Here is a 70,264-nt window from a genome sequence, read left to right as displayed (position 1 = left end):
GGAATTTGGACCTTTATTTACAGCGTTGTGTGTTATTGTCATTGTTCATATTCACATTTATACAACAGTCGTTTACGTTGAGGTTGTTGCTTCTGCCTCAGATTCTGCTGATGGTGATTATTTTATGTGGCTACGAGTATTTATTGTTTGCAGTTCTGTCGAATTTAGCTTTAATGCACGAGGCTATGGTTATGGTATGCAGCTCTCTACACTCCCGAGTAATTCGGCAAGGGGCCCAAGGAGGCTAGACACGCAAAGATAAGTGAGCCGAGCATAAAAATAATAAATAAGTATCAACAAAACACAGAACCTAACCGTAACCGTAACAAAACAAGGCCTACAAATTAAGACGAATGGGGTTTATGGCACGAATTGTATGCGCATACAATACATATAAACGTGTATCACGAAATTGACAATGGTACCGTGGCGGATGGCAAATAACCGGGCCAAAATGGAACCGACCACGACGGTACGGATCTGAATGGAGCGACAACAAATTAATAGAACAAACGGGCACCGACGACAACCAAAACGGGCAAAAAATGAATGAGCACATAAAATATTGCATAAATAAATGAAATGAATTGAAATGAAAATGGCAATGTGAAAATAAATGTATGAGAGTGTGTGCCCGAGAACACGCAAAAACAACAATTGGCAACACACCGTGTTTGGCCAGGAGCGTTGGTAGATTTTTCGGGGCCAGGACCCGGGGAAAACACTCGAAATTGGTTGACACCCCGGGCGCCTGACGCCACTGAATCGCCCCGGAATCGGAATCCGGCTCTGTTCCCGGGTGTCCCTAGGTAAATAAGTTTTTATGCTCGGTATTTGGTATTCGCGCTGTACATATATATATATGTATATATATATATATAGGCGGCGAAAACTGTACCAACTCACGCAGGGCTGGCTGCTCTCCTCCAGCCCCAAAAAAGGCGGAAAACGAAGGAAAAGTGGGCACATGAAAATGCCAAAAACTATATAAAATAAAATAAAACTCGGTGTCGGACTAGGTTCGGGGTTGAGTTGGGTTGGTTTGGGTTTCTGCGCCTCCTGGCCTGGCCAACAAATTACCCAGTCAACGTCCAGGTGGAAACTCCCACCCAAACACCCCCTCTTTCGCCCACCCACACCCACACGCACACCCACACACAACCCATGGAATGGCAATGCCCTGTTATGTGTGCGTGTTGTTATTGTTGATGATTTTCCTTCTTTTTTTTCTTGGTGGCTGGCATAAAAGGCATGGCAAACATTTTTACCGACATTTGATTAAATTTAAATATCCTTGCACCGAAATTGGCGAAAGCATGTCCTGTTATGTTGTAACACCAAATAATATAAAGGAAATTATGAGGGCGCAAAGAATGCGAATACACGCTAAACGTCCAAAAAGATGAACTCATAATAAAATGCCCAAAAAAACTGGGGGAGAATGCAAAAAATTATCGTTGAATATTTTCCCGAAAAAAACGAAAACTCAAGAAGCAATGGGGGAGCAACCTCCGGAAAACGGCAAGTGCTTGGATGCCGTAGTTTTGCTTAATTATTTTAATTATTTTTATATACCGCCGCCTACGCTTTTGCGCTGCAATTAAAACGCTGCGGCCTGGCCTTCATTGAGTGCCCATCACCCCAACCTAGGCTTTATTTTTTATTCCCAGGGTTTTTCGCTTTTTTGCAGGTGGAGTGGAAGGTAGCTGGAAGTGAAATTGGTATGCAAATGCTGGCTGGCAGCCGGTCACAGGCTACACAAAATGTCTGGCTAAAAGCGCTCGCAAAATAAAAAGCGGTAAACATAATTAAGGGGGGCAGTGGAAGTAGTGGGGGTTGGGGGGGTGCAGGTCGAGTGGCTAGTGATACTATCGTACTACCGTGTGTAGTTTGTACTCGAAAATGCAATTTAAATGGCAGTTAGCAAACGCCCTGAAGTATGCAATTGCTTTTGATGGCTCGCATTGGATTATCATTGATGCCAATGAATCGAAGGTTTCAGGAATCGGGCAGCCGGCTCGTTCATTTGATTGGCAGCTCGCTTACACGCACTTTGCTACCAGTACACATTCACGGTCAAAAAATTAGGCCCATTACTTTGACAGTCCGTCGCAGGCTCACAAAGTAAATTAAAAGAAAAAGGATACATACTGGGCAATCTTTGAAATTTATAAATAATTAACAATGGCTTTATTACTAAAACTTATATTAATGCCAGATGTTGGTTTGAGTAATATAAAGCATAACATTTTCCATAAATAAAAAGTTATTCGAGCTGGCACAGAATTCTCTTAATTTTTAAAATGTTTGTCCCTATTATTTTGACCGTGAGTACGCATTCGCATGTGTCTGTGGAAAACCTTGCATATCCTTTGATGCCCGACACAAGTGAAAACGACACTACATTAGCCTTATAGCAATTAACAAGGCTTTTCCTGCTAATCCCATATGTACAAGTTTTCAGTAATTGAAACTGTCGACTGTCTAAGCCCAATTACAGTCTGCCATGCCAGAATACATTGTTTCCTTGTGTGTATGCCGGCCATAAAAATGACTGAAACTGTCGGAATTGAAAGCAACTTTATAATGCCTTTGGTGAAAATCTCAATTTAAAGCGCATTAAAATGGGCAAAACGTAAAGGATGAGCCCTTACACTGTTTTCAGCGCCGGGGGCTTGCTCTTTTATCCAAAACTGAAATTTAATATCGTGTTTGTGTGCGCGCTTGTGTGACAATCTAAACAAATAATGATTTAATAAAGAACAAGCACACACGCACGCAATTTCATTGTACTATTGATACCATTGTTTTACGGTCTGCTAATCAAAACCAATTCGACCCCGCCCTCGCCATCAACGGCGCTCCTGAATTATAAATGAGACCTAAAACTCTCGTTTAATATTTAAACAAAATCAAATCAAGGAAAAACGGAAGGCAGGCAGGCAACACGAGGCAGCCAAGACAGCCAGTCAGCCAGTCAGCCAGTCAAACAGACTGTCAGACAGTCGGACTCGAGCTCCAACTCGGAAATATCAAGTGGAAAATATCAAATTGTGAGGCCAGGACCCGATGGGTGAGGGGTGGTGGCAGGAGTGGGCGTGGCGTTTTTCAAATGCGAAGCCAACTGTCTGACTGCGCTCTGGGCCAAGAGCTCGCCACTTAAACTAATTTGATTTCTATTGAGGCAAACAAATAATAAATAATGAATTTACATTTCTATGCGTGTCCGGGTGGATTGCGTTGCCATGACGGATCTGAATCCGGCTGGAGGAGAGGTTAAGTGAGCATGTAAGAAGGTCGAGCGGCGGTGCAACGAGACTAATTGTGTGCCGAGCCACTCGGCTATTTTCGCTTGTAATTAGGTGCACTGGGAGCTCGCTACCTGATTAAGAACTAAGCGGGTTGCAGCCATTAACGACGAGTTTTGGATGCGAATAAAATGTTTGCGGGCGGAATACTTTTGGATAATTGCTACAAGTACTTCGTGTCCCTTCGCAACGAAGTGAAAACACTTCGACACTCGGTGTCAAGTTCCCAATTTCCATTTTCGACCTATAAATAAATCATGGGCCCAGCAAGTAAAGTAAGTGGGTTGTAAATGTGATGCCAGATAAAGCGAAAAAAATAGGATGAACAAACTTAGGCAATAATTCTTCTACTTCTCGCAAAAGTACTGGAACTTATTGGAAATTCAATACACTCCCCTGCCGTCAGAGATTTGAATAGGTTTCGGAAAACTGGTTCAAGACTTCAATACTCAATACTCGTACCTCTGTTTCGGTTTCTGCTGGATGCTCGTCGTGTCCGGAGTGCTGGTCTTTGGGTATTGTCATGATTGAAGGTGAGATTTATTTACAAATGAGTGGATGGGTCGCTTCTCTGGGGTCGCAACTAAATACAAGTTTGTTTTGTAAATACAAATGTGTGGGTGCTCATTTGGGGTTCGGTTTGCTTGTTTGCTTTACAGAACTATACAAATGGGAACAAACGCGAAACGAACTGTACAAAAACTTAGCTGCGGCTGTTAAAAATGTACAAATTTCAAATATGCAAATTTCAAAACCAAAATCCAATCAAATTTCTCATGTGTGTGCACACCTCTGTTTGTTATTATTCATCTCTCGATATTTGAAGCAAAAACACACTGGCACACACTCTCGCACACGTATTTTAACTTTGAATTGCTCTAAATTGATTTGTAGTTGTAGTTTTAGTTTGGGTTTTAGTTTTGGTTTTGGTTTTTAGGTTTGGAAAGATCTGTTGCTGTTGTTGGAGTAGTTAAAAATGTTGAAGTAAGGAAAGTATACATATCATATAAATATTAAATAGAGTTTGCAAATATATATGGGTATATATTTAGATATATGTAAATGTTTGGTAATAAAAATAGGTATGGAACAAACAATTTGATTTTTCAGTCTCATGTTCCGTTTTTTACTTTTATATATTTACACAATTGGTTTTTTGCTTGAATTTGTTAATTATTTACATTTAAGGTGAACCGATAAATGCACAAAACCAAAGAAAAAACGAAACAGAATAAGAGGTAAACAAAAGTTCTTAACTAAAACTGGTTATAGTTTCCTGTTTTGATTATTTTCTTCTCTTGATTCGATTGTGGGGGTTGCCTTTTTGTTCGGACTCAATAGGATTTGGAATTAGAATTAAAGATTGCTCGCTGTTTTCTTTTGTCTAGATGGTATTGTATTTTGTATTTTGAATCTACTGAGTAGACCTAATTGTTGTTTTGGCCTCAGCTTCGGTTTCAGTTTGGCTTTAATTGGTTGCTCTGTTGGGAGGGGTTAATCTGCTAATCCGCTAATACGCTTGAAAATCGCAACTAAGTAGCTTAATTGGATTGACACTAACTCTAGGTATTGAGTAATATTAATAGTGGTACGAGTAGTTTAAGTTTTAACTTTTCGGGATAAATTGCAACGTGTGTATGTTGAGGAAATATACAATTCATTTTGGTTTTGTTATCGGTTTTCTAGGTGGTTATATATATATTTTTTGTGGTTAGATTTGTACTTCTTGTTGATTGATAGATTGAGTTGTTATTGGTTGTTGATTGATTGGTTGATTGCTTGATTAAAGTGAGAGTGAGTTCGAGATATACAGAGAGAGAGGTAGAGAGAGGACCCTTGCCATGACAAACGTAAACAAAGTAGAGTTATTTTTATTCATTTCGTATGCAGAGTATTTGTTGTTTGAGACTATTTACAAGTTTGGTTTGGTTTGGTTTCGTTTCTTTTTTTTTTGGTTTTGTTTTGTATAATTAACCAAAGATTGCATTAAAAATTAAACAAGAACTGAAACCAAAACCAAAGAAAGTTCGTATAAAAAGGAAACGAATAAAACCGAATAGAACTTATCAGAAATACCGAAATAATAATTCAAAATCCTGCTTTTGTTTTGTGTGTTATTTAAAAAAGAGTTAAAAAATTGAGAACGTGTTATTTTTCTGCTTTTCAGTTGGTCATTGGACAGAACGAAAAACTTTTGTATTCTCGTTTTGAGTGAAATGAAAATAGCGCATAAATGATAAGGTTAGGTTAGTCATGTTGGATAACTAAGGGAGCATTTCGAAATATGTAATAATAGGTTAAAATGATAACAGAAAACTGGTATTTTGAGATAGCGAGTTAGAAGATAGAGTCTTTGTATTTTCTTTTTAGTTTGCTTGCTTTGCTTATAACTTATTTTAGAGAGAGAGATATATAGATATAGAGAAAAATATAAAGTTAATGCTTACAATCATTCATATCGTCATTGGATCTCATTATGTACTGATCCGATGAAGATAGTCTTGAATGCCCGTTCGTATTGGGATGAGCTCCCCCCCTATGATCACTTTGTTTATTAGAGCTACGCATCGCCAGTGCAGATGGGTTCGACTGATGCATATACATACTATCACCTTCGCACTCACTTTCTTTATATTGGAGCACATTTTTATGCTTCTCATAGATAACCAGGCAACGATGACATCCTTTCCTAAAAAAGTTTTTGGTTGCAACGAAAAGTTTGTATTTGGTAGTTGGTATATGGTATATGGTATTGCTTGTATATGGTATAATGGTTATGTGGTTCAATATTCATGTTTCTTGTTAGGTATTTCTTGGTTCGGTGGTGCGGGATGTGTTGGCTTGTTTTCGGGTTCTTGGCGAAATCGACAAATAAAATGGTTGGTAAACTAAGGCTAAGACTTTGACCGGGCATTCTAAAAGTCCCTCCATGTGTTTGTGTGAATGTTATCGGAAACGAATATATCTCATGTATATATTACTAGGTGCAAAACAAGGAAAATTACACTGAGGCGTTACCCCGTCGCCTTCTTCAAATTACTTTCAATAAACATGTTATGATCCCAGAAATGTGGCCCAATATCGAAACTGGGAAATACTTCAAGAAAGATGTACATACTTATGACTTTTTCCAGGTTTTTTATTTTATATTCAATTGAAAAGCGATTACTAAGTTGATGTTATATTTTGAGTAGAAGTAATTAAATGATCATCAAAAGAAACTCAAAGGACGTACACTTAATAACGCAAGAAACTCACAAAATATATGTTATTGAAAAGTGATGTAATAATATTTTGAATACATATTTATTGGTATAGATAAGTGAAAACGTTTCAAAATAAACAGTTTCATCTTGGGTTTTGTTTGATTTTTGTGTTGTTGGGCAAAATGTAGGGGTTCTGTTATTTCCTAGCTGGTAAGATAGTTGATGGGGCTCGGTTTTGTTTCGATATGTTTACGATATTTATTGGTATACGACAAAAACTTGTACAGAACTAAATGAATGGAAGCCGGAGGAGAGGGCGTGGCAAAAAGTGAATTAAATATGAATACAGTCCACGCCTTCGCCTCCAGCAGCACAGCAAAAAGGCCAATACTATTTAAAGAGTAAAAGTAAGGCATCGGAAAAATCAAAAACATTTTCACATTTCAGCTACAACGGAAAATCTTAGCTTACGGATAGGATTATTCATAGGTTTATTAAATATTTATAAGCATAAACATGGCAAAACACAAAATTCAAAATAAACTCGATTTGGGTAACTTAATGCTTCGTTTTTTTGTGGGTACGTCTTATTTTGTTGGCATTAAGGAAAGCAGCTTAAAAGGGTTTTAATTGTTTTTCACATTGCTCTTTACGACTAAAAAACATTCATACGAAAGAAAACAAAAGAGAAATTCCAGGCCAAAGCAAAAGAAATGGCATGGAAGGGCAGTACAAAAAGCAATTTTCCTTTAAATGTCTTTGGTTTTCGTTTCGTTTAAAATGAAAAATCATCGGAAGGAAAATGGGCAGCAACAAACGCAGCTGCTAAGTAGGATAAATGGTTGAGTAACACAGATACAGAGTAGTCAAAAAGGCAGTTTTCTAAATTAAAAACACAATACGTGGGACCGTAAAAGTTTGTTTTAGATTTGAGCTCTGGCTCAGTAGCATTTACAATACGAATGGGTACACAAACACAAGCGCGGATATATCTATCGGGCGATATACATATAGGGACACAGAGATAGAAGGGGACTGGGTGGTTTTGGTCTTGGTACATGACTGGCTCTTGTCAAACATCCGAATTACGAGCATCGCGCTGCCTCCAAGAAAGTGCCCTGCACACGGAGGAGATGGAGTGCGGAGGACATGGCGGCATGGTGCGGCAAACAGACTCGCCTCAAACCCGTTTCAAAGGCAAAAGTTAAGAGCAGCAGCTGGCAGACAGCGGCAACATCAACAACAACAGCGGCGGCGACAACGTTAGCGATAACGTTGACGACAGGTTTGACTGCCTGTGTAAGGGAAGCAATACATTGAGAAAAACCAGACAATACATTCGCATATATTCAAGCGATTGTGACATATTGGATTGCCTATAACTGCCAGATATTTATTGATAACATTTGTTCCATTATTTGAAATTATTACTAATATTATTTAAATATTTTGAAATTATTATTTTTAAAAAAATATTAAATTCATTAGGAACGAAGCATTTTTTAGAATTAACTTCATTAAACCTTTTGTAAAGTACAAGCTGGTTATTACCTTTTGAACTACATAATTTCATTAAAAATAAAAAGGGACAAATTATAAAATCGACTTGCGATCTATTGTGGTACATTTTTGTCCGCTGAAATGGTCATGTCTGATCAGAAAATAAATATAAAAAAAATTAATCATGTCGTTGCATATATATTTATTAAGTCTTTAAACATCCGTAAAATGAATAAGTCCTAAAATAATTTAATTATCTTAAAGGATGCAAGGATTATACTATAAAAACATTCCGATTCTTTCTCAATTCTCTAATACATTTAAATGTATGCACTTGATAAAAAGAGGAAACTCCCACTGGCCTGATTGAAAAATGTGTCATAAATATAAAAAACAACAATTTAAGCCTTTAACCCTCTAGTTTATCTTTTGAGAGTCCTGCGGTGTTTTAAAAATTAAAAGTGCTACTTGTAAGCTGCTATTTTCTCTCCGTGTCCTGTAGTTATACGATGTCGATGACGATGTCGCTCACCCCTGCCTGTTGTCTTTGGCCAGCACTCTACTCACTCCGCCGTGCTGACTGGCTTCTTTTTAATGAGGTTAGTGCTGCATTTTCCCGCCCGTGCGGAGGGTCCTCAGCCTTACCTTAACACATTTTGCCGAGCACACACACCTTCCAAAGTCAGAAATGAAAACTTATTCAATTATAGGCACTCTTCGACAAAGAAACCAACACAAAAAATATATGTATGTGGGGGAAAAGTAAACCAGAACATCTCATTTTCCTCGGCCTGTGCCAAAAACGTACGAGTATTTCGCCAGCCAATGGATCGAGTATCGGGTTGAGATGTTAGCATATTGTTAGCGGGCGGAGCGGGACCCTCGGACCCAAAAAGGGACAGGGTCCCGACCGGAGAGATGGTACTTACTCGTCGACAATCAGATATTTGTTACCATCGGAGGCCGCACACCTGCCGCGATAGCTGAATTGGGAGCCCTTGATGTGTATGGATTGCTGATAGCCGGACAGGAACCAGGAGCCCTCCCATCGTGCCGGAAACGTGCAATTTGAGGGCGCTGCAAGCCAAAATACACAGTAATAATTTATTAATAAACGACTTAACCATTAATGCATTAAGATATTATATTCCAATTGCCTCCCCGTGGACTGCAGATGGTTGATGTGACCTCAATTGCGTTCATTGTTCATTTAAGAGCCGTATAAAAGAGCAACCGCAATCTTTCCCAATGAAGTGCGTTTGCAGGCACATTTATTTAAGCACACAAACGCAAAAGCACTTGTTTATTGATAAATTTAGATTTAGGCTGGCCACTTTCTTCGGCTGCTCTTCTAATTGTATTGTCAAGTTTTCGGTGCCAAGATTTGTGGCTTTTTAATTTGTAAATTGTTTCAATTATTATTATGATTGTATTTAAGTGCGTGCGCATAAGGGGCTGCAAATTTACGACCCGCCATCAGGAGTGGGATATGCCATTAGGGTAGGGGTAGGGTATCCGCTTAGGGGAGGGCAGGCGCATAAATAAGTTGAACAAGCCAGGCAACCAAAAACTGCTTGTAATAATAATAATGTCACACACAGATACCCGCGAACACACTCGCAGCAAAACTACCGAAATGGCAATTGTGAATATTAAAAAAAGGAAAAGAACGGAACAGAGCAGAGCAGAGAAATGGGAAAGGCGAAGCCAAAGTATAGAGAAAGAAACGTAAACGGAAAGTTAGCTAACGGCATGCCACACTCGCACACACAGGCAATAAGTACTATATCCCGTACAATGGGTATAGACCCGCACACAGATACATATAGAAAATGGTAAAACCACCCCCTGAGCCATACATATAGCTTAATGTTTGGGCACGATTGGCAGCAGCAGGGAGTTCGAGATGGGGTAAGGGTGGCGGGCAGGAACCGGAGCGGAGATGGCGATGCCAGTCCTGATGCCGACGGGCGGTGGGTGTGCGATCTGAGAACTGGAAACTCGGAACTGGGAAGTCGCAGATGGAGACGGAGAAGGAGGACGGTCCGAGCTCAGGCTACGCATTCAAATACAGAAAACTCACAAGGAGAGACGAATGTGCGCACCCGAGCCAGAAACAGAAACAGAACCAAAGGCAAAGAGTCGATGTGCAGACGAAAAAATGCTTTATCATTTCCATTAAAAAGTTTCTCTAAATTGTTCTCTAATTAATAAAACAAGTTAAAATACAGAAAACACGTGATTTGTTTGATCAATATAATTTAATTTATTTTATATTTTATTTTAAATGTTTGAAAAAAAGGGAATATTTTTTCTGAAAAAAACTAAGATTTTTATAGGATATAAGGAAAGACTAATGGCTACAATCTAAGCCCTTATCTATGAACGCTTTTTATTTTTAAAATTGAATCCTTTTTTTTGTTGAACAATACTTTAAATATTTTTTTTTTGTAATGGGAAATCATTTTACTTATATATGTTACAAACACCGTTTCGTTATTATTGAATGATTTTACATTAAATATAAATTGAAAAAAATATAAACTAAAAATTCAAATTGATCATTTTCTGTGTAATAATGGCAGCAACAACTACAGCGGCAACACGGTGCCACACTCACACTAGAGCACACACACAGAGCCGTACTAACAGCGATACACATTTTATTTTATTATTCCTTTCCTTTCCTTTCCTTTCTTTTATTTTACTTGTTCCTTGTTGATTCCATTTTTTTCGCTTTTTGTTTTTACATTTGCGGCAAACAAAAGGTACTCATGCGCAGGATCAGCGCAGCGCTCTGAACTCTGAGCCCCAACTGAGCCGCAGCTCAGACCCCGACTATAGTCGAACATATATAGTCGTGGCCGGAGCCGGAGCCATGGCGTGTGTGTGTCGTCCAATGACTTGTGCTTTTTACGGGCCGCATTCGCTTGGCTGTCATAATGCGGCCCATACGCACAGCGGGCTGCCTGTTGTGTGAAAAGTGTAGCACACTTTGCCGGGCAGCCACCGCCCCGAACGAAACGAAAGTCGGACCCCGGACTCCGCACTCTGCACTCCGGACTCCGGAACCGGGAGCGAACCCGGAACGGAGTACCGAAACCACCCCCCGCCGGCGAATAATTGTTTCGCCAATTTCGAGTACCGTGAATAATTTTCCAACATGATTCAATACTTTTGCCCGAGTGCCGCAGCGAGCATTGTTGCTGCCGCTGATGGCAACACAATCATCGCACGTTGCCCTTCGCCCTTAATTCGCTACCCCTGAAATATGCTGCAGGACAAGCTTAAGCAAATACAAGCTGAAAGCAAATATGCGACTACGACCACGACCGACTGGCAGGCTGGCAGACAGACAAGCGTACAAATGCGTATAGACAGTTGAAATGACGGACGCGAAAGCGGCACGGGGCTTTTCATATATATTTTCGGTGTGTTTTTCGTTTGGATTAGAGTGGCTCAGAAAGAAACACACAGAGCGGGGAAAAAACATGCAGATGGTGGGAGAAGACTGAAGAAGCTTAGGCAACAACAAAGCGAAATGAAGGGGGGAACAAAATAAAATAAATATGCTCAAAGAGTTGCTCCTCACAATGGATCCCTATAAACTGACAGTAATCAGGTGCATTAATCAAAATAAATCTCGGGAGCTTTGTCAGCTGTACGGAAAAGGTATCTAAGGCGACTTTTCAGACATATACATGTGCTAAACAAGAAATACGTATTTGGGAGAGAGTCACAGAATGATAATCTTCCATTTGCACTGGCCTTTTAATCAAATTTGCTTACTGTTATTATGGTCAAAACAAGTTGATAGGTTAAATTCATTAGTAATATATTCAATACTCAATATATCAGGTATATTAAAAGTAATATTATTGAGCTAGGTGTCGGTTTAAACAACTTAATTCAAACAATACTTTTCTGAAGTCTGATTGTTAAAGCATTAAATTCGAAACCAATCTATACAAGTAAAAATATAGTGTTTAATTCTTAGTGGATGTCTGCGTCAGTCATTATTTTTTCCAAAATTCAATTAAGATTGACAGCGAGAATATTTAACACGATATTAATTATGCACTACTCCGTCACTTGTGGTTCCTGTTATGACAAGCAATTTCCTATCGCTAGCAACGTACACTTATCTTATCTACTATGATCTATAATGACAACTTCAACGCGCTAACAACTCCTTAACCCAATTATGTTGCCCACACTTATGGGTGTGCGCAATTTGAAGAGGTCGTTCGTTAGGCGCTTGGGTAGGGGTGTGTTTAAGGGAGCCCGGCTCATCACTGGACCACCCCTATTCCCATTGACTGGCTGTACGCACCCCGAACGAACAGACAAACACTTATTCTAGCACATAGCCAAACTCAAAGAGCATGACGCTTCTGCCTGCGAGACTCATTTGCGTTTTGGGCTTGGGTCTGGATTTTGGACTTTCGTTTCGCAGAGGGACAGCTGTGTTGGCAAAGGCGACAGCGGAGGTGGAGGTGAGGGTGGGGGATTAGGGGCGGGGCGACCGAAATGCTTTTGTCTAACTTGAGTGAATTATGGTCAGCGGTCGGTCGGTGGTCGGCGGTTGCTGGCTGTTTGTTTCGGGCAATTTCCGTACAATTTGCCATTGCATGTTGCTGTTGCCGGAGCGGCTGTTGCTGCTTCTCCGCTTGTTGTTTTCATTGTTTTTCAGTTTTTTTGGGTAAATTCGCTCATGGAGAAACAGTTGAAACGCATTATACGAACGCAGAACTGCGGTCACAAACTACTTATGGATTCAATTGAGCATGACCAGAAGAGGGGGTGGCCATGGGTGTGGATGGGGCAGTTTAAGTGGGAGGGATGAACCGCCAGCTGACGCCCTGTTGCGAGTACAAATTATGCCACAAAAATTAAATGAAACTGGGGTTTAAGGAGACCCTGGGTCCCGGGGTCCCTAAGTTGCCGGGGCACTTTCTTGGCCCGCCAAGTGAAATTATAAATTCTTATCATAGCGCTACTTATCGGCGGGGGTACTCACCATCTTGCCGACCGCCCCAGCCACTGACGGAAGTGGCCAAAAGAAGCATAAGCAGCGGACCAAGCCAACTTTTTGTCGACGTCATGGCGCAGCTCCTGCTCCTTGCTGTTTTCGTTGTTGTCCCCGCTGGGAAGCTGGATTCGTGGGAGTGCGATTGGGTGTGGGTATTGTTTCCGTTGCCCGGCAGCAGCTGCTGCCACAAGAACATCAGCCACGTAATGCCGGAAAGTTCCGCGGCCTCGCCCCGCCGATCCAGACTAATATCACCGTTATAGTTAAAGCACCTACATTCATCATACTCTTCATCATGCGGCAATGCTGCACCAGTTGTGCCCCTTGCCGTTGTTTTTGTCGTTGTTTGCGAATTGTGTGCGGTGGTCGTTGCTGCCTCTCCCGCTCCTGGTGCTCCATCTATTGTTGCTGAGCTAGTGCTGATTGGATTTACCTGGGCCACCGACGCCGCAGACGCATGACCTGGTCCTTCGCGCCGGATTCGCTCACGTCGCCAGCATCGCTTGCCGCATTCCAAGACGTCGCCTTCCACATCCCCACCAGCAACAGTGGGCATAACTAATTGCGACGTCTGCCGGAGATCGGTGCAACCATGCCCCGCTGCGGCCACGGGTAACTGAATACCCGACAGCAGGAATTTACCAGCCCAGGAGGAGGACATTGTTGCCGCTGCAGGTCCTGTTGTGGTTGTTGCCACTGCTTCTGCTGTTGCTGGTGTCAACGTGGCCGCTGAAGCATGTTTATCATAATTTTTATGTTCCCAGCCGGGCGGACAGCAGCAGCTGCCGTGCCAACTCCCGCTGCCTCGGCTCAAAGTCTGGTTTCGACTCCGACTCCTGGTACCGGCCGCAGGCACATGCTTACATGGATAGCAGAAAGGCGGTAAATAGATTAACGACGTTGTTCCTGCTCTCGTCTTGGATGTGGACGTGGAGCTGCTGGAGCTGGAGCTCGCTGTCTTCAGTGTCGCCTGCATTGGTTGCTGATGTGGCTGCTGATGCCGCGTGTCCTGTGGGGACAGAGACAAGAGTGGAATATTTTATTATTATAAAGCACAAACATGCTGGCTAAGCCAAGTAAATATGATATAAGGTGGCGGCGAATTTGAATTTAAAATAATGCTTCTCCTTGGCACTCGCATATACAAATAATCCCACAAGATTCATTGTTCGGCCTCCAACACGCACCAAAACAGTTGATCGTAAAAACATATATAAATAAAACTTCCTCAGCGACGCATTAAAAAGCAATAAAAATAAATATGGGCTCTGGGAAACCGACACTCCAATCGAAATAAAACTTCCAACGATGCGTAAATCAAAAATCACGCGCTATAAAAAAATTAGACACATATTTATACGCATCGATTTATGTGTGTACCCAAAAACGTCTGCATCGCCCCCGTCGCATTGCCATTGCCAGCATTTCTCCGCTATAATCTTTTCCTGCATTTAGCGCCTCCAGCTAGGGGAAAACTCTACTAAAAAGAAAACCACTTGAGAGATTTTCGGATTCTTGGCATGTGCGTGGAGCGGAATTCACGATCCCGGACCTCATATTAGGGAACTCTTAATTTCCATATCGCATGCAAGCTTTTCAAGCAACAACAAAATATTTTTTCCAATTAATGAAAACTTAATTGGTCACATTCAGGGCCAGAAAAAATTGTCGGAAATTATATATTGAATTGGAATTAATTTTCGAGTAGAAGTCCCATTTCTTACGTAGCGCAACTCTTTTGACAGATTACAATTGACGAATGTTAATCCATCAATTTTCGTTTCCAAATCACACACTTTAGTTTAATTATATTTTGAACAATTTAATGTTAAAAATCTTGTAAATTGATTATAATTACAATGACATACGATAAGTCCATATGTTTTATTGCTTAGCATTTTAGAGTAACTTTTACCCGCTTAAATTTAATCATCGATTATTAGAGTACATTATTTTATTATTTCATGAATGTAACATTTATTTCCTGGTATGATTAGAGGAATGAAAAGCTTCTCCCCAGCTTGCACCAAGATTCACCAGGTCATGTGTCAGTTAATATGTCACGAAGGTTCTCCTTAGAAATTCAGCATGCTCGAAAGAATCTAAATCAAAATGGAGGGACTTCCCCGGGACGTGCGGCAAGCCAGCGGACCAGCTCGTGAGGCATAATGCAATTTTGATGTTGTGTAAGCGCTGCTCTTAGCACATCATCTATGCTAATTAAGTTAATTAAAAAGTACCAGCAAAGTATTTGCACTTGGCCAACTTCACGTCATAATCAAAGTGGAGGCGGCGGCGCATCGAATGGAAAATGAAGCCCAAGTCATGTCAAATGCTCTTAAAAAGCCAGAGCTGCCCCTTCCCCCAGAGATGCTGGATATGAAGATGACGATGACGATGTCGAGGGAAATGGAGGTGGAGTGATGCTGCTGCCGAGATGACTTTGTTGCCATCCACACAGTGGAGTGTCTTTATTTAAAAATGAAGAGAACGGAGACCAAAAAAACGAGTCCAATTATAAGCTTCATCATTAATTTGAATAAAATTAATTCTCCCAAACACACAGGGAATGAAAATGCCACAAAAGAAATGTGCCACAGAAAGAGAAATAAAGAAGGAGGTTGGGGGCGGAATGACAGCAGACGGTGGCAAATAAAACATTTAGGCGGAATTATAATTTTACTTTGCTTATTTATAATTTACGTTTAAAATGTGAAACACCTGACAGCTAAAGAGAATTTATGTTTGCATGTTTTCCATTAATTTATTTTTCCGAGGCGCACCCCTCCCAAGGAAACTGCCAAGACCCACAATTCCAGCCTCGAACTGCACGAAAATGCACAGCAGGAGGGTGCTCCCGGGGCAGAAGGTAGCAGGAGGAGCCAGAAGACGGGCACATTTCGCTATCACGTTTGGACTATAAAACAGGCCAGCCCAGGCCACACAGCCCAAGCCCAAGCCCCATCCCCAGCCCCAGCCCCGGAGCCGTGCTGATGATGTTGTTGATGACGTGGAGCGCCGCTGCACAGCACCGCCAAAAATGGCAACGGGCAACCCAAGACACTGGTCCCAACCAGAAACCATAAGCGCAACACTGGGAATAATTTTTAAGGGATTGAATAGAATAATAATTTATAAGGCAATGTTAGTGGCGCCCAAGAAGAAATTACATATTTAATAATATTGAAAGTGGTCTGGCTTGTATTCGTGGAACCTTTTTACATTGAGTAAAAATCCTATTTGACTGAAAATAATAGCTTGTTTAAAAATTCTCCGGTAGAGTTTGTCTAACTAAACTTGGACCATATTGATAAAAAATATAATGATCCGCCATGGTATTTTTCGAGTGTATCTCTGGCACAGACAAAAAAGAAGGAGACGGGGACGTCTCGACGCAGTGCAAAAACTTGTCAAGTAAATATAAACGAAATGTGTGGCACGGCCGGGTCCGTTTCGTTCCGTTCCGCCTCTACTTGCTTTATTTTATTCCCATTTTATTATTATTTTTACCAGGCCAAAAGACGCAGACGCCGCAGCAGCAGAACACACATAAAAATATTTTTATGCAACATTTTTATGATTTCCGTCTGGCTGCGACAGCGGCATGGGTACAAAGAAACTTCGCCCAGTGACAGAGAGGCACACGGTCCGCTCCGATTCTGTTTCCGATTGCCAGTCCAAGCCATCTCCTTCACCTGGTTTCAATTAAAAGACACTTTTCTTTTATGTGACGGCTTATTTCTCATTACGCTTGCCATGTTCCTTGTTTTTATTTTCATTTCAATCCGGTTCTAGGATGCCGAATTCGGATAGGAGTTGAAATTGGAAATTGCGACTGGGATTGTACTATGGGCAACACGCTACTTTTGTTGCCCAAAATTAATATCTCGCTCAATTAAAAAAATATCAAACTAAAACTACCAATCTCATAGCTTCCATACAAACTGTCAAAAAAGTTTTTTTTCGAAATCATTTCAAAAATTATACATGACATTTATATGCATGCCAAAAGTAAAATTTCCAAAGCACGTGAACTTCATTTGCAACAGCTGATCTAAGAGCTGTTGTCTTAATCAAGGAGCTTTTTATCGGAATTTTCGGGACTTAACTTCTGTTAAAGTAACTTTCTTAAAAATTGTGTTGTTTAACGACTTTCATAAATAGAATTGACCAACGAACGTGGTCGTTTGCCCCATAGTAGGTTAGCCGGCTGGTGTTGACGGCCGCTCACAGTCTTCCGCAGGAAGGAATGCGAATAAAATGGAATGGATGCGTTCGCTCCCTTGTCTCACTTCATCAATCATTAATTTCGTTTATTTTTAGTGAAAATAATCACTTTGGGCAACATATGTGACCGAGCAGCGTTTCGCATGTGCTTCCGAACGGCAATGGGCTGGGATGGGGTGGATTTCGTCTGGGGGTTGGGCAAAAGCCTGACCAAGAGTCTGGAAGATGCGCATGGTCCAAAAAACACCTCCATGCAATTATCAAATGGACTCCGTACCCTTCGAGCTTGCGTGATGGTCCCTCTTCTTTGGATAGGTTAATGTGTGTGAAATGACTTTATTGGTTTTTCAGGTGGTCCGGCCCGGGTAAATGATGGCCTTGGCTCATGCCACGGTCTATTATGGACACATGTGTCTCTGGTGCTAAGGGTGGGCGCTTGGGGGAGTTAAGTGCGACTTAGTTGGATAATATGGCAGACATTCGAACATTTCTTAACTCCCATTTGCGCTTTTACAATGAGCGCTAAACAATTAAGCAGAATACAATTTGTTTGAATATATCGATAATATTGGAGTCTAAAATAACTGCTCTATGGGGAAATTAGGAAGTCTATATAATAAAATGTTTGTCTAATCAGTTATTGAAAAGTATATATTTTCTGATTTGTCGGTGTCTTCAGAATTTTTCTTCAAACAGGCCTTCAGAAAGGAGAACGTTATCGTCTAGGGTAAATAAATGGTCAAAATAGCACGAAGTTCTTAAAAACTATTGACTATTTGATGGTACATTTTAAGAGTCAAGTGTATGTACTTAGAGAAAAACCCAAAATTTTTATTGGTGCCGAATTAGTTAATTAGTATCTAAACGATACAATTTTGTTAACCCTCATTTTTGACGTTTGAATTGATCATTATCACTCCTTTAAGAAGTTAGACCGTTTAAAAGGTCGTATTATATTTTTATTAATTCCAGATGTCTTGGTGCTGACTTGGGCTATTTAAATGTTTGTTAAATTCGGTAAATATAATTATTCTGATTATAATTAGTCTAACCAAATTATTATTATTATTTTCGTATAAAATAAATTAGATCACACATTTTGTTAGCTTATGACATTTTAACTAAACGATTATAATTCAAAAATGTCCAAGCCTCACCCAAGTTAATTGGGGCAGAATGTCCACATAACTTAGAAGTAACTTTGAGTATATTTATGACACTTTTATCTTTTTATACCCCTGTTTATGTGACACATCTGCCTAACCGCTTACCCGGCAGCTACCTTTCACAACTTATAGTGAGTTTGTCAACTTTTTCACAACGCTTCCTGTGAAATACGTAAATCCTTATTCACTCCAATGACTAAGAGGCATTTCTTATCTCCCCCAGAGCAACGAACAAAGCAATAAATATAAATAGAGAATTTTCACATCGGGCAAACACACAAACTACACATCCGAAACCCACACGCACCTCGAGGTGAATTAATCAACAACTCCGAAGTTGCGTCCCGGAGTAATTCCCCTAATGCAATACAGTTCCGCCGTGCTGCGGGCTGCTATCTGGAAAAACCGTGCATATACATCGGTACCAACATGATTTTTATCTATGTGTCGATAGCATAAATATGACGGCTGGTCAGGAAGAATGGGAAAGGGGCGAGTGCAATTGCAGTGCGCACCTCATTGAACTTTTCAGACAAACACAATTTGTCCGATAAGGAAAAAAAGCGTCTACACGACACCCGCAAAAGGGGCGGCCATCTGGGGGGCGGGGCTGCCGAACGGCGCGCGCACTAATGGCCACCATTAATAATTGAAAAACTGAAACAGTCGAGCATGTGAGCAATGGAAGGATGATGGCGCTACGTGGGGGGTGAGGTGAGAGGTTGGTTCGCCAGTTTTAGGGGTTGGGGTGACAAAAATCTATAACCAAAAAAGTTATGAATAAGCGAGCGAGTGGAGAGCAACGACGACGAGTCGGTGCACAGAGGAAAAATCACTATAACAGATAATAGATAACGTAATACACATTTCTCCAATGTTGTGTAAATGCGTTTCTGATTTATGTGGAGAGCCTCTTAAATATTTTTTGAGAAACAACATATTTAAAGAAATTGGACAATTAAGAACATGATATTTGTGGAATTTAAAATGAACGATGGGAAAACATTGTATCTTTCATCTTCGAAACCTCATTAAAATTGAAAAAATCTTTACTTTACTTAGATTTTATGAATACCTTGCTAATAAGATATGTGTTAAGAATGGAAAATGAACCATTAATAAAAATTTTACAAAATCTTGTAAATGGTATAAAATATGAATTCAAACAAAACACCAAAATAAATATGTTTCCTAAAAGTCATTTGTAATAACAAGATAATATATAACTCTTAAGATTTAAGTTGGAAGTTCTTTGCTAGTTTAAAAGTTATAGAGTTTTGGATGCACGTTTTTTGAATGAATCTTTAAAGTTTACTAATCTTGTTGCGTGCAAACTCCGACGTAAATAAAATTTCAATTTTTATTATTAATGCCTATAAAACTATACACAGTTTCGAATCTTTACGACGACATACATAAAGTAAAAATATAAATCAACATATAAACATGAATCTTAAAACCACCAATTATTTTCTAGGAGAGTCGTTCAGTTTGAAAAGCCCGATGACCAATAGATCAAAGAAGTAACCAAATTTTTGCTGTGTACAAACCTGTTCTCTGTCTTCGTTGTTGTTGCTGGGGCTGCTGCAGATGTAGTTGTTGTTGTAGTTGTAGTTGTAGTTCATGGCTAGCTGATGAAGCTGCTGCGCTGCAGCAACGCTGACGTCGACGGCGATGTCGCGGCGACAATGTTGGAGCTGCTGCTTCTTCTTGTGCTGGAGCTCTTCTTCTAGTCGTTTTCCTGGTTTTACCCGTTTTTCTTGTTGTCTTAGATGAAAATGCAGCAACAGAGGAAATCGCGTGCAAAACGCAGCTAACAAGCATTGAAAAATGCAAGAATCTTTATCCAAGTTTTGGTGTTTTTTCTCTTATTTTTTGGGAGTTTCTGCAAGTGACTGGGTGATTTTTCGATGAATTTTCCGCTGCAGGGCAGCAGAAAGCGCACGAAGCGAACCGAAACTGAGACTGAAACTGCGATGGTCGTGCAAAATCGGGTATCTCAGACGGGGGGTGTTAAAATATTGGAGCAAGGTGTTTCCAAACACACAGCTGCGGCGAGTTTGGCCAATTCGCCGGCGTTCTCTGCGCAAAAGCAAGGCGGCGAAGAGAGAAGAGCGGCGCTACATTTGCATGGTTTTTGTTGTTGCTACTGCCTGCTCCACCACCATTTTCACAGTTAGACTTCGACCGTACTAGTGTTGGGGATCTCTCTCCCACTCTCTCCTTAAGTCTCCCCCTCTTTCCCTCTCACTCTCTGTGTCATTCGAATTAAAACGAATGCTCTTCGGAGAATAATTGGGGTTTAGATACTTTTCCAGCAGACAAAGTTGTATTTTTTGCACTTCTTATTGATATAAATTAAAGCGTATCAATCGAATTACACATACGAATCACACACATAGCGGTTAATTAGCTGTACACCAACACAGTTTTTCTTTTGCCAGCTTTATTACTTTGGTTTTTCTCTCGATTCGTTAGACAATTGGCATTTTGAACCGATTTTCACTTGACTCTTTGTTTTATTGAATTTTTACAGAGACGCTCTCGCACGCAGAGAGACTTCTACTTCTTCTTCTGCTGCAATACACACCACCTCCGAGCCAGGGGAAATTGTATCTGTGGGCTGTCTATCTACGCGGCACGCGCGACACGTCTGCTCAGTTCGATTTTCCGAGAGAGAATGTATCCTTTCGGTACGGGACCAACGAGTCGTATCTTAAAAATACAGTGTGACCGCAGCGCAGAACGCAATATACCGTATAAAAAATCCAACTGGTTCCATGTGCACGATCTAATTGTTATGGCGGGTTATTTAAAAAGTTGTCAAATTTGTCTGAAACTATATATTGTTCTTTCGAAAAAAAAATGATCAAAATAAATATATCACTTTTTATCCAAATCATAAAATTGTATTACAAATTATTTAATTAAGCGAATAATTTTAAAAGCATCGTCTTTTAATCTTTTAAAATGTACATTAAAAATAGATTTAGAACAAAAGAAATATTATTACTGAAATCCGCATAATCTCAATAATATAGTGATATGTCTTATCATTTGCAGCAACAAAATATTTACTACTCGAATAACGGGTATAAAAAAGCTATCCAAGACCCTCTCGTTGTATACCAATAGTTTATAGCAAACAAAAACTTCTTCTTAATAATTATACCCGTTACTCGTAGAGTAAAAGGGTATATTGTATTCGTGCAAAAGTATGTAACAGCTAGAAGGAAGCGTTTCCGACCCTATAAAGTATATATATTCTTGATCAGGGTCACTAGCCGAGTCGATATAGCCATGTCCGTCTGTCCGTCTGTCCGTCTGTCTGTCTGTCTGTCTGTCCGTCTGTCCGTCCGTATGAACGCTGAGATCTCGGAAACTATAAAAGCTAGAAGATTGGCATTTTGCATGCAGATTCTAGGAGTTCCTACGCAGCGCAAGTTTGTTTCAAAAAGGTGCCACGCCCCCTTAAACGCCCACAATCGCTCATATACGATTTTAAAAATTTAAATATTTCGGAAAAGTAAAAATGCAGTTTTATTGTGTTTATCAATACCTATCGAAATGTAGAAGAAATTTTTCAAATCGGACCATTCGTTAAAAAGTTATGCGTGATCAAAGTTTCTATCTCCATCTCCCTCGCACTCCCTTTACCTGAGTAACGGGTATCTGATAGTCGGGGCACCCGACTATAGCGTTCTCTCTTGTTTTTAAATAATTTTTACTGTATTGAATATAAAAATGTTTACTTATTCGTAGAATCTTGTTGGTTTAATTTGTTTTTTGCCAAGGCCAAGGTACGCAAACTGAGTCAAAATTCCAAAATTTGACTTTTGAGATAAGACCTGATTGTCAAACAGTTTAAGGCTTAAGGCCTATTTACACATTCTGATTTCTCATTTGGAACTTTGTCGGGTTACACCAAAAGTTGTAAAAAGCTATTTGATGATTAGATCTGATCTCAAATGCCAGAATCTCAAATAAGAATTCAAATTTAATTCAAATTAATGTTTCCATTATATAGTTAGGGGTTTCTTAAACATTATTTTACGGTCAACTAGTTTTAACATAAAAAATAAATATTTTCAAGCAAGCCTGTTTTTTGAAGCCACTGTTTTAATGCAAGCAAATGCGTGCAATAGCTGATTAATACGCCGCACTTAAGGAATTTATGAGACACATTTCAAGTGGCTCAAAAGCTGATTCAGCTTTCTTGTCATTCCACACTTCTCGTTATTTGGTTGGAAACCGATTTGTATAAACAAGACCCCACAAAGTTTACACAGGGAATTAGCAGGGCCGTCATTGTGTGCGGTATCAATTTACGAACTGGCCATGCAACAGAAACAACAAAGGGTTGTTGATATCAACGTTCGTTGACATACTGAGAACCAAGGAACGTATCTGTTTATAAAAAACTTCATTAGTGCACTTGTAAAACTGAACAAATCGGTAAATATTTACAAAAAGCATTGTTCATGACTACTAAAAAATGTTTGAACTTTAAGTAAAATAAATGAATATTTTAGGTCCAGTATATGTATTTTGGTAAGTGTTTTGATTTTTAATAAAGAACTAGTACTAGGCTTTTCACTGATGTATTTAAGATATGGAAACGTTCTCAAATCTTATACTGCTTTGTTAAAGATACATTTAAAGGTTCTTAAACTAAATTAAGTAAGCTTTAATCTCGTCTCAAAGTCAAGGACTCAGGCAGGGTCAACTCTAGACGTTATACTAGGAAATACTGTTTTACTTACATATGTTTCGATTAAAGGCCGAAAATCTCGACGTATTTTTAATGGTGTTGCATTGCTCTTGTTGCCCATTGCAATTTGTTGGGAGAGGTAAGAAATCAATAAGAGAACAAATTTGAGTTGCAGTATGCTCACAAACTTAAAAACAAAAAAATATGTGCAGTGACGGAAAAAATAATTGAAGTGGCATTTAATTTTGCACTTCAAACCTAATTTGCTAAATATGTATAAAAGCTCTAGGCTTAAAACCAACTATACTTGGTGCACTGATAACGGTACTTTATTAAGTCGGTTTCGCTTTTATTACTTATGGTGTCCACCAATCTTATGGGGGACCAATAGTTTGGGCTGAAAACAAAAATTGAAACCCGATCTATTTACAACGAAATTTTCTTTACCTTAAATATTTTGAAATTATAGTTTTAGTGTTAATACTTTAGAGTTAATTTTGCACAAAATTACAAATTTGGTCAAAATCCGAATTCAACCTCGACTTTTATGTACAAAATGGGTACCGAAGTGCACTGAACAGCTAATGAAAGAGATATTTTTAAAATATATAAATTAATTAATTGCTCAAGGAAAAAAGTTTTTTCTGCGATTTATTTCACAAAGGCAAAGGAGAACCGAGGTACAAAGAGAGCTACAATCCAAAAGTTTGCCGACTTGTTGATTTGGACATCAAAAAAGGACCCATTTCTTACATCGAAAAAACTCAAAAATATGTTGCAGGCATCAGTTCCTACTCGGACATTTAGGAACAGGCTGATTGAAGTGATTCCAAAGCACTTTCAGGTAGAAAAGTTTCACTTTTAAGCAAAAAAACGTTGAAAAAAAGGCTTGCTTACAGCCAAAATATGGAATAATGTCCTGTGGTGAAACTAAAATAAATATGTTCGGAACGGGAAAACATATGCTTTTAATCCGAAGCATAACATTAAGATTGTTAAACATGGTGGCGCGAATATTGGCGCGTTTCTGTTATTTTTTTCCACCACTGTAAACAATTTGGGGAATTTAAAACAAATTTTGAAATTGAAAATACAAATAATAAATAATAATTTCTAATATTCGTTTTTTAATATTTAATTTTCACTAATTAATTTTCCTTAAAATCGCAATCATTTTATATTTATATTGAATATCCTTAGTGTTTTTTATAAAAAGAGCAATCTCTCAAACTTTTCATATCAATAGATTACAAGAAAATGGCCTTCTAAAGCCTACGTTTTCAATGTTGAAAACGAGAGATCGCCAAGGGTTCAAGTTTAATTTTTGTTTGTGTATTATGTTTGGCTTTTTTAAATAAACACATACATACATAAGATATGGCCATCAATAAACACAAGTTCTTTTTTGCATTACGTTCTCCAACTTCCCACCGTTTTCGTTTTGTTTTCCTGGGTTGACCTTAGAGCTATTTGCTGCATATCCCTATCAGTTTTAGGTCAGAGTTGTGGTGTAGGACCATGAGGTCCAAGCTAAGGCCCCAACCCACATTTTTCCAATTAAGAACAAGTCGCGATATTGCATGCAGTGGTCATTCGGAGCGTCTGTTGACAGCTGTCTGCTCGCCGGTATATCCTTATGGGAAGAACTTCCATGTCTTCTTATGAAGAACATCACGGGCTTTAAAAGGTCAACGCCAGCGAAGTTCGAATAGTAATTAAGTTAAGTTGAAGTGCACAGTGCTAAACGACTTGAGTACAAGGCTTAGGCGTGGTGATACTAAAGTTCAAGGAGTACCAGGCGATACAGGCAATAAGACCCATCCAGAGTCCCAACAGTGTTCGGCTCCACCGATCGGTTCCAGTCACCTTATCAGTCAATTAGGAATCAGATGGTGCCAACGGCAAAATTTAAATTCTTTTAATTTGCATAACAAATGACCATTTCGGACCCATTTCCCTGCAGAGTCCTTTAAGCTTAAGGTTGGTTGTGCCCTCGATAACTGGTACTTTTTATTAGATAGTCCATACAAACTAAGTTTGTCTTATTTTAGGACTTTTGTAAGACTACGTTCGACTTCTTTAAGCTCAAGCTTTATCGAGGACGAGCAGCTCAGATTCACATTTTGTTTGGGCGGTGCATTTGGCGAGTTTGATGCAACCACCGACTCCAGCTTATTGTGCTTTAACCTAATCATTCTGTGCTATGTCAATATGTACGGATGCTGTGAACGACAGTAATGTATGTGATTGTTTTGGTTGAACCGAACACAAACCAACTTTAAAATTTCTTCTTTTTTCTATATCCGGCTTATAAAAACATGACTTTTTACCACGTCCCTGTTAGTGTTAACTCCAAATTTTCTTAACAATTTTCTAGACAATGAAAAAAGATTATAAAATGGGCTTCGGATATTTTAAGGTGTACCGAACGCCAAGGGTCAGACAGGCGCTGCCATATTTATGGATGTGCATAGGTTGCATATGCTTCGATAGTTGTGCTTGATATCGTTTTTAATCAGGGTTCCAGTTCCAATATAGGGAAACTCTTCTCAAACTACACAGACGGGGCAAAGCACTTTTATATTGGCAATAAGTACAATTGCGAATTGCAGTAAAATGCAGTAAACAGATAAAATGAACATTATTTTTTTGCGTTTAACCTCGAGTATCGGTTACGACTTCTTATTCTTATTTAATAAAATAAAAACTGCTTATGTGATAAAACCTTCCTCTATTAGCGCCTCTGATTTATCATCAGAATCAATACAGGTTTTCTTGTTATAAGTACTCACGAGACCGTTGCAACTTTTCATTAAGAGTTTTCCGAGACAGTTTCTTTAAAAATTGCTGCATTTTTAAATTTGATTATTCCTATGTCATCTATAATCGGTTGGCAAGAATTTTAAGCTTCATCGGAGAATACTTAAAAAAATACGATTGGTGATAATTTTTTGATAATTTAACCTTTTGTTAATTTTTACCATCACCAGCGAAAGCATAAGAAAATACGATTGGTCAAATTTTATGTTGATTATTTTAACCTTTTGTTAAATGTGTACATAAAATACGATTTGCAAAGTTTGAAAAATTTCTTCAAAAGAAGAGAAATTTATGAGTCAACATAACTATAAAATACTTTTTGGGTCAGAAATGTTTTTCTCACTGTGTTAAAAAACGTATTACCAAAATTAGAATACCCTCTGCAAGGATATAGTATCAGCTACTTGCTATCTTATAAAAAAGATTTTAAAATAACTTTATAGCTGTAAAATGAATTATAAATTTGAGTAGTATTTGTTTTAAAATGGAATAGAGTTCAGATTCCTTAGTTCTTAAGGCTGGAAGTTGGCGGCTTCTCCTTAATGTCTGCTTTTGGGTGGCGGAGAGGGTCGTGGTTGTGCTGCTGGTTTTTGATGACCAGCTCTCCAGTCACTGAGCAGGTAATGATACGGGCAGCACACCGCATATATCGATTCCGGGCACAAAGCCAATACGTCTTGGAACCACGCGAATTATTTCGATAATACTCGTAGCCGCCCATTAAAAGTTTCGGTTTTCCTTTGGTGCCCTTTACAATCATAATTCCTCTTTTGCGTATAATATCTGAAAATAAATTAAAGAGGGTTTTGATTAATAAGTAATAGTTTTTAAAAGAACAAGTTAATTACTTAACTATGATTTTGCATACTCATTTTACTAATTTTTTATTTTCTTGTATTCTCCATTGTGGTTTCCAAATCTACTAATTTTAATATTCTCTTTTAAGGTAATCAGATAAACTGAAAATGAAATACAGTCTAGTTTATTTAATAAAATAACTTATGTACTGCCAGAGAAAATGTAAATGTAGGTAACGTTCGTTTTGATTTATTCAACAGATAAATGTTTCTGGGGTCACGGATGGGAGTGCTTTGCATATTTCAGTCGGTACACCTCCTGGCCATTCTTTAAAACGTGGGTGGTGGCCCTGACTTTACAGTTGGAACTTCGATAGCGGGAACAGCGCCAGTTGATGCTGCTTTTCAACTTGCGATCCATCACGAACTCGTGCTTATCGATGACCAGCTTTCGCTTTTTCTTCCGGGTGCAACTAAAATTGGCCAAATGTGCCGTACCTGAAAATGAGAACAAGCAGTTTAATATTTCATAAATGTTTTTTCCTTAAAAATGCATAAAGAAACACAAGAAATATATAAATAAACTTAACGGTGGATTGTTTTACTTTTAGTTTATTTTTCAAACCAAATCTTTTCCTTATCAAAGCTTAACGACGGAGGTGGAGATCAAATTCTAAAATTCTATTTTGAAAAGGCTTAAAATAAGTAATTTTATATAATTGTAAGTAATTGTAAAATTTATATATTTCGGCAAAATAAAACCTTTAGTTCAAGATTAATGAAAATATATTTGTTCAAGAAAATGGCTCGGAATTGCCTATAAATACTCTTTCACGAAAAGTATATCGGTCCAATACGTTCACCATCCCACATTATTCACGGGCAAGCAGCTTGATGAACTGCCTACGTCCTTGGCCACATGGTTGATGGTTGTGCTTGCTCGAGTGCACAATCTTTTCCTTGAGCGTGTGAACCCGACCATGGCACTTGACTTGCGTGGTGTACTGAGTGCATCGCCAGTAAGTCTTGCCATTGATGCACTTTTCCCGCACGTAGGAGAACTTTTCGTGAAGCAACAAGATGCGTCCTTTCTGACTCACTACATAGCCAAATTTTGCATCTAAAAAAAAATATGAAAATTTAAATAGTATTGTATAGTTTAAGGTTTTTTAAATCAGAAAGAAACGGGGAATAGGGAATTATTTAAGATGGTGTTTAAATATACACAAATTGCTGAGCCTAACAATGAATTTTGCTTCCATTTATTCTGAATGAATATTTATCGCTTGTCGTTAACGTACACCTAAAGCTAACTATATGCTCCCTAGACGTCGTGAGTGAGGTCATGGAGCTCCTCCTCATGGAGATCGAAGTTAACGCCGCTGGCGCCCTCCATCTCACAGTCCATCTTGGTGGACATTTGATGGGGATCTCGCAGCGTTTGCGCCTTGCTGGAGCTGTACTTGTTTCGCTTAAGCTCCGCGTGCAGATGCTCTGCCTTGTTGATGATGAACTTGGGCGGCGTCTCCTTCAACATGGTAATGCGGGCGGGACACTTGAGCTTTTTGGTGGCCATCGAGCTACAGCGCCACAGAATCTTCTTCTTGTTCTCGCTCATAATCAAAAAGCGAATGCCATTGGCCATAATAGCGGGGCGACCGCGCAGCGATTGCGTGAAGAAGACCAGCACATCCTCCGGATTGGGCACCTCGTCGTTGGCCAGCACAACTGTAAGAAAGCAAAAATGGATTAGTTATGGTCGAATGCGATGTCAATTTCAAGTATGTATTTAAGAAATTGGACAATTATTGAGGTTCCTTCAAGGTTTCTTCTTGTTTTATTGACATGCTTTGCGAAAGACTCTTAAATTACATATCGAAAAGGTGTGCCATGCTCTGCGGAAGGCTTCTCACGTTGGATACCACTGGAGTCCTCATCCTGGGACCCACCACCGTTCCAGCTTTATCCTTTCGCTTTGGACGCATATGGCAGTGGTCGTGGATCTGACGGAAATCGTTGCTGTTTGTCTTGCTCATGCATATGAGCACCGGGCACTTGGTCTGGCGATAGTACCAATGACAGCGCCAGTAAAGATTCGTGCGGTTTATATTGTTACGGAAGAACTTCATCCCATCAAGCCAGAGCAGCTGCCCGCCTCGCTTGGACACGGAGAACTGGATCTGAGGATTGTTTCCGCGATACTGACCATGTCCGTAGTCAAGTTCTGAAAAAAGACCGGATATAGATCAATTATTTTAGTTATTTGTTACATCCTTTAAGAGAGAGCTAACAAAGTTTGTTTAGGAAGATACTTAGTGGTATTGAAAAACATTTGAAGTTGTTTTGCTTTAATGCACACATTTTACACTCTTATGGACTAGGTGGTAAGGAGTATCTAACCGCGGCTAGAACTCGCGGTTTTTCAGTTTCGATTTTATTTCGAGAAGCGGCGGCGGCTCCCGTATAGCTGCGATTGGAAGGGTTTCAAGCTCCGGATCCGAAGCACCTCCACCATCCATCTCAATCTCAGGTTCTGCTTGCGCCTCATCCTCGGCGGCCTCAGGTAACTTCGCTTCCCCGCCGGGCAGCGGCTTTATCTCAATGTCATTGCTCTCCGTGTGCTGATGTTGGTGGCAAAGACGCAGGATAAGAGTGGATTCGTCGTGGATGGCGATGGCGGGACATCGCTCCTTGTAGTAGTTTCGGCACTTCCAGTACTGCAGATGACCGCGCTTCTTGTTTCGGAAGAAGCGGAAGCCATTGATAACTAGCAGTTTTCCACCATTCTTCTTGGAGTCCGCAAAGTCAATGTGAAACGCTGTGAAAGAGAGAGAAAGTCCAGATTAGTACGAGAACGAGGTAATTTCTTATATTTGAGTAAGCGTAGCCTTATCCTAAGCATGGAAAAATAAACGGTTCCTCATCGTGTCGAGATTTAAAACAAAATGATTTATTTAAAAGTGGCTGGTCAAATGTATGGACGCTTTGGACAGTTATGACACTTAAATGTAATCCTAGCACTATTCCAGAGAGAGGCACTTTTTATCTCGTTTTATAAGCACAGGCAAGTTGACGTTGTTGTTGGGAAATTTCCGGCTGTGATCGTGCTCGTAGGTGCACTTGATGATGCGGGCCTGGGCGTTCTTGTCCAGCGCGGTGACCACGCGGGCTCTGCACACAGTGACATCCTGTTAAGAGTTCAAGAAAATATGTTTGTACTTCTCCATTTAAATTCAGTAAAGTCTTATCAAAATGATACTAATTCAGCTATTATACATCTCCCAAAAATAACAGAAAACATTCCATATAATTTGCGTATGTAAGTTTCAAATTAAAATATATATATATATATATAAATCCAACCTAGTCACGTATTAAACTCTTTTTAATGAGAGTCATTATATGGAGAGCAAGAAAAATATATTGGTGGTTTTCATGAAAATAAATTATTAGTTACAGGTCGCATAACGAATGAGTAACAAACGGTACATTATAACGCAAATCATAATTATAAAGAAATTTAATTTCATAAAAAAAACATTTGTTACAATTTCACTACTCATAGTGCGTAATAAAAAAAAACTTCCTCGGACTAAAATTTGTTTATTTAAATACGTTTTTTAATTTTTTTTATTACTTCAATTAAAAGTCTATTATTAACATAAAAATGAATAACAAAAATATTATAATAATGAATTGATTGGTGTATAAAACTCAGTATTATTATTTAGAGCCAAGGTTATTTGCAAAACTTACTTTTCTCGAGCAGATCCAGTAGGTACGAGAGGCTGAGCATCGATTTTTTACAAACTTCTCATTCTGGAACAGTAGGACGGTCCTTCCCCGCTGTCCTGTGCCAAAAACAGCCAGTTCTGAAATGATTAAACAAATCATTAGTCATCTCGGTTCTCTGGAATTAATTTAATGTTGGAGGAAAATACTTGTGGGAAATTACTAATTTAGCTTTTTAACGAGTATATGTTTATTGATTACAAAATAAAGAATGTACGTCTACAAGTGGTTGTGCACGCCCGAAATGGCCACATGGGTGGGCTTGTTTTTGTGGGTGATCATGTACACGTTGCAGTTTAAACGCTTCTTGGCGCAGCCCCAATAGATGTTGTCATCGTAGTTTGCCCGGCGCATATAGCGCTCGCCATCGTAGATCAGAACATCGCCACCACTGGTCCGCTCATACCGGATGCGATCCCAGTCGTCTAAGGTGCGTACGCACTTCTGCTGGGGCGCCACACCACAGCGAATCTGTTGACGCCGAGTACCCTGCGTTTTGGGCAAGAAACTTTCGTTGCCATAGTCGGCAAGTATACTGGGATTAAGGTCAGCCAGAGCTGCAAAGAAAAAAGGTTTAAAACAGTTAATTTGTGCATTATTTATTAATTAATTGATTAGATTAAAAATAATTAGATAATACAAATAATTTAAATATAGCAATTTTAAAAATAATAAAAACAGTTTCATAAAAACACAGGGCTCTGCAAAATGCAGATTAGAGAAGAAATCATTTTTTAATCGAATATTTAAAATGTTTCCAATGATAAATGTACATATAACCAAAAAAACAATAGCCAGCCATGCACCAATAATGTTCTAGACAAACAAATATAATATATAAAACGGATTAGTTTTAAATACATTTTTTAAACACTCACCTTACTTGCCGGAAGTTAAACTTGCATCTCCTAATCTAGAAACTATTCATTTTAATCAAAGCGAAGTTAAGCTTATCGCACATAAAAAATAGGCTTGTTTAATTTAATATTCTGTTTTTTAAGTAAAAAGCATCCTTAAACCTATAGCTATCTTATGTGGTCTCATTCAGCCGGCTGAACGCTTTTTTTGATCTAGGGATGGTTGTGCACTCCGCTGACGGCGTAGCGGGATTGCCCATTTGGCAAGATGTGCGTAATGACGCGGGAGCGACATTGCTTGCGCCACTTGCTGCACTTCCAGTAGACCTTGTCCTTGTAGGATGCGTTGCGAAGGTAACGATGCTCGCCGCAGTGCAGGACTCCGTTTCCTGCCGCCGTGCGGACGTAATGGACGTCCTCCATGGATTTGGCCAAACGCACTCTCTTCATCATCGGGTGTTGATCGGATTTGGCGTGTGGGACGGTTATCACATCAAAGGTCACTAGAAATCAAAAAAAAATATTCAGAATTAATTAAATTCAGCAATTCAATTGTCAAAAATATACAGATAATTGAGCTAAATCTTAAATTAAAATTGTGCAAATTACACACGACAAAAAGTTTATTTTAAATTTACACATAAGTTTACTCCTAAATCGCAAGTTATGGCTAGATTTTGAGTCTATTCATTGCAGGTTGTGAAGGTCCTCGATGCTTAGGTTGAGCGTTCTTAATTCGAGTGTGAGATCTTCGTCGGCCTCTGCCTTAATAAAGCCTGCTCCCAGTGCCTTTTCCGCCTTGTTTCGCGCTTTTCCCATGGAACTAGTCACCGAGAGCCGCTTCTTTCGCTCTGTGTTGAGACAGGTATGATGGCACGACTCCAGGACAATCTTGTGCACACCTTCGACGACATTGGTCACGACTCGAGCGTTGCATTTCGTGCTGCCCTGGAATGGAGACCAAAAGGGATAACTGATTTCCTTAAGGTATGCCTTTAATAATGTTATTTATTTATAATAGACTAACACCAAAGTCTATTATAAAATAATAATTAAATAAATAATATAAATAAGATCATTCCTTTTTATTTATCCTATTTTTAATTTGTTAGCCATATTTTTCCAAAAAGTAATTGTTTGAAATTTAAACTCACTTTTTTCGAGCATATCCAGTAAGTCTTCAGGTTACTTCGACGGTTTCTGACGTAGTTGTGGCCGTTAAACGCCAGCAATTTGCATCCGCGCTGCCCACGAATAAATGTGAGGAGGCTATGCTTGATGGCGCCCTTCATGTCATCGAGATCAGCGAATTCTGTAAGAGAGCAAAATATTATTTATTAGAGTTCAATGGAAGATGTATAAATGTGAAAACTGAGAGCTCATGAACACCAGAAAATGCAGTTTCGATTTTTAAGCTTTATATTCTATAATAAATAATAAGTAGGCAATAAATTGAATCTATACAATGGACAGCCAGAGTTGGCTGGTTTCTATGGCTGTTTAGTAGGGCGGATGGTTATGTTGCCCACATTTGATGGTCACATCGTGGTCTTGCACGGTGACTACCCGGGCTTTGCATTTGTGAGCTCCCGCTCGGGCGCAGGACCAATATGTTTTCGATCCTGTGGCCTTGTTTCTGGTGAATGTGAATTCTCCTATCTTCAGTTTGCGACTCCCTCGAAAGCCGGTAATATACGAGTAGTACGCAATAGAATCTGTGAATGAAAAGGACAAAAAATGAATTAGTTCAAACTAAACGAGGTTAGCTCAAATATTTAACACTAGTAAGCAAAGAGACGCAGGGGAAACCATAAACTTAGCTAACTTGCATTTTATTGAGACAGACGAAAGTCGATGTGATGTTATATTGTACAATAGGGCTTAAGACTAAAGCGCTAAGTCGCTGTTGCCGGCGTTGATGTGGCGGAGGTCTCCAAAGGGTCCTGCCGCCGCTCCGCACGAGCCGCCTCAGCTTCTGCCCTTTGACGCTTCAGGGAGCCGTACTTTCGCGCCTTCGAGATGACCTCGTGGTTGTGTTCGCTGTTCAGGATAGTCAGGGTGTCCAGTTTGGTTTTGAGCCGTGCCCGACATCGCAACACGGCGAACTAAAAGGAAGACGTATTAAATTCTAATACTGGTTTAGTTTTGGTTTTGTGGGACCGTCCACCAAATTGTATATTAATAATAATTATATTTATTTTTAAAATTCCCCAAAAATGTACATTCATGAAAGTATAATTTAAAAAAATCTTTTGGTGCTGATTCCAAATATGTACACGAATCGTTACACCAAGTCGTACAGAAATGGACCTCAAAGTTGGAAAAAATATTGTTTAGTCAAATTAAAATGTCCCAAAAACCTCTTGAACTCTAAGTCAATCGATTTAAATCAGAGATTAGAGTAAACCGCTCTACATTTGAAACACGTTTCTCTCTTTAAGATGAGATCTTATGAATAGACAGTTGTATGAAATAAAAAAGTTAAAGTAGGTTAGGTGAACGGTCCCTGTGCAATCCACTCACCTGACTGCAGCGCCAGTAGGTGACGTCGTCCCGGCAGATGTGTCGATTGAAAGTGTGCTGCTTAAGCATTATCTGCTTGGTACCGTACTTGCTGACGATAAAGAAGGGAGAGTTGCTGTTGACCACTCCGGCAGCGGAGGCGCTGGCCAACTGCATCGTGCCCTCGCCTACATCTACGCTGATCTGATAGTCGAATTTGGCTTCTAAAATGGAAGATAAAAGTAAGGGTTCGGGGTTAGTCGAGCGTGCTGACTGGATTATGATGAAAGGAATTCGGAAGAATAAATAAAACACTGGAGATTGCTTTTATGGTTTTCGGTATATTGTACATTGCGGTTTCGGACTATGACTACATACACATCCTACATCCTACTGGCACTGCTGGCAGTGCTTGGCGTGGTCGTGATGTCTGGTGAGCCGTGGCCGCCGGCTGAGCTCCACAAGGACGTAGTAAGCCGGGCAGTTTCTGGTCAAGCAATGAAAGTAGGTGCGGTACTGCATGGCGCGCATTTTCTTGTAAGATTTCCCGCTGACCATCAGGAATTCGCCGTGGGGGGTGCGCTTCAACCGAACGCCCTCCTTCTGGTCTTTTGCTAAAGAGATGAAGGATTGATTTCTGGTGAAATGAGCGGTGACACATGAAAGATGACCTTAATCCAACTATTACATGCAGCTAAATAGTCTACAAAAATCGGTGTTTAGATTCGGTTAATTTCTATCTTTAATATTGGGGATAAAAGGCATCCTTAGGCATCAGTTTTGCGGGCACATTGCCGCCCAAAAACCGAGGAGGATGGTTGTGGGCGTTCTTTCCGAGCTTGATGCCTCCATCAAACTTGGTGATGGCTCTCGCGGAGCACTTGTTCTCGTTCAGCCGCTTGCCATTTCCGTCGGAACAGATCCAGTTCACGGTGGCCCGGAAACTGGCCTCCTTTTTGTACATATATCCATTGAACACCAGGTTGAAGCCCTGTTTTTGGTTCCTCAGGAAAAAATAGTCGTGCTTATCGATCCATTGGCCACGCGGAACATCCCCGATGAACTGGCCTGAAATAGAACAGGCAAAGTAAACTAATTTTATTTTCCAAATCACTTGGTACCTTAACATTACCCAGATAAAAACACATGGATTTGTTGGTGTGCTGAGTAAACTATTTATTGCAGGAAATTCCAATTCCCTATACAGTGTACTATTTATAGCCGCTTATTTATATCGCTCGAGGCAGGTTTTAGTTAATTACCTCTTTGGGGTTTTTAGGTCGTTTTATATTTCACATTTCAATAATCAAGCTTACTGCCTGTGTAAGGGCAGCTTAGTTTGTTTGACAACAAATAAAACTCACCTGGTGCAGGTACAAGACTCTACTTGCTATAATTTAATAAGTTAGTATCGGTCAAAGAACATCTTCACAAACACACTTTTAATTTAAATTAAGAAAAAAAATTCCTTTTTTGCACATTTTTTTTTGGAGGGATTCCTTTCTGAGACACTCAGCAACAACAAAGATGCCAGTTCGCTGCACTTACACACAACCACACAGGCACTCACACACCCACTCGCGGCATGTTCACAGGATATTTCACAGATTACTCACTACTTACATTACTTGCTATTGTGCATCTATTTACTTTCAAGGCATTGCACATTTTGTTAATGATTGACAATCAACTTTTCAGCAAAAGTCATTTTTAAAAACAAATGAAGCGAACACGGCGAAAAAAGTAAGAGAACAACTACAACAAAGATGGCGTGCCATGTTATCGGTTATCAGTTATCGGCTATCGCTCCCTTTTTAAATCTTAACTGATTTTATTCAAAATAGTTTTTAATATGCAAAATTGTAAAGTTTATTGATTTTAATCGATCAATAAAGGATTTTTACTAAAATATTCTTAAAACGTTTCATTAAATTTCGTTTTTAATATATTTTTTATATCAGATATGTGAATTATATTTTTTAATTACATTTTGTATATAGACATATGTTAATGTCTAAAGTTCTATAATTGGAAAGATGAATTGGCGGGAAGTGCTATTTTACATAACATATAACCCACTTGCACATAAAATCACAACATAATGTGAAATATAAATGTGTATAAGAGTGATTCGCGGCGAATGTTTCTAGTACATACAGCTTAAAAATACTGACAGTTATCGATAGTTCGTCAGTTTAAGCGCACTTGAAAAAAGGCGATATAAGCTTTGTGTAAGCAATTCTCATTTAAAATTTTTTTAAACCTGAAGTCAATTGCGGACGCCATACGAGGAGGTAGTAGATTTACGTTGGGCCCAGATATTTCATAATGTTAGTGCCAAGGGACTCAAGCAATTTATCTTTTAGTAAAACAAAAAAACGCCGAAATTCCCTGCACCGGTAAACACAATCGTCACATAACTATCGATAGTGATGCACCCACAAGTATACCATATATCGATAGCTTAGTGAGAAGTTTGCCTGCTCTTAAGTACAGTGCTCTTCTTCTTTAAACCGTGTTTTTTCCACATAAAATATTTTATTTTAATAATAGTACATTTCTCCTTGCTTGTAAACCAATAAAATAAACAAGAACCAGCAAAACTCCCTCCTCAGTCGTTTTATTTTCATATTTCGATCGAAAGACCTAGTCTTACCCAGATGTTTTAACCTGTTGCGTTTGTTTCTAAAATCTACAGCCGCCACATCCGCATCTGCATCTCGAGGAATCCCACCACGTAAACGCGGCAGGCCTAAGACCAAAGTTGAGGATCTGACGCCAAAGCCGAAGCTCCTTGACAAATTGCATGCGGCGACCTTGAACGAGGAGGCCAGCGAGCCGGCGGTATACGCCTCCACCACGAAGGGTAAGTCCGAGTCCTGGCAGGAGTCCTGCTCCTCGATAACCAAGCTGATTCCTTGCTCCCTCTGCAGGCGGTGTTAAGCTGATCTTCAATGGCCACCTGTTTAAGTTCTCGTTCCGCAAGGCGGACTACTCGGTGTTCCAGTGCTGCTACCGGGAGCATGGTGACGAATGCAAGGTGCGGGTGGTGTGCGACCAGAAGAGGGTTTTCCCCTATGACGGGGAGCACGTCCACTTCATGCAGGCCAGCGACAAGAGCTGCCTGCCCTCGCAGTTCATGCCCGGCGACTCGGGAGCCATTTCTTCGCTGACGCCCAACAAGGATACCAAGGTGGAAGTGCTTATTAAGAACACCACCAAGCTGGAGGGTTCCGACGCGAAGGAGGAGGAAGATTTCGAGGAGTTTGAGATTCAGGAGATCGATGAGATTGAGCTGGACGAACCGATACCAGAGAAGCCGGCCGTAAAAGAGGAGGAGGTTGACCCCAATGATTTTCGCGAAAAGATCAAGCGACGTCTCCAAAAGGCTCTGCAGAACAAAAAGAAATGACACTTAATTCGCTAATATCCACTGAAAATGCAAATATTTCCGAATAAGGGATCAAGCGACACCTGCAGAAGGCCCTGCAGAACAAGAAGTGACACTGAATATGCCTTAAAGTTTCATATTATATATTCTATGTTCATTTGGGTAATAAATACCCAACTAAGCAGCAAATAATTAAGTTTTCATAATAAAACGATGTCAATAAATCAGACTTCTAAGTATACCATTTTACTAGCTCATAAGCTCTAACTCCTTAAAACTTGTATGCACACAAAAGTATTCAACTTACAAATAACCTACGAACTTTCGTGTTTTCCAGTTACCCAACACGTTCGAAATTGCGGTCCGCAGATGTTCCTGATTAGCCGCAAGGGCGGCACTCTGCTGACCATCAACAATTTTGTTTACCGCTCCAATCTCAAGTTTTTCGGCAAGAGCAATAATATCCTGTATTGGGAATGCGTCCAGAACAGATCGGTCAAGTGCCGCAGCCGGTTGAAGACTATTGGCGATGATCTCTATGTAACCAATGGTTTGTAAAGTGAATTCAAAAAAGTTATACCAAATAATTGTTTAAATTTCCTATCCCCAGATGTCCACAATCACATGGGTGACAATAAGCGTATTGAAGCGGCCAAGGCGGCTGGGATGTTGATCCACAAAAAGCTGAGCTCTCTCACAGCTGCCGATAAACTTCAGGGATCCTGGAAAATGGAGACCGAGGTCAATCTAGACCAGCTGCCTAAGATGTAACCGCTTCTTAGACATTCCCACCCTAATATCCGAGTTTTATTAGGGCTAAGCTAATGTATTCTACTATAGTTTTTGCTATGTATCTTTCTGATTTAGACTGAGTGTCCCGACCCTAGTTAGGACGGGTAAGTAGCCCATTCATCTGGGATCTTACAATACAAGTTTTGTGATGTGCAAAGTCCCGGGTCATATAATTTATTCTGTTCTCACTGTTAAGACGCTTTTGTCCACGGCATCGACTTAAGCCATGGCTTGTGTTACGTACAAACTATGAACTTTTAATAAAGTCAGATGAACATTTAAACGAATTGCATATTATATGATCTCACCTTAAAAATTTAGAGTATTTTTCCCTACAAGTAAAAAATGAATATATATATATGTACATAAGAGGTTTTAAAATGGTTGTTTCGAAGACCACTATTTAAGTACTTGTACTTTATTAAAAGGTAAATGTTTATTTTGTGGACTTCAATTAATCTTACTTTTGAAGACATAAAAATCATATTACAAAAAAAAATATTTTCAATATTGATAGGCTTTTTGTTTATGGTGTCCTTTTTAAAAGATATTTTTAAATGTGTATACTTTAATTAAGCATATGTGATTGTATGTTGGTCACGTTGATAGTAAGCAATTTAACTTATTTAAAGATACATCAAGATATTTGAAAAAATATGATCTTTTTAAGATGCTTCAGTTTATCTAATTAAAAAAATGTATACTTTTGTTGGTCTACTCTCAAAACTGATGATTCTTTAAAACAATTATGATTTGCTTGCTAAAATGTATGTATCTATGAAGCTTGGTGATATACTGAGCACTAAAGGTTGAATAAATCTGAGATCGCATCTAGAGGATTTAAAATCCCTTAACTTTGCTCTAATCGGTAGGAATCCAAGGCATCTTTAGACTGTCCAGCTTGGTCCTAACATTCTTATGGTTGTGCGAGGAGCAAGTGCTTCTGTATTTCACCTCGGAGCCCACCATGAAAGTTGAGGCTCGGGCCTTGCATCCCTTGTGGTGATACATGCATCGCCAGGAGCCGATCAGGTTATCCTTTCCTAGAATACGATGGACTATAAAATGTTCGTTGGCTATTATTAGCTTTGGACGCCTATGTGCAGCAAGGTTGAATTCCGCTGGCCCGTCGTATTGCATAGCCTTTTTCGAGTAACGACGCCGAACTGAAAGAAATTAAAGAATCAAAAGTCAGAAAATGATATTTATTACATGCGCAGACATTTTATAGATATAATTAAAGGCTAAAAAAGTAAACAAGAATTTTCTATGATCATTTATTGTTTTTTCTGTAAAATACTTAAACCTATCAGGACTTACACAACGTTGCACTTAGCCTAGATTCAGGTGGGTCGATTTGCAGTATGCAGTCTTTGGACTATTATAAGCTAGACCTCGTTAGCTTCCAATTTCGGCATAAAGGTTCAAATTCATCATTTGTTCGAATTGGTGAAGGTCTTAAATATTTTGTATATATCCAATGGAAAGTTAATTAAAAATTCTATGCTCGAGTAAAATTTGTCTTTTGCTGACTAAATTGTTTTAAGAAAGTATATATGTATTTTAGAGGAAAGGTTACTAATGTTGAATGACTTACAATTGTCCGAAGACTACATCAACGATTCTCCTTTGCATAGGAGAAATCGTTCACCATAGTATAGGTAATCTACATCGACATTAGTTCAAAAAAATAGTTCAAAACCACAGACAATTGTTACCCCAGTACCCTAGGCGCTAGTAATCCTTGCTGATAAAGACTGCCCCATGGGCCTGGTGCTGTTGCATCAGCGCCATCATTTGCGGCGTCTGTACGTGGGGCAGGGAGAGGGGCATGGCCAGTGACATGGATACGGGAACAGGTACAGTCACCGGCATCGCCAGGTGAGTGGCAGCGGTGGCGTACGTCGGCGTAGGCATCTGTGTCACCTGAGTCATCATTTCCACCGTGGGTGTCGTCGAGGAGACCATTGGACTTGGGTTGGGTAATGGGTTTTTAGCCACAGGCACAGTGCCATTGGTCTTGGCCTGGCAGTAAAGCTGGCACAGTGACAGTAGTTCCTTGTGGCGTCTCTTGATATGGCTGAGGAAGTTCCCCGTAGACTTGGTGGTGCCGGAGATGAGGCCGTAGCAGGTGGTGCAGGTGGCCTGGATGGCGCCGGGTGTCTTCTGATTCGGTTGGATGTTCTTGTAGAACTTACCGTCCAGTATCTTGGGCAGGGTGAAGGGTTTTCGGAACGATTCATCGTCGTTTAGGTAGGTGACGGCCAAGGCGGCCACAGCAGCATCCGCAGGCAGGCCAGGTGTGGGCGAAGGCTCCATTTTAATCTCAACTGCAAGATTACAAAAATCTCAAATTAGTACGTCTTTTAAATGGGTTTAAATCTAGACTAGGTACAAAACGAACACTAATAACTACATGTTTTATACACATTAAGTTTAATTTATTTAGATTAAGCTAGGGATGTAGTCTATTGAATAAAATAGATTAGTTGCTGGTCGTGCAGGGCCTACTGAAGTTCCGGAAACTCGTCCAGCAGGTCAGCCGTGAGATCCATAGAGTTGACCTCCGGACTGTGTGTGTGCGGAGCTCCAGCGATGCGTATGGTGACATCCTGAATTTTGGAGGTTACCAGGGTCGCCCGGCAGCTGTGCTTTACGTACCGCGAGCACCGCCAGAAGACGTTTTTCAGGCTCTGGCGGTTCACCACGTACCGGTAGCCCTCGTATACCAGCATCACCCTGCCACGTTGCGTGGTGGTGTAATGGATGCTAGCACTTGTGGTCTTGTCCTCAAAGAGCGCCTTCAGGGATTGGATGACACCTGGAAGAGGAAACGCGTTTACAGACATTAGTTGGGGTTATTTTGGGAGGTTCTGCTGAGGTTACTAGCTACTGCACAAGAGGTGGGAGGCACAATTCAGTTACAGGCATTTATTTCACTTCAAAAACGCAACAAATAAATTAAACTATTGCCCGGCGATATATGGCTTGACTACCATAACCTTCAGCGTGGACAGTTTGCTGTCTATGAATTTCTGGACTGAAGATGGGGTTAGCTGATCCCCGCGCATGGCAAACACTTGGCAAACATGGGCTGCAAAAAATAGGATATAGTACATTACGGTCGTGTGATAAGATAGAGCCTCTATAATGTACTTATGATATCCTGGAACAGCTCATTGTCGGCGGACTCCTTGCCCTGGGCAATATGGTACAGCTTCTCCTTTCCAATCACCAGATCCGTGACACGGGATGCATATATAGCAGGCTTGGGGAAATAGGCTTTGGCAAGAGCCGCCTTGGACACAAAGACGCGACTGCCCTCGAACAAGGGAACGGCATCCGCATCTCTAGGGGGATTTTTCAGACTATCTGTTGCCGTATCCTTGTCATTTTCCACAGGCTTCAGAATTTCAGTGTTCTTCTTCGGAGCTTCTGCAATGGAACATTATAGTAAAACCAATTAAGGCATTTCGATTTAGGGAGTCAACAAAAACATAAACAAAATAAAACACAGTTCATGCGGTTCTTAAATGGGACTTTATTTCGGTTTTATTATTAGGCGAACGCCTACACTTGCAGTACAACTCAGGCGGGCAGGGAGCTAGAATAGTATTTATCAAAATCAATGCACAATTTCACACAGTAAAGCACAAAATGTTTATTTCAGCACGCCCACGAGACACCAAATTAAAATTAATGCAAAGAAATGGCAGCTGCCAGGGTTGCATTGTAAGTACAGTGATGGTTAGGTCATGGTGAAATAGAAGTCCTGTCATGTCTGAAATCTAATAAACAAACATTCAGAAATAGCTCTATAATTCGAAACAAATGCTTATAAATAGCCGAACAGTTAAAAATTAGACAAAAATGTTCACCCATCAAGGAACACTATTTAAAACGTTTATTAAGCTTTAAACAACTTAAATAATACTCCATTATTTAAAAAAAAAACACATTTGTTACAGAAATACAATGGATTTCCATTAAAAAAAATTGCTGTGATTGGTTAATTGGTAATATTTCTTCAATTTGATTTGGTATGAAACCACTGGCAAGCAAATGTCCGAAATTCAACGAATCAGCGATATAGTCGTTAAGAGAATACCCCACATAATAGTAGTATTATAATACAATAAAGGGTTCAGTTAAATTATTTATAATTTTTTTTTAAATTTCTTTATCTTGAAAACTCAAAATTTTTATATGATTTTCTGTCATCTGTCTGCTAAATTACTGAAGAGGTATAAAAAAGTAATTCGTTGGGTTAAAATATTTGCCCCGGTATTTATTATCTCAATAAAATGTAATTTACATAACAATTTAAAACTAAACGAACGAGTTATGCATATGGATACAGTCTTCTAGATTTTTGCAATGCGCTTAAATTTTTTACATAGAATCTTGCTTTTGCTAGTAGATACTGTATTTATGGCAATGCAGCCCTGAGTTTCGGTACATCCGGCAACTCTGGTAAAATGTCGCCACAGTTGTGAAAAAAATGCAAGTGATTTAGGCAAATTGTTGTTAAATTATTAACTAAAAAGTGAAATTAAAGAGTTAAGTTGCCTGGTATAAGTGAATGGTGTTGAATGAAAAAGCAGTATAAAAGAAAAAGCCGCTTTCCAAATAAAAACGCTAAAGTGTCGTGTGATGAAGCCAAAAAAAAAGTAGCGACGCCTTCTCTAATTCTAGGCAAATATTGTGTACTAATGTTAAAAAAGAGAAATTGCAATGCGAAATCAATGTTTCCAAATGTTAATAAAGTAAAGAAACTATGGCGGAGCAGGAATATATTATTTGGCGGATCATCTTGGGCAGTCGGTCTGTCAGAGCTTTCTAATCAATAGCTGTCCTCCCTTTCCAACTTCTGTTTTGCAGAACTGGAGGATGCCTTCAAGGTGCAGCTTCCGCTCCTGGTGGCCAGAAAAAAAAAGGCGGGTAACTTCCGCAAACAGAACTTTGACCACCTGGAGGTGAGCTTCACCAGAAGCAACCGGGGCAATAACCTGCTGACCATCGACGGCAAACCCTTCACCCTTAATCGTCGAATCAAGGACGTCTGCTACTGGGAATGCGTCAAGCTGCGCTGCAAGTACATCAAGTGCTCCGCCCGCGTGGTGACAAAGTCCAACCGGATCTCGGCCCTGCGCGGGCTCCACAATCATCCCTAAGATACGAATTACCTGTGCCATCTTATTAGTCGAATAAAGGTGTTTCCGTTAAGCAAATAATCATTTTCCGCCTCCCTGCCGTTGTAGTTTCTGTAATGACCTCAAGAAAAGAAAGGACTTCTGACTAATATCTTTCAATCCTTGCAGCCAGCTACCAACTGGTGGCTAACCGCCGCGGCGGTAAGAACCTGATCTTCCAAGGACACATGTACTCCGTGGAGCGCAAGTACCGGAACAGCATCAACTGGGTCTGCTCTAAGAACAGCAACAATGCCCTACGCTGTCCGGCGAGATGTGTGACTAATCCTGAAAGTAGCAAAGGCATAAAGCTAAGCCACCGGCACCACAACCATCCAGCGGATTCCTTCAAGCTGCACAAGCGCAGTCGAAAACGTTCCAGCAAACGGATCAACAGCTAGTCATTTTTCCAATTTTGGATTACCAGCAAAACAAATCTGGAATTACCAACTGTTAGTCTTAGTTAAATAGTTTTAAAGTATTTGCTTCGTTATAACATTATTAGTCACAATAGATTGTAAAAAATGGGTTCATTTGGTGATTGATTTCAACACATCTTTGCATTTAAGTATAAGTTTGGCTAAGCCCTGAAGCTCTACCTGGTTTTTGTTAAAAAAACAAATTTGAACAATACCCAACAATAAGAGCCAGTTTTTTGCTAAAGGGTTTTACCATTGAGACTTACACACAGTGCCATCTAATTCGGGTTATTCAGGTTACAAAACACCTTAGTTAATACTAAATAAACGCAATAACCATTCATTTAGAGGTAGTTTTAAGTAATATTCTTTCACAATTTGTAACTTACCCGCTATGCCATTTCCTTAACAGGTTCTCGGCATCGTAATGTTTACAGGCATAACGGATTTACGATTATCGATGGCTTTCGCTTTGTGATCGGCACTACTAATTTACGTCGTACATACTTGAAGTGTGCCAACTTCCGCAGCAATTGTCGGGCCCGGGCCATTGTGAATAGGGATACCAATAAAATTCGGATGAGGAACGAAGGCCATAATCACAGTCGCAAAGATGTGGTGAGCGGACGTAACTCTAAGAAGTAGCAGGTATCAAGCTGTCTTGAGGAATAAACAAACTGTTTGTTACAAAATTTTCGCCTTTTCACTACTCCTATTAAACAATAATGCCATTACATCCCAACATTTAAACTAAAGATTCTGACTATCGTCTAACTAATTTTGATAATCCTTTGCAGATAACTTGAAGTTTGCGCAGTATGTGCGTTCCAATCGAGGAACCGATCTCGTTTACCACAAAGGGAATACCTACACGCCCAACGAGAAGTTGAGAGAGGGGCAAAAGAGTCGGGACTGGAAGTGCTCCATGTATCACAAGGCAAAGTGTCGTGCCCGCCTGGTAACACGAATCACCAGTTTCGGGGATTTAATCCACGTGACTAGCAACCTGCACACGCATCCCACAATGTACACCACGCAGAAAATGGTACCTCGCGTGGACGGCCAGAAGCTCTGCCTTGAGAGGAATCCACTCTGCGTTAACACACGATCGATTAAAATAGACAGCAAGTAAAGTCTACCGACTAATTAGAATTAATAAGATTAATAGATCCAACTCCGTTAAGCTTTAGGTAAAGAAGACAGTTTAACGTCATTTATACCATGAGTAGTTTTAAAGCTAGTGGATCTGTTCGAAGAAAATATCAAAACTATCATATTTGTATGAATTAATTAGTCTCACAAATAAGTCCCTAAAATTGCAAATTAATTTTTAATATTTCATTAAAAATTAATTTTTAATAATTTTAACTAATTTTTTTTAATTTTAAACTAGACTAAAGACTAGACTCTGTCAGACCGCCATCAAAAAAATTGTAATCAAATTTAAAACTTTTACTTTCAGTAATTTGATCTTCAACCAGTCTCAGGACATTTAGTCTGTGAATAAACCCCTAACTAAGTGCAGTTTTGGCTTTTCATTATTTCCGAAACCCCTTCGTCTTAAGCCATAACTAATCCTTATACGTATGCCTAATTTTTTTTCCAGAAATCCTTTTGACATGGAAGCAATTGCCAATAGAGTCGATATATAAGGCGGACGGTAAACTGATGGACATCATCCCCAACATTAAGGTCATCCAGGGTCAACGAAAATCCGTACAGCTAATGTTTGATAAATTTGCCTATGCCAAGAACAACCAGCGCGGAAACACCATATACTGGAACTGTCGGAGCCGACGTAACGGAAAAAATCCGTGCAACGCTCGATTATCTATTACAAGGCTCCCGAACGGACTGTACAAGGTTTGTCTGTCCCAGCCGGAGCACAATCACTTGCCTTCCCAGCGCCTATGTAGAAAGTATGATAGACTTTAAGCTTAGCAAAATATAAACGCGCCATGACTTGGCAAACAGCATAAAAACCGACTCTGAATCTGTAGTTGTATCAAATAACTTAACAGTTGACAAAATACTAATCACAATGTGTACCCTCTCCGTCCACAGAAAGCAGCGTGGCCATCTACTCGGCCACATCCCGGGGAAGAATGCAACTGATATACGGCGGTCAGCCGTTCATCTTTGAGAAGACCCTTAAACTATCTTCTGGGGAAGAGAAGCGCTTTTGGCGTTGCAACCAATGGTGGAACCAGAAGTGCCGCTCCAGAGTTTACACCATCAACGATGTCGTCTGTCCGCTCAACCGATTCCACACGCACGAGGAGATTGTGCGGCGCAAGAAGCGCGTGCGTAGAGTACCACCAGTGGAGACAATTGCCAAAGTGGTCACCACTTCCGCCAGGCAACAACAGCCGCAGCAGACCCAGCAACAACAAGAGATTCAGCTGACCAGCGATGCTATGCTGACTACCGCATTGGAGGACGAATCTCCTGCCACGATCGATGTCAGCGAGCTAGGAATGCACCTGAAGTACGAGGAGATTGTAGCAGATGTCACGGGCATTGTGGGAGCCACCCGTGTGGTCAGCCGCCGAAAGTGAAGTCGCAGTTCTTACGCTATTTTTTTCTTGACGAAACATCTCTGAGGCAGATTTTACTCCATAGAAAATTTGAAAGAATATCATTTTTGCACTGGCCAAGTCAGTACAAGCTAGATATTTTTGTTGAATTTAAAAAAAGGCTACCTTTAATTCTTAGCCAATATAAAATATTTTTAATTATTATTTTAAAAGTATTTTTAATTTATTTTATTAAGCATTTGGAAACATTTTCCAAGGTTTTCTTATTTTATTTTATCAAACTTGATGATTGCCTCAAAATTTCACAACCGAAGTTTATGAAAATCTATGATTAAATTCAGCTCCTTTTATATTTCCTTTAAAAACTGACTCATCTTAGTCCCTTATTATGCGTAAATATTAATAAAAACTGTGTTTTAGGAAACGGAAAAGCTAAGTTAGCTATTATGATTCAACTTATAAACACTTAAATGTATGTAAATTAAATAAACGTAAGCCTTCAACAGTGCAATTATTCGTTGTAGAATCTACGAAACTTCTCCAGTTCCCGATTAAGTATACTCCCAACCTGAATCACATTTTACTAATCTACCGGGTCACACACTTCTTGTCTTTACAGGTGACACTCCTCAGTTCTACTTCACCAAGGGCCAACGGGAGTCAATTAAGCTTAACTACGGCGGGCATAGCTACGTTAAGTTTATGGAGAACGGCCGCGGGACGAAGTGGATATGTGCCACCCGCTCCACCACCAAGTGCCGTGCCCGAATCCGCACTACCAAAAACAACTGCCTGGAGGTGCTTCATGCTCCCCATAATCACGATTTGGTGCCGCAGAAGAAGGAGCGAGGACGCCTTCGCCATAGAATGAAGTCCGGAAAGTAATTGAGAGTGTAACAGACTACAGACACAGCTTCAAACTAGGGGTTATCTTTTAATTAGTCATCTAATCTTTTTAATTTAATGGACTGTCTTTTTACATTATAAGCAAACTACCATTAAAAGACTTTTTCTTTCTGTATAACCCTTTTTAATACTGAAAAAATGTATAACAATATTGGTTTCGTAGTTCGTTTCTTTAGCATTTTCCATACCATTTATTTCTTCTTAACAATTAATGCTGAAAATGTGTCTTCCTATTTAATTTCATTTTATAATCAATGTAATGAAGCGTTAAGATTGATTACCATTTTTTTAGACTAAGAAAATGGCACTAACGTGAAAGTATTGTTTATTTATTAAACTGAGCACTCTTAATGTTCAGGTCCTATAAATGCAAAGAAATAGTTTATAAGATATGTTTCGGAATCCGAAATCAATCAAGAAATTACCGTTATAAATAAACTTCCTGAATAACCTTGTATATTAGTTATATATTTGTATATAAGTCACGTTGTTAAAAACGCAATACAAAAAATAAGTGAACAAAAAAAAACATGGTGCAAACCATAGAAATAAATAATAATGATTATTTTGTTCAGGCCTATTTTTCAAAACACATCATCGATATATGTTCATGAATTTTATGTCAACTTTTTGGCCAAAGCTATTCGCGTTGATAAACATTTCTGCACTTTAAGATTTCCCACATAAGAAAACTGTAAGAAAAAAGTTTTCAAAAAAAATCTAGATTCATGAATTGTTATTTGTTTTATTTACATAAGTTCGTGTGCGAATTGTGAACAAAATATAAAATCAAATACAATTTTGGAGATTACGACAAAAGACGAATTTATAGTCATTACCTTTTAGTAGATGGTCTTTGAAATTATAAAAATCTGTCGATTAAATGTATTTATATTAAATTGGATATACATATTTGTCTTATTTCAGTGAGGAATGCAGTTCCTCGAAGCATGGCTCGCACATCCAGTTACTGCCAGGACATGTGTCACACAGTGTTGTGATCCTGATCAGACCCGACCTGTTATTTTTGAGGCAATTTACGCACTTTCCTTTTAACCTAGGCACTCCTACAGATACGAAGTTGTGCTGATCGGACGATGTGCGAATGATGTTGTTAGGGTTTTTTAAGTTTAGTTTACGAGCGGGCTTCACTTTGTTCATTTCTTCTGCAACCGTGCGGACTACGGGTAGAAGTTTTACAGTTCGCTTCTGTGCCACTTTTTGAATAGGTATTATTAGTCGTACCGGTCTAGCACCTGAAAAAAGGGAGGAGATTACAAATATAAGTTAGTTAATAAAATGTTTAACAAAATAAAGGCAACTAATTTTAAAGACAAGCCAATATTTAGAAGACAGTGAAAATAAAAGAGTTATTTTTTATTGGCTTTGTTTAACTTAATTTAACCGTTTATTAAATGTAATGATGTTGCGGTGTCCTTAAGTTTAAATTAATTCAGTTATATTTTTTTGCTGAAATAAAGCAGAGTACTTTAGTAGATTTTAATAACTTGCAGAATACATTGATTTGGCTTACACTTTTAGTTATCTATTTATCAAGGCGGGATTGCCAATCGAGCACTCTAGGAACAAATGTCTTAAGCCGTTCGGGTGGTTGGTGATTGTGGAATCCTCGAATTGATTTAATTGATTTTATGTAGGTGGTCAGCGCCGAGCTGCAGTGCATCTTTTTGTACATGGTGCAACGCCAGAAAGCCAAAAATTTCTCGGGATTCCGAGTGTGACAGCTAAAGGTAAAACCCTCGTGGACAAGTTTTCCTCGATCGTTGTAGGTGAGCACTGAAAATTAAAATGTAGTTAGTTAACGGACATAAGAATTACACCTACTTTTTAAACCTTGTGATGCAAAAAGATCAGAACGGACCATGTTGGATTAGAAGACTTCAGATCTTTATTTCACTTGATCACATATCCAAGACTCCCTCCATGGTGCCAAATTATAGCAAAAAATGTACTCCATAGGTAACTAGGTAATTGTTTGTAAAAGTAAAACTAAGGGCTTACAGCTATATTCACAATCTTATTAAACTACAAATTAAACTCTTCTCATTTGATTTCAAACTAATTCAAATACTTTTTTACAATTCAAATGGGGAAATTAACCGAAAATAAATAGTTATCTTCCTAGATATGTACTTCCGATCGCTGCTACTTAGTAACTACATTGCACTGCCGAGACCAGGTGGACTGCTTTGCCCAATGGACCAGCTATTCGTGCATGAGCATCATGGAGGCGTGCATTAGTTCGTGATCCGTCAGCTGCAACGTGGCCGCATCGCTGTCTAACTGGTGTTCATCAATGAACTCCTGTTTCTGCTCTTGGAGCTGCTGCTGAGTGAAGCTGTGCGTCCTAGAGAGCTTTTTTCCGGTGCTTACAGCTGCCATCTTATTCCGCTGCACGATCTTGTCGATCTTTTCCGTATGCGGCTGATGGTTGTGAAGTCCGCCCGTTACACTCTTCAGCCGTCCGTTCTCCAAGACGCAACGAGATCGGCAGCGCATTTCGTGGACCTTTTTGGAGTAATTGTGGCAGCGCCAGTACTGTTTGTTACTCTTCCGGCTGTGGCAGTTGTACATATAGCCATTCAGCACCAGACACGGCGTCGACCAGGGGCTCTCTATGAAGACCAGCTCGTTGCCATCTGCAAATAAAAAATTATTGATAAGTCAGTAATCTGTTTTTGGGATATAAAGCCCGATAATAATAATAGTATAGACTTTTCTATGTGCGCTATTCTTTGTTTTGGTCTCAGTTTATTCGAGGATTAAATATGAAATACGTTTACAGACATAATTTAAACTACGTTCGAGTTGGTGGGCCGATTTGTTTGGCTGAAAATCATTGAATCATTTAGGGTACTATAAAGCTATTATCATGTTTGGTTGACTCAATTATTAGAAGTCCTTTAAATGTTCGGATTAGTCGTAATATTATAGCTGATTGTTTTAATTTTGACTGTAGTCCTCCTGTTTAAGAAATATCCTGTGAAAATAACCTATATGAAGTACATTGTATTCGTAGCACAATAAACAAATAAAGAAACATTATCCGAGTGGATCTAGGCATGTCTCTCCGCCTAGATATCTGGGATTTACCACGCAGATTCATCGCGAATCCTCATTTGTTGTTATGGTGGATACAAGATCAGGATCTCAACTGTAAGAAACATGCACGTTGCATAACATTTTCTGTTGCAGGTAAATAAGGTATATATTATAGTACGGAAAACTCGACTACAGCGGTCTTGCTTGTGTTAGAAACATACATATTTACATAAAATACGGATAACTTAAATGGTTGATTTTGGTAAATTGGAAAAAATAGCTTCACTTTGGTAGGTAATTACCGACATAATACGATCAAATAAACTATAGCATGATAAAAGGGTATAGCTTTCTAGAGATCTTTAAAAAAAGAGCCCGCAATTGATTACATTTAGATTTGTTGGTAGTTCTCCAAACAAATAAGCCCACTCCAAATTTCGAGCTTAATACGAGCTTATGGTGCTAGATGAAATCTCCTAGAGGTGCTTCGTCTTCAGCAGGGAACGGCGCTTGGCCTCCTCCGCCTGCCACCTGGCCTCCCGTTCCCGGTCCCGCTGCTGGGCCCGCTGCCCCTCCGCCTCGGCCTGCAGCTCTTCCTCCTCCTCGGCGGCGTCGACTAGGGCCTGCATCTCAATTTCCGTGGCCTCGGCGGCGGGTAGAAACAGTTTGCAGTCCTTGCCGTCCTTGGCGGTCACGATAATATTACTGCTGCCCAGATACTGCGATATCTTGGGGTTTGACGTGCAGATCTCGATATACTCCTCCAGTTCCTGCTCCACCTTGTAGAGCTGCCGCTGGCCGATCCTAGAGGCGTGGGACTCGTGGTTGTGCTGACGACGGGCGTCTATGAACTGGCCATCGCGGGTGATCACCACCGCCTTGCAGCGGAGCTTAAGTACATCCGCACAGCGCCAGGTCGTCTGTCCATTGGCCTGGGTCAGCTTCTTGTTGTAGATATAGTCCCGGAACACCAGTTGGGCGTTCTTCTTTTGGCTCCGGATAAACCTAATATCCGAATCTGCAAGTGGCCCGAAGATAACCGAAAACAAAGGGGCGACAAGAAGGCAGGGAAGTTGGTTTAGTGGGCATGGTAATTCCAATGTCTAATTCCTAATTTAGTTAATATGGCTTAAGCGCTAAGCTAGGATCGGCGAAATAAAACAACATTTAGTTCAGACTTTGGCTTAAACAGTTTATTGGCACACAGCGAACCGGAGGACCCATGAAGATGGTGGCATTATACTTACAGGACCCGAAAAGATTGCATTTTACAACAGCATTATATTTCGATGTTACTCCGCTTTGGTTTCAAATACGAATTATCACCAACACCTAGTTCTGCAAACGCGGAATTTTCATAGTTACCCACTCATCACATAAGTTTATAAATTTACACCACACATCACTATAGCACATAATTTAACAGCCAAACACTTGTATTTCACTAATTCACAAACTAACAAAACAAATGTAGCTTCGTTTCTGAATAATTTTCAACAGGGATGCCACGCTTTTGAATTACAGGGCAGCATTTTCAAATAGGGATGCCAGAAAGTGGCAACGCCGCTCAATTTATTTAAATGACAATCCAGATACCTTAAAATTATCTTTACGGGCATTTCCTTTATTTTTTAAATAGACATACAAAGCGAAATTTATATTAACATTTAAGAATCGCACAATATAAAAAGCAGACAGTTTCCATTAATATACGGTACTTCATATACACATACTCGCTTCACTCAAAAATGTATTGTTTAAAATCGACGCACAGATTCGATAGATAACAGAACGAACTTTAATTAATTCTTTGAAACTATGCTCAAGTACGTAACAAATATGAAATCCACTTCCTAAGTAAAGCCGCACCTTAAAATATTTTTAGAGATTCGTTAATACAAACACCAATTTACAAAGCGAGTTCCAACATTAAAATTTACAGCAGTAAATAGTCTTAAGAATTGCAATTAGATAAGATTTCTCAGTTTAAAATGTATCTGAACCCCATTACGGTATACAAGGCTTAACTGTCTAATCAACTTCTTAAAAAAAAAAAAAACGAAAGTAAACTTATTTTCTGGATAGCAGAAAAATGTTTTCGGAAACAATTGCACATTTAGTTTAAAGACTCGGCAATACATGCCGTTGTTAGAACTATATCAGCAAGCTTTTACGTTGCTTCAACAAGTCTAAACAACATCTTGATATACGGAATTAGAAACAATAAAACTAAATCCCAATAAATTTAAGTATTATTACCCAACTGATAAGCGCATGCCCAAATAATAACGATCTGGCAACATTTGATTTGTATATCTCTTTGCACGCTTTTCCAACAAAATGTTGGGGACTTATTTAAAATTAAATACCTGCAAAACTAGAAAAATATATGGAGAAAACGTTCAAAGACTACTCATTAATATTACCTTTGATAATTGCAGATCTTCTTAGTGTTCCAGCGCGCAGCACAAACATCAGTTTCGTCTTGTCAGCGTAAATATTTAAACACTCTACTTACCCTTTAACCAAGTTTATAAAAAATCGCGTGATACTGCGCCTTAGCATGTAGGTAATATGCTACAGGCGACCGATCTGCCAGATGCTTCTTAGAGATTTGAAATAAAGCACAGGCTTTCTTATTTTACTTATCTTATAAAGGTTAAGTATTGCTTAAATTTGTTTTTAAAACATATTTAAACGCGCTTTACCATATTTTAAAAGGGCCTGATCCGCTTGCGAAGTAGAAAGGCTAATTAATGATAAAATTATGTATCAGTTTAAATATGTTTACATTTCGCAAACGGAATCAAAGTCCTTTTCTAAATTCTACCTATGACTAGTGGCAATTGGCCATCTTTACTAGGAAATTCAACCAACCTTGAGCCTCTGTGTTGCCCTGATCCGCGCTGGTGTCGACAAACGAAGAATCACTGTAGTTCTGCGACTGCTGCTTAACCACCGCCTTGGACGTGGTGGCGGTCACTCCGCCGCCGCTCGTGTTTGCCGTTGTTTGGTTGCCAGCATCCTCGTTTTCAGTAAAGTAACTGTCGTCGTAGCGCATGTCCCCGTAAGCATCGTCCTCCACATAGGTCCCCTCGCCATCTCCGGCAGCATCGCCATGGTCCTCAGAGTAGTCAGGTTCCGATTTTGTCGGCAATTCCATGGGGAGATCAATGTACTCGGCTTCCTCCTGCTGCTGCTGCTGGCGGACCTGCTGCGGCTGCTGGTGGAGCTTGGTTTCCGCGGAGGAGACCACAGCTGTTTGTACGGTGATCTGTTGCGGAACTAGTTGGGCGGTCGTCGTGGTTCCAGTTTCCGTGGCCGAATCGAGGGGGTCCATTACATTGGCAGAGGCGCTGGTCTTGGAGCGCTTTACGCCGCCGCTGGAGGAGGAGGCGGAGGTCAGAGAGGATCGCTGGGCGGAGCGTTTGTTTGTCGACACCAGCGTCGCCGTCGTAGTGGTTCCCGTCTGCAGCTGCTGCTGCGTCTGGATCTGCTGCGCAGCCTGCTGCTGCTGCGGCTGTTGTACAATGGTGGCTTGGGGTGCGGCCGTGGTCTGGATGACGATCTGGGTGGTGCCCTTGTTGTCGTCGCCCAGTCCGTCGTCCACGGTCTCGATCTTGTAGCGGGCGGAGGCGCGCGGCTGCTGGCGTTGCACCCGCTGGGCCGGTAATTGTTGCTGTTGTACATGAGGCGCTGCTGGCGGCGGGCTGGGCTCTTGCGGTGGCTGCGGCGCAGGATCGTTCTGAAAATATAACATTACAAAAACGCAATTAACAAGGTTATTCAAAAAATTGTCCTATTCTAATTCCCTCTCCTAAAAAGAAACTTTAAAATATACATTCAATTCTTCCTGATAAAGGCTATATATTACGTAGAAATTCAATAAATTGGGGCGGCAAATAAATCGTAAGACCCGGATAAGAATAGATTTTCTGAAAAGAATGCAACGTTTAACAAGAATACTCGAAAAAACAATTTTTTTTTTATTATCTGATGATATTTTTGCTTTAAATAATTTAAGAAAATAAAAATATTCTGGGGGTTATTGATTTCCTGGTTAACAAAATGTAAATAAAAACTGTGACATATATTTGAAGAATAGCTCTATGCTAAATAAAAATATAAAAAATTGAGAGAAGTATTTACATCAAAACAATAAATACTTTAAAGAATTGTTTCTAATAATTCAACAAAACTATATGTGAAACAAGTTAAAGAATTATAGCTGTTAAATTTATTTTTGTACAAAAACAAAATCACAATTCCGCTTAGAGGAAGGCAAATCGCGAATTATTTTTTTCAACTGCAACTGTTTAGTGCTTTTTTCGCTGCGAAACAAAAACAACCCAGTTGCTTGTTGCCATATTAGCCAGAAAGAGACAAATGCTGCAGCACACACATACAGAGTACTGTTGTCCCTTTCTGGCACGCGTGCCTTTTGGCATTTGGTTTGCGAGAAATTTCTCGGTACAGTCAAACCATGCTCTTATACAGACGCTCGTATGTGTATTTCTTGGGCGCGAAAAACGATGCGCTTGTGTTGTTTTTGTTATGCCTCCAATTCGATATACCAGTATAAGCTCCAATGTATATACTTACATCCGTTAGCCCCTTGATTTGCAGAGATTCTGCGGTGCTAATAAACGCGGGCAAGGCGTCCTGCTTCACATTGACCTCGCCGCAGTACATAAATTGGATGAGGTCCTTCAGCGCCGAGTGGCTTACATTGTTCAGGAATACTGAAGTGTGGGGGGAGGAAGAAAATTAGTCGAAAAATCCCCAATAAAATTCTGGGTCCGAAACTCACCGATTGCGTGGGTGTTCGACGGCATCTGGGTGAACATCTTGCGGAAGAACGGCGAGCAGACGGATAACACCAATCGGTGGGCCTTTACAATATGACCCTCGGCCGCCAAGGATACGTCCACCAGATCGCCGCGACATAGCGACTCGTGGAAGCCAGCCGACAAATTCGTGTTAAAGTTGTTCCAGCACAAGCTGAATTGCTCGTCGTCCGCCATCTTGGACGAAAATCAATACTTTTCTGTATCTATGCGTTTGGGGCTGCATGCGAAAAAGTGCATTGCACGATTATTAGTTATTGTTTTAAACTAACCATTGAAGTAAAACATTGTTTACAACCACCAGCCACTGCCAAAAAAAAAGCAGCACCAGCACACAAAAAATGCAACGCAGCCAAAAAACTGGGAAATTTTCACGCGGTGTGTATGTATGCGTGTGAAATGAACGGCATTTATTTTACTGATTAATCGCACAACCACATAGTGATACAAATATTAATTAACTTACTCACCTCTTGTTAAATATTTTCCAAATAAAATATCTATTTGGAGCCGAAGCTAAATTATTTTTTATTCTCGCGCGAACAACGCGCAGAACGCGTCCGATTTCTTTAGTGTGAAAATTAGGGATGGCCAAACAACGATGGACCGTTTGATAATTTTTTTGATAATTTTCTAGATCATCGATTGTTAGCTGCATCTATCGATAGTTGCTGCCAATGTGAACGTATATGTACATCCAGCGTCTTTTTAATGGCTCAAAGCCTAGTACTCGGATCGAAACAATTTTAGCAGAAAAAACATATTTGCCGGAAAGGTTCCTTAAAAGATATTCTCAAATTCCTTGGCCAGACAAGTCTGCCGGTGTACAAAAAAATTTAAAAACAAAAAATTAATATTTAAGTGTTTTTTTAATATACTGATAATTATTAGCAAATTTTAAGTTTATGGCTGCACTAAGTTCTTGCAGACGATTTTTCTCAATTTTTTATTGTGTTTTTCTTCAGACACCAAAAAAGATTACATTTTTAATAATTTCGCTAGGGGCTGACTTTCACACAGAGTTCATTTCCGGTTGTTGGCAACGCGATGTAATTTTCTGGTATTTTTTCGTCGTGGTGAAAAAAGGGCCTGACGAAAAGTGTTCGTCAGCTGCTTGCCTCTCTAGAGAGCAACGAATGGATTTTGTCGATCTGAGCACTAGGCTGAAAAAATGTAATCTTTTGAAGTATCTGTAGTCAGAGCAGAATGTTTCTTAGATCAAAATGACAAAAAAATATTATTATTTAAAAAAAAAAACATATGTTATATTTAAATTGTATTGTTTTTTAAATCTGAGGCCATTATAATTTCAGTCAAAAGTTTGCAACGCAACGTGAAGGATACATTGTTGACCCTAGAGTCCCTCAGTTTTAAAGCTATCTGCTTAAAACTTTTCAAACAGTTATCTTTCTATTGCAGGTAGTGTATAAGTCGGAACGAGTCGGACCGAACGATTATATCATATAGCTCATAAAAACAATCCGAAAAAAATTTTAAAAAGTATAATTTTGTTGTTTTTAATTTTCTTTGGGATTTGGTAATATTTAAATACTATGAAATTACGGTTTTAGTTTAATAAAAATCTGACATCCGTATCATATAGCTCCCAAAAAGAAAAAAAAATAAATTGAAAAAAATTAAAATTGAAAAAATATTTTATTTGCTGTTTTTCTATTTATTAAAATATTCATCGGAGATATAGTAATTATTGGCTATATTAGAATTACGCTTTTAGTTTTATCACAATCGGAGAACAATACCATATAACTGCCATAGAAACGATGGCATACTGCAGGGCAAAATCGACAAAGCTTCATTGTTTTTAGTTAAAAGAGACATAAACAATTAAAATGTACTCGTTTTGTAATAACTGTAAGGGTATATAAATTTCAGATTGCCGAACCTGCTTCCTTTTTTGTTTAGTCTAGATTATCTTAATCACATCCATAAATTCGTCTGTTAAGTAATCGGACATTATCGTTGAAACATTAAATTCACAAGTATCTAAAAAAACAAGCAAAAGATTTAAAGCCGTTTTAATCTCAAGCGATTTTTTAATCGTCGTTATCGGAGTCATTTAGTCAAAGAAATTTAGTAACTTAACTTGTAAATGATTTTTTTATTTAAATCCTTGATGTTTCAGGTGCATCATTGCCTTCTCAAATTTGATAAAAATTACATCATTTATTTATTCATAATTATTATCTACTTGCGAATACGCCCACTCTGTTCTGAATTCCGATCGAATAGGCGCGCGTAGAGACGGACTAGTTAAGGGTTGTCATTTTTTTATGAACGTCTCTTTAGTGTTGGTTTCACATATACACATTATATTAATCAGAGATACCAAAATAAGTGTTTTGATTAGAAATTAAATTTAATATAAAATTTTACAAATTGTAACTCTTTTTGTAGCTCTTTTTTTGCACTTTTGGAACACTTATTGCGAATAGTTTACGATACTACCTCAAGACAGCTGGTACTAACGGAAATGTATGTAAGATTTAAGTCAGACAAGAAAAGGGCGGAGCCGAAGTTGATATACCCTTGCAGAATATTCTGTAAATTATATTGGTTGGCCAAAAATAAAATCAATAAAAAATCCCAACTTCCTAGCTTTAAAAAAACCAAAGTTATGGTACATTTTCAATCGTTAAGTTATATGGCAGCTATAGGATATCGTCGACCAATCCGACTTATATACTACCTGCAATAGAAAGACAACTTTTGGGAAAGTTTCAAGCAGATATATCTGCTATAGCTTTAAAACTGAGGGATTAGCTTGCGTAGAAACGGACGGACGGGCAGACGGACGGACATGGCTAGATCGACTCTCCTGGTGATGCTGATCAAGAATATATATACTTTAAAGGGTCGGAAATGTCTCCTTCACTGCGTTGCAAACTTTTGACTGAAATTATAATACCCTCTGCAAGGGTATAAAAATTGAATGGTTGATCAACTATTTTACCTTGCGAAAGCACAAAAATCCTAGTCACGATGAAATATTCCTTGATTTTATGGGATTTTTATGGGATAACAAAGACAATGCTATAATGCCAAGTATGGCAAACACTTTGATTTCTTTTACATTTCCATTTACTATGCATTATTTTGACTTTACCAAATGGTCGATGGCATCGAGGATCCCTTTGGATCCCCTTACATAATATGAGGGGCTTTGGAAAGCTTTCAGCCAACACCAACAGAACCAATAAATCCAAATAGGTATTCTATAGAATCGGTAAGATTTGCAATTTGGAGAAGGTTTGCACTGCGCAAAATACGCCGACGCAGCGCCTTGTGGATTCCTTTTAAAAGGGTTATTGGGGGCCATAAACTCAAGGAAAATGGAGGAAATTGAGTAAGTGAAGATGGAATCTTTTAGATAAGCATCGGGATAGATAGATATTAAGATTTCGAAATTACCCCACTGAAGCGATGAAACTTAAGGCGACAAATATACATTTTGTTATTAAAATAGTATAATTAGTTATTAATTTTACAGTTTATTTAAAAAAAAACTTCGAGCTATTTCATGTATTATATTATAGGTCTAAATTAATCAGGCAAACGAAAAAGTAGTTCCTCGTTACCGTATTTAGAATAATAATAAAGAATAATTTACGTTTTGCTTCTAATCAACAATAGAACCTTTACAAAGCTAACAGATACTAATCTGTAAAAATATAAGTTTTTAGGACATTGATTTCCTAAATGAAGTCAATTTTTGGATTGACGAAATATAATTAGAATTTTAGCTTGTCCGCTTAAAAAAATCCTTGGGTCAAAGCAATGTTCCCAAACTCTCTCGAAAAAGGTCTGGGTTCAAATCTCAGCGAGCGACAAATAAAAATGTAAGGTTTATTGAGAGAACTAATATATAATATTTAAAATATATGTTAAGTAAAATGTTTTGAATATGAGAACAACTTAACTTGAGTTGATTCCGTTCCATTTTTGATAGTATTCTTAGAACCAGAGCAAATTCAAGTCAAACTTATAGTAGAGTATGTTTATCTATGTTTAAGAAAATATTATCTTAATACCAAAGGTTTTAAGTTATATCTCATCTCAAAATAAGTCGATTTAATCTTAAAACACGGAGATTTGAAATTTCCTCTAAATATTAAATTTGACACGTGCCATAATAAGCTTTCAAATATATTAAATAGTAGTTTAAATTGTAGACAAATTAAGATTTAACTAAAATGATCCCCTCGAGTTGTTAGCTTAGTACATTCATCAAGTCAAGTGTGCGAAAATCTGCACTTGAGAGCCACTTGATATTCGGTTTATATATAGGGACTATAAAACTGAAGGACTTTACAATAATAAATACTGATACTCAAGCTCAAGTAGCGAAACCAAATCAGCATAAAGTGGCTACGGACAAACAACTAATATCAACAGGGAACAGGCAGAGGAATTCGTGACGTCCCAAGTGGATACCGAGGAGTTATCTATCAAATCTGATAGTAGGACACAATGTGTGTTATTGTTTAAATATGTACATATACATATATGTATCCTTACACACATACAAACAGTTCGGAAAGGATAGTCATAAAGGCAGTCGCAGTGCTGAACTTTCATACAAATCTATTCAATCCAAATTCGGTAGACCTGTATAATTCAAAGATTGGTAGTTATAATATCAAATTTAATTTTCTTTATAAAATTAAAAATTAACAGGATATAAAACTAATAAATGTAATGTAATGTGCGGTTATTTATCTTAACATTTTCACTATTTTATCATATAAATTTGTTATGTTGTTCCCAATACCAAACGTGCAATGCCTGGACTAAATTAAATTGGTGCTTAGAATTACTAAAAAGGCCACATCTCTATCTGAAAAGAGAGAGCAAAGAAGGAGAGAGAGGGAGTTTGCATGTCGACGCTGAGCTGTGATTGGCTTGAGGGCGGCCATTTTCCCCCTAACGGTATACGTGTGTGCGGCGCACCCACACATACCACGAACACATCAGCATAAGGCGATCTGGGGTGAAAGAAGTACTCGTTCAGTACCAAAATCGAGCCGACAAATTGCAGACACGGTCGAGTGCGCATCGGAACGGCACTTCTGGGATCGGGTTCGGTGTTACTATCACGCTTTACGTTACGACTCACGGGTTACGGCTCCCCACTTAATTCGCTCACGGTTGCGTGGGGTGTACTCCACCAGCTACTTGATTGCCCAGCTACCGAGATAGCCATTCAAGTGTTGCAAGTTCAAGTGCGATTTGGCAAATTGCTCTATTTATTTAAATTTAAAGTGCTTCTTAAGTGGCCAAGTGATCGCATCGCGAGGATGTTGCAGCACCATCAGCAGCAGGCTCAATCGGGTGGCTATTACGACTACAATCAGTCCCCCAGTCCGGGCAGCTTGACAAATGCAGATGCTCTGAACACCACTCCATTTTCTGTCAAGGATATACTGAACATGGTCAATCAAACGGAGGCCTACGAAGGCGCCTACGGACACCTCGATAGGTAAGCCTTAAAGATTGGGATCTGGTTTAGCGTATGTTACTTATGTTGTTTTGGAAAAAAGGGAACAATTTAATGTTAGGATAAATGATTGATTGTGCTGCATTTTTTGCTCCAAATTAGTTAAATGTTTACTTCTTTTAGGTTTCTCCCTTAGTTAATTATTTCAAAACTAATTAGTATAGCAGTTGTTTCCGTACTCATGATGTTCCAATGCTATTTTATTTTGGAAATTTGTTGAAAATTAACAGTTGGGAAAAATGTATATATATGAACCTGTAAATTAGGAAAGATTACAGTAATGTTATTGTAAAGATATAAAATAAAATGTATTTTTATTTAAAACTCTTTAAAAAAATCCAAAAAAATCATGTTTAAGAAATTTAAAACCACCAAAGGACTTAACTGAGAAATAAAAGCAAAGGGATAACTGTTGGCCAACTGTTATTTAACTGCTATTTGCTTATTACCAGGCATCTTCTTGAATACCTTTTCCACTTATACCTGTCAGTAAGATTTTCACGAAGGCAGCGCACTTCCCCTTCCCAATCGCATATTATTTATTTTTATTTAATAGGGCTCCATAGGAAAATTAATTTCTACCAATTTTCCAACGAAAGATAATATTTTGATAACCTTCCGTCGAGACGTAGCAGAAGAAATCCTATGAAAACACATAGGAAGCATGAATTGCAAATAGGATCTGGGTCCAGAGAACCTTGAGCTCAAGGCTTTGACAAATCATCGTTATTTGTACAAGAGGCCGAAGACAAAGATGAGAAGACAGTGTTAACAATAAGAACAACAAGGTCCGAGGCAGGCGGTCCGTAGCTAGAGGTTGCGATCGGGTGATCCGGCGATCGCTCGATCACTTCTGGGCTGGTCAACATGTGTGATTCGCATGTGTGTCCGCCGCACTGGGGCGTCCTTAATTTCCTGATGAGGCATGAAATGATGTCACCAAAGATCCTGTCGCGCCAGCAGGAAGTGGGCAAAAAGTATTCGGCCTGGGGAGCCGCTGTGTCCGGCGTGATGCAACATATGGCGGCCATATACGAGTGGCCCCGTGTTTAACCTTTCGCTTTTCCCAATTCCCTGCCTTCCCACAGTGCGGCGACTGCCTCGGCGCTCTATGGCGCCGGTGAGTACCAGCAGCATCTTCACCAGCATCCGCATCAGTACCACAGCCACCAGCAGCATCAGCACCACCAGCAATCCGAGTTGCCGGCCTCCCAGCAGCAGTTGCAGCCTCAGCACTTGGACGATGGCACCACCACGTCGGCGTCTCTATCGCCGCTCTTGCCACCCCCGCCGCACCAGCTTTACGGCGGATACCAGGACTACGGAATGCCCGCCCACATATTCCAGCATCACCACGGACATCCTCATCCTCATCCCCATACCCATCCCCACCAGGGCTTCCAGCACTCGGCCTCGGCCTACAACATGTCCGCCTCGCAGTTTTATGCCGGACCCTCGGCAACAGCCTACCAAAGTCCAGCCACCTACAACTACAACTACGCCGGAGCCGGAGAGGTGTACGGCGGAGCCACGCCCTCGGCGGTGAGCATCAAAAGCGAGTATATACCCACGCCGTATGTGACGCCCTCGCCCACTCTGGACCTCAACAGCTCCGCGGAGGTGGACAGCCTGCAGGCGCCGGCGCAGAAACTCTGTGGGAATCCCCTGACCCAGCGCCTCATGGAGACTGCCAGCAACTCAGCATCGCTAAGGAGTATTCACAGTGCCGAGGAGGGCGCCAAGAGAAGTGAGTATTTGGCTGATTTTCATTAAACTTTGGTTTAAAGGACCGAAGTTTTTCACAAATTTATTTCAACCGAATTTGCATGAACTTTTGGTTCGAATTTATACAAAACAACCGATAACAGAAGTAATGGTAAAAGTAATTAAATCATGTCTAAAGTAAATGTTATAAAAAAAATGCAATCCATTGCCTTTAACAATGTTTATGACACTTCTTTCATCTTTGTAAAAAAAAACAGAACAATTTAAGTTTTTGAACTTATTATAGAAATCGTCCTTCAGAACGTCCTGATAAGAAAAAATCGTATAGTGCAAAATAAATTATATTTAAAAGCACGCCTCTTAGCGTTGAGAAATGTATTTCAAAAACGAAATAAAAGAAACCAAAGAAAATGTAATATCTGAAGATTTAAAATCGAAAGCATCCAAAACGAGAAAACGTTAATTAGAAGTTAAAGTGAATTATGAGCAATCCTTCCCCAAAACTAAAATAAACGGCTTACTTTTTTGTAAATTTCCCGAAAGCATTGCAATCTACTACAAAGTTTTATTTGGTAAAGTAATACCCAAATAAACAAACCAAACGATGTCTATATATCCACTCAAAGTTCTTTGCAATTGTCTTTATTTAAGAAATATCTGAAATACATAGTAAACAAATTACTAATTGTGCGCTAAATTGTCAACGTTTTTTTTCTTTTCAGAGGACAACAGCCAGGTGACCTCCTCGCGATCCGAGCTGCGTAAAAACAGCGTCAATGGCAGCAGTATCCACGGCAGCAATAATGGATCCTCCAAGCCGAGGATGAAACGAAAGCCTCGAGTTCTTTTTTCGCAGGCTCAGGTCCTGGAGCTGGAGTGCCGCTTTCGCCTGAAGAAGTATCTGACGGGTGCGGAGCGCGAGATAATCGCCCAGAAGCTGAATCTGTCTGCCACGCAGGTAAAGATATGGTTCCAGAATCGGCGCTACAAATCGAAACGTGGCGATATAGACTGCGAGGGCATCGCCAAACATCTGAACATAAAGTCCGAGCCCCTGCACTCACCCACTTCCCTGCCCCCGCCGATTCCCAATCACGTGATGTGGCCACCGACCATCCAGCAATCCCAGCAGCAGCAGCAGCAGATGCAGCACATGCAGTAGTTCGGTCACAGGACGAAGGATTCGAGTCTCTAATTTATTGCAGTTTCAAGCAGCCTATATGTTGTAGTGTAAGGAAAACGCCTCATAGCTCTAGTACCTTGTTTTATGTATATATCGGACAATAAATAAAGTTTAAGACAAACAATTGCAAGCAATGTATTTATTTTCAAAAGTTGTCTTTTAGATCTAACGAAAATCTGGCATCCATACGGGTTGTATTTCAGTGTGAAAATGAGATGATTCAATTTTTATGTTGAACAAGTAACTAGCTTTCTTATTAAAAGAGCTTTTTCATTTTCGATTATAAGGTTCATAAATGGTGGGGCTCAAGAGCTTCAATGATTATTTTTGTTTTCTAACGCTCTTTTGTGATTTTTTTAGATCAGCATTTAAAAAAAATCATTCTGTAATACAATTATTTGCTCTTTTTTATCGTTTTTGCTTGGTTCAACCTTTGTCGTAGAACTAACACCATGGAATATCAATGACTCCTTGCCTTCGCGCACTAGTATTTATATCTTTATGGACAGCTTTTGATCGGCCACCGATCCATTAGCCACCGCATCTGCGTATAATTGCCGCCGATCGCCGCATAAATCAATTTTATCGGAGCAAGCGATCAGTTTTATGAAAAACGAATTCGAAAACGAATGAAAACACAACAATTTCCGTTTTAGTGCTGGAATGGTTTTCTCTTTTTCTGCTTTTCGCAGGGATTCCACGGGGAAAGGGGAATGCGGTGGCGGCAGACATTACAAAGGTTGCATTTATGAAACGTTTAAGTGGCATCAATGCAACTGTAAAATGTTTTCTGCCGCCGCAGATACAGATACTCCCGTTGAGCCACGAAATGCAGGGCCCAACAACCGCTCCTCCCCGGCATTTATGACAGCCCGCGGGGCAAAGGCTAATATTTCATTGGGGGCTGATGGTGGTGGTGGATCGGTGGTGTTGTGGCAGTGGCATATCAATTACTCCACAAACACATGGCTGGGGTCAATGGGTGAAGGGAGGTTGCTGCCACAGACCAACAAGTGCAGCTGATCACACTTTCCTTCTGAGTTTTAACTTCTCTGACAGCCGGAGCTTCTGGGGTGAAGATTCCGATTCCGTTCCCTCGGGTTAAGTGTCAATCACTGGGATCGCAGATTAGCTCAAATCCACACACAGAAAAATATTTTCAAAAATTACATTTTTTTCAAGAAATCATTTGTGAAAAATTAAATGAATGTTGCCAATCTGCATCAGAGGCGATACCGCTGGGGAACTGGATATAAAAACTGTATAACCATGCACCCACTTTTAATACATAAAATCTCATAAGATCTTAAATGTCTGGCCTCAAGTTAAATGCGACTTAAATTGTAAAGTTTACACAATTTTATGTTGTTGTTTGTACATGCCATAGGAAGGTTTTTACGAAATAAAACTTTTTCAAGTCCCGTCGGAAGAGTTTTGGCTGCATTTTAATTTCAGTTGGAAAATGGAATGCAAGCTTTTTGTTTTTTAGTACAGGTTTATTCAGTCGATGTGCGTTTCTAAATCTATAGCATTAAACAAATTAAAATCCTTTACTAGAATATATTGTCTGAACAATCACATTCTAAAATTCAATTTATGATCATATGAAAAAAAAGGCAGGGCATTCATAGTAATCGGTTTAGTTGTATCTTAGTAATCACTGCACCATATTCAAAAAAAGGTGTGTCCAAAAAAATGGATTTTTAAGTTTTTGTTGCAAACTTAGGTAAAGGAATAATTGTACTTCATAAAAAACATGGAAAAGAAAAAAAGACACTACTGGTTTTTTGGACCAACACTAATGAGTCTATGTTAGTTAGGTTTTCCCCTAGACAGTTGAATCCATGGGGATGGGTTGCATTTAGGCTCCCAGCGTCTTCAGGGAGTTGATCGTGGAGTGGCAAACAAAACGCCCTCGCAGGCGGAGGGTAATGCATGTCAAGTGGCACTAAACATGACCTAATGGACCACACTGACCAGACACGCCCCCGTCGCGAAGGCGGAATTTGAATCTGCGACTCATAAACAATTACAGTCTCGTCTTTCAATGTCGGCGGCAATGTTGCGGCGACGTGTGCCCCTCCGTCTACGAAAGGTCCGGAGTCGAGGATCCATGCCTCGGTCTAGACCGACGCAACTCTCAAGTGGGGAATTTGTCATTCCCATATATCACACGAAGGATCGGGGAGTTGCCGATAAGCCAGGATAGAGTTCGCCTGTAGCGCCGTTTAATTCATGTTCCGTCAGAGGATCAAAGGCTTCTTGAGCCGCTGTCGCAGCTGTGCCCCGCTCCCCCTTCACCACACCCACTATTACTTTCCCCTTTCTCCCGATTTCTTCACGATTCCCAATTGCTTTCACTGCTCTCATTTGCATTTCCTCAATGCGTCAGGCCGCCAAAGTAAGCGTAAGGTAAGCAAATTAAGATTTATTAACATTAATAAATAAACAGTATGGAAATGCTACAATAGTAGCAGCACAATCAGTGGTTTTTGCCCTAAAACAGTTTCCCATTTCCGCAGTCTTTGAATTTTGCCGCCAATTCTATTACGTTATTATACCCCGTACTATTACTGAATATATGGCTAAACAAAACTAGTTATTAGGTTTGTAAAGAATAGGTGTTTTTTTACAATATAAATTAGAAAATTAAAGAGACTTCACGTATATTTGTTTTCCTTTTTTCCAATCCATTAAGTGAAATAAATATAGTTTCTTATAATCTTGTGGGACTTAATATTGAATAGTTAAGCCTATGGGTGTAACAATGCTTTATTATTATTATTATTATTATGCATAACAACATTATTTTTACTCATAGATCAAGTTAAATCCGAAGAATGTAATTACGCATACCAATTAATACAAGTTAAGAAAAAGAATACACAGTTTTAGTTATATCTACTCAAAATCCGAAATCATGAATGTTGTATGCAATAGGTTTACAGTGGACTGTTTTTTGCAACTAAACAGAGATTATTGAGTTTACCAACTCGATTTGCATTAGCTTTGGTATACCAGACTATAGTTTGTTTGAATACAAAGGTATATTTTATTATGTCTTAAATGCATATCCATAGTATTTCGTATAGTATTTCCAAAGCGAAGAAAATATCTGCGAAAGAAAAGACAAATTTCGAATTTAAGAAACATCGTCAACGACAATGTTGTCAAATAGTGCCAATGCATATTTGTACATATTCGGTTTTCCAATTTTATTCTAGGGTATCTCATGGTCGACTCTGGCACTCACGCATGCTTTCACTCCGCCTTTAATTCCCGCTGTCAGTGGTTCAGGTCCAGATCCAGATCCAATGCTGTCAAGTGGATGGCAGAGTGACTCTGGCAGTTTTTCCATTAAAGCCTTTGACATTTTATCGGAATACCAATCAAGCCGCCTTATACATTTCTATTTGATGTGATGTGCGCATAAAACTGCGATCTCGTTTTACATTTGCCCCTCTCACCCATCCAAGTTCTGGGTGTCTCTGTTTTATATCCAACGGCTTATGGTTTTGTGTGGCTTTCAAGTGGAAAATTGTGACAATTATATTCAAATTAATTGAGTAATTGCATTCGGAATCCGAGCGGCGGCATTTTGAAGCATTTGATTTATGGCGTGTGGAAACTGGCACTCAAGAAATTGAATCCGAATAAGCCAATAATCCCATGGCGTTGATATCCCATTCAAATCGATCCACTGAGAAACGCTCCAAGGCAATGAAAATCGAGTTCCTTCCGCCGGCAATCCAGCATCCTAAACTACTTAGGGCACCTGTAAACAATGTTATGTGCATATCATAGCACAATTGTAACCTTTTAGTAGAAAAACAACAAGTGTAGTTAGACTGAAAAGACTTATTATTTAGATTATTGGTAGACATGGATTGCTTGCTTATTAATTTTTTTTTAAATGTACGCATTGTCAGTTCTTTTTGTAATTACTTGTTGATTAATATGGTATATTAAGGGGTGCTACAGAAGTAGAAAAATTGACTTCCTAACAATTTATAATCTAAAGTCTGTAAAAACCTTTTATTAAAATTGGTTTATGTTTTTATTGTTTAAGCCTCTGCACTGCCGAATATGAAAGTAGCTTTTTAGTTTGTTTGCATTACACGCAGTATATAAGTCGGAACGGCCGGGATCGGAACTATATTCTATAGCCGCCATATAACTGATTCATCGAAAATGCCATAACTTTGGTTTTTGTAAAGTTAGGATTGGAATTTTCTATGTGTTTTATTTTTAATTAATCCGACCTACCAAATTTCATAAGGATCGGCCGACTGTATCCTATAGCTGCCGTATAACAGAACGATTGGAAATGCCACCATAACTTTTTAATGTTAGGAAGTTGGGATTTTTTATGAGTATTAAGAGTGCATCATATGAATCATTTTGGAGAATATAATTTACAGAATATTCTGCAAGGGTATATCAACTTCGGCTCCGCCCGAAGTTAACTTTCCTTTCGTGTTTTTTTCTAATTTTGTTTTAAAATCCCAAAAATGCTTAATTTTATAAAATTCTACAGATAAATGAAATATTACTCAGGTGTTGAGGCTGTAATTTTATGGCGTTTGAAAACTGTAAGATGTTCGTTTGTTTGTTTGTACAAATAAGTGTAAAACAATGAGTTTCTTTCGACAGTACATGCGCACATACATATATCCTTCTGCTGATCAAGCACGGCCCAATGCCACATTTAATTATTCAGAAACAGGACCTGAACATTAAACGAACTTATATTTTTTTGTCAACTATTTTTATTGGTATTAGGTATTATAGGTATTACCATATACAATGTCTAGGGTATTTATGCAAATCGCATCTTATAAAGCTTCGTTTTTGAGTATATTGTGTGAAGCAGGGTTTTATAAGGAATATATATATTTTATTAGGATCAATAGCCGAGGCGATAAGGCCATATCTGTTTGAACGTCAAGTACTCGGAAACTAAAAGAGCTACAGATTATAAAAATTTGTACATTTTTTGAAAACTATTTATTTAAAAAAAATAACGATTTTTAAGGGGTGGTCAAATAATTTAACGACTCTATTGTCATTCAAAAAAAAAGTTGGAAAAAGTCACCTTTTATGTTTTCGAAAATTTTTCGTGATTTTCAAAACTAAAGGTGGGCGAAAAAACAATTCGTGGGGAAACGATTAAGCTTTTTACATTAAAAACTCGAATTTAGTCAGCCAACTTCTTTGATTTAGATGGACAATATTTATTTTTTTGTATTTTTTAGGCCGAAAGACTTCAGTTTCCAGTGCCATTTTCTTTTCCAATAATACACAATTTCCATTTACACCGACTTTGAAGTGCCAACTTTTCAGAAGAGCGTTTTAAAGTTTTAGACACCCAAAAATCGAATACAAAACGAGATAACTTACCTACGTTAAACTGCCCATAACTTTGGAAGTTTTACCAGGATCAATTTAAAATTTAAACGCAATATTCTTCAAATAAAAAAGGCAACAAAAAATGTAAATACCATACCCCATAGGAAAGGCTTTTAAAGTAGTGTGTGCTTTATTTTTTAGCAATAATTCGATGACTCTAAATATTTCCTGAATCCTAATAGGCTTAATAGGCAATGACATCTGCAATGGAGTTGGAAAATTCTGCGATCCTCCAAAAGAAAACCGAAAGCAAAGGCCTGCTCCAAATCATTTTTGCCAGTTCACCATCAGGAAATCGGACAGGAACTTGTCTAAGGCTTGTCCCTTAAGTGATTTTGTGGACTTCCACAGCGAGTAGTTAGCATCAACGGTGAAGCTCTTCTAAGAAGGCTCGTTTTTATACCCTTGCAGAGGGTATTATAATTTTGGTCAAAAGTGTGCAACGCAGTGAAGAAGACATCTCCGACCCTATAAAGTATATATATTCTTGATCAGGATCACCTCCTGAGTTGATATAGCCATGTCCGTCTGTCCGTCTGTCTGTCCGTCTGTCTGTTTCTACGCGAACTAGTCTCTCAGTTTTAAAGATATCGAATTGAAACTTTGCACACACCCTTCTTTCCTTTGCACGCAGTATATAAGTCGGAACGGCCGGGATCGGCCGACTATATCCTATAGCTGCCATATAACTGATTGATCGGAAATGCCATAACTCTGCTGTTTGTTAAGTTAGGAAGTTGGAATTTTATATGGGTTTTATATTTGGCCAATCAATCCGACCTACCAAATTTCATAAGGATCGGCCGACTATATCCTATAGCTGCCATATAACTGATTGATCGGAAATGCCATAACTTTGGTGTTTGTGAAGTTAGGAAGTTGGGATTTTCTATGGGTTTTATATTTGGCCTATCAATCCGACCAACCAAATTTCATAAGGATCGGCCGACTATATCATATAGCCACCATATAACTGATTGATCGGAAATGCCACAACTTTGGTTTTTGTTAAGTTAGGAAGTTGGGATTTTCTATGGGTTCTATTTTTAACCAATCAATCCAACCTATCAAATTTCATAAGGATCGGCCGACTATATCCTATAGCTGCCATATAACTGAACGATTGGAAATGCCATAACTTTGGTGTTTTTAAAGTTAGGAAGTTGGGATTTTTTATGAGTATTAAGATTGCATCATATGAATAATTTTGGAGAATATAATTTACAGAATATTCTGCAAGGGTATATCAACTTCGGCTCCGCCCGAAGTTAGCTTTTCTTTCTTGTTATTTTTGAAGCAGTAGCAGCTCTATATATATTTTCAGTAAAAATAGCTACTGCATTCCCGATGTCTTCTCCTAAATCCCC

At 39.3% G+C, this 70,264-nt stretch overlaps 8 protein-coding genes across 40 annotated transcripts in view; 6 read left to right on the top strand and 2 right to left on the bottom strand.

Moving 5' to 3' along the window:
• The window catches only part of LOC108053877, a 32,172-nt gene extending 11,059 nt beyond the window's left edge, over positions 1–21,113 (bottom strand). The window contains exons 1-4 of one of the 2 annotated variants that reach the window (XM_017136598.2): positions 19,990–21,113; positions 13,035–14,055; positions 8,944–9,091; positions 5,756–5,997 (exon numbers count right to left, since the gene is read on the bottom strand). In XM_017136598.2, coding sequence (XP_016992087.2) covers positions 5,756–5,997; positions 8,944–9,091; positions 13,035–14,055; positions 19,990–20,064 — 1,486 coding nt within the window. In that variant the 5' untranslated portion in view covers positions 20,065–21,113. The remainder of the gene's footprint in view (positions 1–5,755; positions 5,998–8,943; positions 9,092–13,034; positions 14,056–19,989) is intronic. The other variant, XM_017136599.2, reaches the window with a different exon arrangement.
• Positions 21,114–26,161: 5,048 nt separating this feature from the next.
• On the bottom strand, positions 26,162–55,666 carry LOC108053884 (modifier of mdg4-like). 30 transcript variants are annotated; one of them, XR_006417431.1, is made up of 7 exons: positions 55,536–55,666; positions 55,029–55,285; positions 54,821–54,960; positions 53,096–53,963; positions 39,828–40,431; positions 39,699–39,767; positions 39,365–39,633 (listed from the first exon to the last, which is right to left on the bottom strand). XR_006417431.1 is itself a non-coding variant. In XM_044457290.1 (6 exons), exons 2-6 carry the CDS (start codon positions 55,240–55,242, stop codon positions 27,045–27,047), a joined length of 1,683 nt encoding a protein of 560 aa, XP_044313225.1. In that variant the 5' UTR covers positions 55,243–55,285; positions 55,536–55,666; the 3' UTR covers positions 27,002–27,044. The 30 variants fall into 30 exon arrangements, 28 of the variants coding, with proteins under 28 accessions (XP_044313241.1, XP_044313225.1, XP_044313245.1 ...); XM_044457290.1 differs by lacking the exons at positions 39,365–39,633; positions 39,699–39,767; positions 39,828–40,431 and adding exons at positions 27,002–27,265; positions 27,648–27,887; XM_044457289.1 differs by lacking the exons at positions 39,365–39,633; positions 39,699–39,767; positions 39,828–40,431 and adding exons at positions 28,297–28,495; positions 28,640–28,991.
• Positions 36,499–37,538, top strand: LOC108053890 (modifier of mdg4; the record flags this gene model as incomplete). Its single annotated transcript, XM_017136620.2, has 2 exons — positions 36,499–36,784; positions 36,852–37,538. Coding segments are annotated over 2 exons (765 nt in total), but the record flags the coding sequence as incomplete, so codon positions are not given.
• LOC108053883 lies at positions 37,581–38,388 on the top strand. Its single transcript, XM_017136607.2, has 2 exons — positions 37,581–37,859; positions 37,920–38,388. The coding sequence occupies exons 1-2, from the start codon at positions 37,592–37,594 to the stop codon at positions 38,078–38,080; spliced, it is 429 nt and encodes a 142-aa protein (XP_016992096.1). The 5' UTR covers positions 37,581–37,591; the 3' UTR covers positions 38,081–38,388.
• Positions 42,560–43,538, top strand: LOC108053881. 3 transcript variants are annotated; one of them, XR_001769723.1, is made up of 3 exons: positions 42,560–42,925; positions 42,983–43,367; positions 43,423–43,538. XR_001769723.1 is itself a non-coding variant. In XM_017136603.1 (3 exons), the coding sequence occupies exons 1-2, from the start codon at positions 42,694–42,696 to the stop codon at positions 43,273–43,275; spliced, it is 525 nt and encodes a 174-aa protein (XP_016992092.1). In that variant the 5' UTR covers positions 42,560–42,693; the 3' UTR covers positions 43,276–43,314; positions 43,423–43,509. The 3 variants fall into 3 exon arrangements, 1 of the variants encoding a protein (XP_016992092.1); XM_017136603.1 differs by having other exon boundaries at positions 42,983–43,314; positions 43,423–43,509; XR_001769724.1 differs by lacking the exon at positions 43,423–43,538 and having other exon boundaries at positions 42,560–42,660; positions 42,983–43,098.
• Positions 44,235–45,430, top strand: LOC108053889. The gene is made up of 3 exons (XM_017136618.2): positions 44,235–44,330; positions 44,510–44,840; positions 45,319–45,430. The coding sequence occupies exons 2-3, from the start codon at positions 44,638–44,640 to the stop codon at positions 45,362–45,364; spliced, it is 249 nt and encodes an 82-aa protein (XP_016992107.2). The 5' UTR covers positions 44,235–44,330; positions 44,510–44,637; the 3' UTR covers positions 45,365–45,430.
• On the top strand, positions 45,449–46,760 carry LOC108053879. Its single transcript, XM_017136601.2, has 2 exons — positions 45,449–45,631; positions 45,777–46,760. The coding sequence occupies exons 1-2, from the start codon at positions 45,457–45,459 to the stop codon at positions 46,268–46,270; spliced, it is 669 nt and encodes a 222-aa protein (XP_016992090.1). The 5' UTR covers positions 45,449–45,456; the 3' UTR covers positions 46,271–46,760.
• Positions 55,667–60,114: 4,448 nt separating the features above from the next.
• LOC108053901 (muscle-specific homeobox protein tinman) lies at positions 60,115–63,596 on the top strand. Its single transcript, XM_044457026.1, has 3 exons — positions 60,115–60,562; positions 61,669–62,327; positions 63,028–63,596. Exons 1-3 carry the CDS (start codon positions 60,381–60,383, stop codon positions 63,465–63,467), a joined length of 1,281 nt encoding a protein of 426 aa, XP_044312961.1. The 5' UTR covers positions 60,115–60,380; the 3' UTR covers positions 63,468–63,596.
• The last annotated feature ends 6,668 nt before the right edge of the window (positions 63,597–70,264 follow it).

The sequence above is a fragment of the Drosophila rhopaloa genome, unplaced genomic scaffold, assembly GCF_018152115.1.
Source record: "Drosophila rhopaloa isolate 14029-0021.01 unplaced genomic scaffold, ASM1815211v1 contig_155, whole genome shotgun sequence".
In the NCBI taxonomy this organism is placed as follows: Eukaryota; Metazoa; Arthropoda; class Insecta; order Diptera; family Drosophilidae; genus Drosophila; species Drosophila rhopaloa.
The sequence above is the reverse complement of the archived record's forward strand: the minus strand, read 5'-3'. Positions and strand labels throughout refer to the sequence as shown.

What these genes read in the sequence shown, in the direction of transcription:
- LOC108053879 (XM_017136601.2), top strand. Translation starts at nt 45,457, where the DNA reads ATGCCAAGAACAACCAGCGCGGAAACACCATATACTGGAACTGTCGGA. An exon ending in TCCCAGCGCCTATGTAGAAA is followed by an intron (nt 45,632 to 45,776) that starts GTATGATAGACT and finishes CTCCGTCCACAG; the next exon opens with AAAGCAGCGTGGCCATCTAC.
- LOC108053883 (XM_017136607.2), top strand. Translation starts at nt 37,592, where the DNA reads ATGCACACAAAAGTATTCAACTTACAAATAACCTACGAACTTTCGTGT. An exon ending in TGATCTCTATGTAACCAATG is followed by an intron (nt 37,860 to 37,919) that starts GTTTGTAAAGTG and finishes TCCTATCCCCAG; the next exon opens with ATGTCCACAATCACATGGGT.
- LOC108053901 (XM_044457026.1), top strand. Translation starts at nt 60,381, where the DNA reads ATGTTGCAGCACCATCAGCAGCAGGCTCAATCGGGTGGCTATTACGAC. An exon ending in GCCTACGGACACCTCGATAG is followed by an intron (nt 60,563 to 61,668) that starts GTAAGCCTTAAA and finishes GCCTTCCCACAG; the next exon opens with TGCGGCGACTGCCTCGGCGC. An exon ending in CGAGGAGGGCGCCAAGAGAA is followed by an intron (nt 62,328 to 63,027) that starts GTGAGTATTTGG and finishes TTTTCTTTTCAG; the next exon opens with AGGACAACAGCCAGGTGACC.
- LOC108053881 (XM_017136603.1), top strand. Translation starts at nt 42,694, where the DNA reads ATGAAAAAGCAGTATAAAAGAAAAAGCCGCTTTCCAAATAAAAACGCT. An exon ending in CGGATCATCTTGGGCAGTCG is followed by an intron (nt 42,926 to 42,982) that starts GTCTGTCAGAGC and finishes TCTGTTTTGCAG; the next exon opens with AACTGGAGGATGCCTTCAAG.
- LOC108053889 (XM_017136618.2), top strand. Translation starts at nt 44,638, where the DNA reads ATGTATCACAAGGCAAAGTGTCGTGCCCGCCTGGTAACACGAATCACC. An exon ending in TCGATTAAAATAGACAGCAA is followed by an intron (nt 44,841 to 45,318) that starts GTAAAGTCTACC and finishes TTTTTTTTCCAG; the next exon opens with AAATCCTTTTGACATGGAAG.
- LOC108053884 (XM_044457286.1), bottom strand. Translation starts at nt 55,242, where the DNA reads ATGGCGGACGACGAGCAATTCAGCTTGTGCTGGAACAACTTTAACACG. An exon ending in GTCGAACACCCACGCAATCG is followed by an intron (nt 54,961 to 55,028) that starts GTGAGTTTCGGA and finishes CCCACACTTCAG; the next exon opens with TATTCCTGAACAATGTAAGC. An exon ending in AAATCAAGGGGCTAACGGAT is followed by an intron (nt 53,964 to 54,820) that starts GTAAGTATATAC and finishes TTATATTTTCAG; the next exon opens with AACGATCCTGCGCCGCAGCC.